Raw genomic sequence first — 72,089 nt, 5'->3', positions numbered from 1 at the left:
TGAGAATATTTAACAAATATAAATGCAATACAATGATAATACAAACTTAACATGTTAACAAAATTGAACCCATGAAATATTGAACCCATGACCTTGGCGTTGCTAGCAAACATTATTGTGGTATCAGCCATCTCAACCTGCCCTTAAATGGCAGATAAAAACGAACTGTGGTTGGTCAGCTGACCTAAATAAGCCATTTTTGGTCAGACCAAGGTGTTTTATCTGGTCAAACAGTTGATGATCCAAATGGTCAATCATCTCGAATCATAAATCACCAACTCTGCTAGAAACTATGTAACTTCTATCAAAAGCTGATTTTAACTGGATTTGCCAGCATTGCCCCCCTCCCTCATCTCCCCACAAGGTGACTTTTTACACCGGGAAGGTTCACGTGTTATTGTAGTTGATTGTGTCCTTGTTCTTAAGACATAGGTATCTGTCGAAATGATGAAATGGCTCTCCGTAAGCTTTAAGCTTTTTGTTTAAACACGGATTTGTGTCACATTTCCATTCTGTCTATACAAATAGAGCCCCAAACAAGCTATGCCTCCCACCATGCATTTGTAATGCCGTCTTTCCCTCTCCGGATTGTTTGGATTCCTACACAGGGGATGTTTACTTATAGAACTGTTTCAGACATGATAGATGGTCCATGAAAGTGTGATTTCACAAAGTCCACACAATTTGCCTTTCTTATGTTGCATTTCTAAATGTAAACAGGTTCGTTTTCGCTTCATGATATGCGACGCGCTGTGATTAACATTCAAAAACACCTTTACCCGAAGCCTGGGGCTCGATCTCGCTCGCTCAGAATATCTCTAGTCCACACTTAAAAGTAGTCCAGTGTGGTGTCAGTTATGATATCTAATTAATGAGTTAATTAAAAGACTTCTCTCCTCTTTTCACGTGGTGTCAGAGAGAGAGCAGATGTCTATATATTTAGCTCAAAAGTTCAAATCCATTACTCTCCTTCTTTGAATAACTTTTACTACTTTTTTTCTTATCTTCTTGGGGTCAAGCAATCAGATAGAAATCTAGGTAAAAGCATTGTGTAATAGATGATGCTATAATCCGACAAGGACATAAGAAAAGGACCTCCATAGACGTTTCCGTGTCCTGAAGGGATGGTTTTTGAGAGAGACGGGGCTGTAAGTACACGTCTTACAAAAATTCTGCATGTGTAGCTGCTGAGTTCAGGTCAGTCAGATCTGTTTAATGTCACTGATGTTGTCGCCTCTGGATGAATGGGACCCCAGGGGTCCATCAGGAGCAGCTCAACTCCCATTCCAATGACCTTCAGCATGATGCATGTCTGCACAGGAAGAAAAAGAGAGTGATTTGCATTTGCATCCTTTCACTGTGGGTCAGTCCACACTGGTTCTCTCTCTCTAGGGTTCGCCTTAGCGTGGAAAAAAACATCAGCTATTTACTATGCTGTCACAAACATTTCCCCGAAGAGACCTCCGCCAGAGCCCGTGTGACAGAGCAGTAAGAGGCTTATTAGAAATATGTGATTATGTGATTAGTTTTTCATCAGCGGAGAGTAAAGCACTGGTTCTGTGGAAATGAAGCGTGTGGTTAAAAAATAAATGTCAAAAACTTGTTCTCTCAAGGGGCCGCTGAGATCTTCAAGCTACTAGGCTGCTTTTGCACTGCAAAGATTCAACATGTTTAAACATCCCTAAAAAATGATATGCTTAAGAATCCAAATTGAGTGTGATATCAACACTTGTTTTCTGATAATTAATTGTATTTTTCTTGAAAATTTGGCAAAGGGACTTAACTAAATTAATTTATTGGAATACACTACACAGTTTTTTCCCATTTCCCCCCAATTTACAGTCCGGAGAAGTTGACGCTAGCTGCTGAAAGTCAGTCTGCAGGTTTCATAGAAAATCCTGTAGTGTATGATGTTCATAGCTTCAGACTATGAATCAATCCAGTTGGAGGATATCAAACACATTTGATATTTTGAGCCAATTTTAGAACACATACTTGTCAAGCGTCCCCTACCAACAAGGCACATGTTTCTGATTGAGTTTGTTGTGATCTGAAGGACTTTAAAGTCTGGTAGTGTGTGATCCTCAGTTGTTTAGTGTTTGATGGTCAGTTTTTTCCTTTGTGAAAAGTCGGTAAGTGTTTTAAAATATGTTCAGATTTTAAAAAAAAATGTGTAGTGTATTCCATCCTTAAGTCCTATAGGGGTGTGAATCCTTAGATTGACAACATTCACAATTCAATGGTTTTTGATTTCCAATTTTGATTTTTATTTTTGCAATAACTTTTGCACAATTAAATTTTATTTTATACAAAATTAATTGCATTCTTCTGACAACAACTTGGTTCAGTATTTATTTATCTATTTGTGTTTATGGGTAAAATAAAATTAATTTAAATACTTCTAGTAATGCATATTGACCAACTAAACAATGAAACAAATATACATGTAATTGTTTATCTTAATAATTAATAATAATAATAATAATAATAATAAATTAATTCAATAATTAATTCAATATTTTCATTCAATGAAAGTATGCACATGTAACAACAGTTGTAATAAGTTTAAGTATTTAATTTTTATTTTTTTATTTCAAGCATTGATTATTGGCTAACACAAATTCAAATCAATATCAATGCACATGAATCGGCAGGGTTTTTACACAATGAATGAATTGTTACACACCTCTTCATCATGATTCACACATTAAATTTCCTGTGCATTAACTTTATGTGAGCCTGACCTGTTAATGAAAAATACCAAATTATGGGGACAATGAAAAAAGTTGGAAAACTAAATTTCTTAATCCAGAATGCAATTTTAGAATTGTTTAATTTCTTTTAATTTTAGCAGTTTTTTTATTATTTATTCAGTTGTTAGATTTGTTACATTGTTCTGTTGTCATTATTCAACTTGCATTGTGTTTTCCCAAGAACTCATTCAACCACAATTGTCCATTCCTTTTTTAATATATTTCTGCATTTTTCCAAAGTTACTTAAATTACTCTTGAGATAACATTTGATCAGTCCATACATTCCTTGGGAATCAAACCTGTGATCTTTTGATTCTAATTTTATAAGTGTTTTACGCTAATGCAGCAGTATGCATGCTAGATATGTGTGTAGAAAAATCTGAACGGGTTGACAATGCAAATTCAGCCATTGAAACAATCCTTTCCAGAAACCAGACCAAAACAGAATATTAAAAGATGTTCAATTTCGAGAATGCCTCATGAGAGACAAATGTGATGCCCATCTAATTATGAAAAATAATCTTAAAGTGAGCAGTGTAAACATGTTTATTGACCCAGTGCCCCACTCTCGTGTGTCTTTACGTGGTGTAATTGCGGTCCAGCGTCGAATGGAGACTGATTCTTCCGGAGGACACATCCATTTGTCTTACTCTGCTGTGACCTACATCCTAGACATCTTCTCCTCTAAAGCCGAATCTCGCGCTGGAATGCAGGAGCACTCTTCTTAGCCGTGCATAAGTGTAATTGATGATTTTGACCTTCTAATGGTCCAGCATATTCAGTCACTCACAGATACAGCATCCTGTGTCCCTTAAGGGCGCAAGTACACAAATAAATTACACGACGAGCTGATCGATTCCACCAAATGGAATAAGATAAAATGCGTGGGAGATGTCATCGCCCTCCTTCGTGTACGAAAAGGTTAATCCTCAATCTCAGATTTGTTTGAGTTTAAGCCTGAAAATAACATGAGACATGCATGTTTTCTTAAACTCTTTCTTCCTCTCTCTCTCTCTCTCTTTCTTTTTTTCTGCTTTCTGAATTGGTAAGAGAGGTCTCAGACACCCGCTGCTGTATTAAACTCAAATGCTGCTGAAGTGGATTGGATCACAACAGGAAACAACGCTTCTGCTAATCTAACACAGTCAATGTTCATCAACAAAAATGTGTCATCTGCTGACAAGGACAAATCGTTACTCTCAAATGGTTTGGCAACCGAACTCAGCGTGATATGATTACTTTGTTCCTCCCAAGACTTTGCACATGTACACATGTTAGAACCATTCCTTCTATTCACCACTTTATTAGTTGTTAGTTTTGTCGCGTTGTTCTATTATTAATCAACATGGGCCCAATTTTCTCAAGAAAATTGCCTTTCCTTTTTATTATGTATTTGTCTTTCTTTTTTTTTAAGGGACTTAAATTGCAGTTTAGATACACATCAGTTCATGTGTTCCTGGGAATCGAACCCATGACCTTTTGACAATGCTAGTGTCATGAGTCATGATCTACTATTTGAGCTACAGGAATTAATATAAATAACAAGTAAAATATAGCATACTTATAGCATAGAATACTTAATTTTACCGTTGAAGGCTGAAGTAGTCTTTTCTTGTAAAATATACTTTAGTAATCCTACTAGACTTCAACTCAAAAGTATGGCCTAGAGTTTGCACATGTAGTTGCTCTAGAAAGGAATAAAGAATGAATTATGGTGTGGGCAGGTAGCAGGCAGCATATGAGGGACGTGGACATGGTTTAGATGGATTTCCGACATGCAGTTCCATTGTAAGCTGTGACACAAAGACTCGAGACGTCTGCCAGGAGCTTTACATCCATGGCCAGAAAGCACAGCAGGCTGGAGGCTTCCTAAATCTCATCTCCTGGTCCAGACACGAGGGATGAGGAAAGCAGCTCGGAAGAAAGGGGCAAAAGGAAGAATTATCAGAGTGACAGAGAGGTGCACAGAGGAAGAGCGAGGAGGGCGATGAGAGGGAAAGCCGCCCATAGTTTTCGTTCCTCAGGGGCAGGAGTTGGCGGGTGACGGCGCAGATGGTACTTATCGCCGTGGGTATGAAGTGCCTTCGGCTGGGGGGTGAGCAGACGGAGTGATGAGAGGTAGAGAGGGGACGTCGTGGCAGGCAGGGATACGGTGGGAAGAGCGCCGGGGATCGGAGACGGCCAGCCAGCGAGGGCCTCCATCCGGCTCCAGTCATAGATGGATGAGACCAGGAGGAACGAATCATTTATGTACGAGTCTGTGCTGGGTAAATAGGGCAGGAAAGAGATGTAGGGTGGGGGTGGAAGGACTTGGAGTTCTTGAATGGATTTCCTGGCAATCTGAGTGCTGGATGGCACAGTGAAGACCACAGAATCCTCCAAAGACCGCCTGTGCCAGGCAGTGCCAGACTGTACGACACCATGCCATGTGCTAGCGCAGGACGGACCTTGTGGATTTTGATACACACGTTTGTTGCTCAGTTGCTGGAGATAGATAAGTCACTCGGTAGACATAAGTTGACTGGAGTGATAAATGAACTTACAAGAGACAACAGCCTCCCCTCACATCATTAACTCGAGTGAAGAATACTGCTGGAAATCCAGCTAGAGCCACCCGTGCTAGCAGGATTAACATGCTCTCTAGCTGGTCCAAACTGGCCTAGATGCTTGAACAGCTAGACTACTAGATGGAGGACATAATTTTCACTGTGTAGGCTATCTTGGTCAATTTGGTTAGAGCAAGTACAACAAAAATTTAATTATGTAATTATTTACTCACCTGCATGCCATTGCAAACCCATGTGACCCATTTTTCCCAATAAACTAGGGATGGCCAAAGCTGATCTCAAGGATCAGGATCTGGGCCAATCAAGCAACTTTTTTTTTTTCCCCGTTTACTTTATCTGCTGTCAGACTATCAGAGACATCATTTTTATAATAATGCATTGCTATAGGTTGCGTCTTTAATAACTTTTATGTACTTGAATTATGCTCCGAACACTAGGAGTATACAAGTATCGGACTGGGACTCGGTATCGACAGATACTCAATATTCAATGACTCGTATTGGATTGGGGGCGCAAAAAACCTAATCGGGACATCCCTACAATAAATACAGGAAGGTGAAAACTGCATTGCAACTTATTATATTCAACTACTACATTTCAGTCAGTTCCTCTCACACACATCATATGGTTTCAGATGATTTGAAATATTGCAAGTATTATTATTATTATCATTTTTTTTTTTTTTTTTATGAGTTTGGCAGATAGAACCCATAAAATCTTTATAATTTATCCTTTTGTGTTCACTAAAGATTAAGTATACAGGTTTGGAATGACATGAAGGTGAGAAAATGATGATAGATGTTTTATGTTTTGTATGACCTTTAGATTATATGTTACATATCACACACATATATACACAGTGATTTCTCTACAAACTACTGTACAAACTTTTTCGCATACATACAGTATGAAGAAGCTACAGCTAGATTATATAAAACTGACTGAAAGAATGGATTTTTTTTTTTTAATAATAGCACAATGTTAAGTGAGAAGAGCAAAACATCCAGTTAGAATGAGAGTGAGTGGACCTCTGCTGTGAAAACAAACTCTAAAGCAAACAGACAAGATCCTCTCATTTAGCAAAATATGTTAACGAGAGTCCTCTACAGTCAAAGAATGACACTAGTCTGTTTCCAATACACTACATAGTCTCTCATTCTGTCAGGATAACATTACTCTGTTTCTATATAAAAACTCCATTCTCGAAGCTCAAGGTTTTGATGGACTCACAAGCTAGGGCCATTTGTTTTGCAAATCAGTCAAATACAGTCAACCGGACTCAGAGAAAAAAAAAAAAAAAGCGGTGAAAAGTCACAGGGGTAGTGATGGAAAGCTTCATTTATTCGCTTCCAGAGTAAAGTTGGTTCTTTTGCAGAGCAAACAAAAGACTGCTTAGGAAATGCTCTGTATCCAGCAAGCCATTTTAAACAATAGGGGTATTTGGGAAGTCCCAAAGCTGGCACTAAGAAAACACCTCATGGCAGAAGTAGAGCAGAGAACTAATGATTCCAGCAGGTCTCCAAAGACCTCCAGCCCCAGCAGCTTGATCACTGTCAGCGCGGCTGTTGCTGGGTCGCCCCGCTGTTTGCTCACGATCGGCCCACTATGGCGCGCCAAGCCAAAAAGTCCTGCAGCAACCATTTGCATATGGCCCACGTCCACTAATATGTTTCATCTGTTGTCGCAAATATTTATTCTTGTCCTTGTGGAGCCCAATGGGTTCTTCAGAAACCTTTATCAATCATGACATATTGAATATGGTAATTTTTTCTTTTTTCTTTTCAGGCTCAACTCTATGATTATTCATGCTTCTGTAGGAGTGGCTTTTAGAATGCAGGTGCTGAAGAACAAGTTCACATGCAGATCTGTGATATCTCCTCTAGATCTCTAGTCACAGGCAGATGGAAATAATAATGTTCTAGCCACCGTAAACGCATCGTTTCTTTCATGTTGGCACGAGATGGTCTCTTCTGAAAAATCAAGGCAATCACTTCCAAGATGAAAGCTGCCTGAAAGTGTGTGAAATGTGTTCTCATTGAAACATACCATTTATATACAGTTCAACAAACAGGTACAATAATGTGCGAGAAGAAACTTCAAGGGTTTTAATGCAGCACTCAAAGCTATTAGGAAATCCTCTTGATCAATTTGAAAGACTCAATTATTTGTGAGAACATGAGCTGACACCTTTTTAATAAGATTTTATCATAAATGAAGCATGTGCCGTACATACTTACCAAAATACCCCCCCCCCCCCCCCCCCCGCCTCCAAAAAAACTGCATTTTTACTACTGCATAATGAATAAGTGTGACTATTGTTAGGCATTGTCTGAGGATCGTGTCTTATAGTTATTAAAAAAGCAAAATGTCATGTTTTCTGACAGTAAGTAGAACTGTGACCACACGTTTACACTGATAGTCAACTTCATTTAAAGGAGATGTGCAAATGCCGCTGTCATTTACATTCATCATTTCCAAATGTCAGTTTTTTTTACAGAGTTAAAGTGATAGTTATTCCACAAATGCAAATTCTGTCATCATTTACTCATATTTGTGTTGTTCCATACCTGTAACTTTCTTTACAGTGCTGTTTTGGACAGTTTATTTTCATTGTATATACAAAAACAGTTTAAACATTCTTCAAAATATATTCGTTTGTGTTCCACAGAATAAAAGAAAGTCATAAAGATTTGGAACTTGAGATAATATATAAATAGTAATGCAAGACGATGATTGACAGATACAAATACACATTTTTCAAATCAACTTTTTTTTATGATATATGAATAATCAAGTAAACCTGAGTTGTTTCAGTCCATAAGTATTCATCGTGACATATTTCTAACAATATAACATCTATGTTTATATTTACTTTATGAAAATCAGTATATTTAACAACAAAAAGACACGTGTACCATGTCTTGATGGTGGATGCTGTTAGAGTTATACCAACAGGCCTTGATAAAACAGTATAAATTAGTAATCAAATAACAAAAAGCATGTTGCAGATTGTGTACAACAGGTTTTTAGCCAAAGAAACAGCAGGCTTAATAAGGTTATGGCTCTAATTTGTGAGTATGGTATAACAGAAAACTGAAATCTTTGGAATTAGGTTTGTATGCATATCTGTATGCAAATATTGTAAACAAACACACAGAATGTAATATAGAATTTAAAAATATATTGAATAAAAAGAAGAGCTTAAACTTTTGGAGATGCTGTTTGCATGCATTCACAAGCACAGAAATCACTTCTCCTCTGGAGAGAGCTGGTCATTGTGCTGCGGCACAGCAGACGTTTTGTGCGTTTTCATTAATGTTTCATGCTTAGCAGCGTGCGAGTGGTTAGCGTAGTCTAGCAAGCCAAAGTTTAATATTGGCAATAGGTCTTACTGCCAAGACAATTCCCATGGATGCATTTGAGCATGCTGTTTTGTTTCTTTTTTTTTTGGACATTGCAGAATAGAAGCAAAACAAATATAACACTCCATATGGGTATTACAACTTTATTTATTACCAACGATAAAGAGAACACCGGAAAATAAAAGAGATCCATTACATATACAATGCAAGCAAACACTGCTTTGAACAGCTAGGGGTGTTCAACAGGATAATGGATTGTTTTACATCAAGTGTTATATCTGTCTTACCTACTGCAAAACACACACAGACGCCAGATTGTATATGTCCACAATTTTGAAATGATGGTGCAGTGGTAATAAAACATTTCCTTGTATCTGTAAAACACAGTGTTCTGTTATTAATCTGAATTTAGTGTTTTCAATGATCAGGTTTCCTCACGTGTTGCATTCCGTGTGTCAAGAGAAGCCCATTTCAGAACTTTGGCTAACGTTCTGGCAACATTCACAAAAAATGATGAACAAATGTTCTTCCAGTAATGTTAAAGGAATTGTTAACCCAGAAATGACAATGATCTGAATATGTACTCACACTTAGGTCATCCAAGATTTTGATGAGTTTGTTTCTTCATGGGAACAGATTTGGAGAAACATCATTTGATCATCAATGGTTCATCTGCAGTGAATGGGTGCCGTCAGAATTGCTAAAAACATCACAATAAAACCACAAGAACCCCAGACAACTCTAGTCCATCTATTAAAGTGTTAAGCAAAAAAAATAAAAAATAATGGTGTGTTTGTATTTTGTGTTGAAAAAAATAATCTCATCTGAATCAGGAGAGAAATATTTGCAGAACAAGTTCTAAATGTATAAAGTTGGTGGATTTTGATGTGACAGGTCAACACAGGATGAACTTTTTCATTGCAGGAAGTGTTATTATGGATTATGGACTCAGGAACAGTTTTTAAAAAAGCTAAAATAACTTGATGGATTTGTTTCTTACAAATACGCATCTTTTCATTTCACAAAACATGAATTGATGGACTGGAGTCGTGCGGATTATTTGTGGAAAATAGTGGGCAGTGTTATTTGTACATTGTTGGACTTTTTTTTTTTTTGTCTTTGAATAGCATATTTTAGATGTGACTAATTCACAAGTAACATTCCCATAATGTCTGAAAATTTGTAAAATGGAATGTTTCCTTAACATTCACATAACCAAGGAAAAATAAAAACATTTTGTAGACATTTTGAATGTTCACAGAAATAGCATTTTCAACTAACAATGAGAATGCTACCAAAAACACATTTTTGTTTGGGATGGGGCCTTTTCCAAAATGATCCACACAGATACACACACAACCCTTTGGTATTTCTCCAACATCTCAAGGACTGTCAGGGGCCAAATTGAGGATTTGATTTCATCTTAAATCTCAGAGATACCTCAAACCTGTCAGAAACTCTGAGCCTTGGTGAGCACGCTGCATTGAGGTTTGTCTCAGAGGGCGCATCTGCCCAGGAGAGAAGGGCTCTCACCGAACAGACAGACAGATTGAATCATTAGTGTGGCTCGGTGAACGGACAGGGGCCAGGCACGGCGGTGGGGTCTGTTTGTAAGTGAGCGGCCGCTTCGACTCATTCTGGTCTATTCATAGACATGGCAGGTGTCATGGGTAATGCAACTTTTGGGTGAGCTTTGGATGGAATCTGGATGATTTTTGTGGACCGTTGCAGCTGTTATTATCAATCTAATATCACACAGGCCTTCCCAGTGTTAATCAAATCCAATGAAATCACAAACTAAAAGTATTGCTGATTTCGTCAGCAATAATTATGACAAGATGCATCTTGACTATGATTAAATGAGTTTAATTAAAACACACTGTAGTTGAAAATATGTTGATATAAATAACTGAACCTCTTCGCTACAAGGTTAATTAACTTACTCAAATGAATCCATACATATACAGTATATATATATGAGATTAATTGGCTAACATACAGTAAAATATAAAATATAACAGCATATGCAGTCAATGAAGCAAATGATTGCTACATTATTGTGAACTAAAATGTTACTTTTTTACATTTTTGTATTCTATTTCAGAGTAAAAAAGAGTATTTCAGTATATCTATAAATACGACATATATATATATATATATATATACATACGTACATACAGTTGGCCTTAAACTAAGTTGAAAGATTGCATATAACATTGCATAGACAGGTTGATCTGTGGGTTGCCTGAAAACAACTTTCAGCAGAGGCAAAACACATTCTCGTGTCTGATAGCATACATTTTACAAGACTAATCTGTTTTTTTTGTTGTTGTTGTTGTTTTTTTTAAGATGTTACAGATAATAGCTATGACTGGAGAGTTAAGTCACAGGGCTAACCTTGAAATTGGAGATTTTGACAGGAGCACAGAAGTAGCGTACAGAATAAAACTGCATTCGCTACAACACAGCATCTGCTCTGAACGTATACATCCACTATCTATTTTTCCTGAGATTGACTTTGTGGGGTAATATCTCCCAAATTGATCCAATTCTGAGAGGCTAACAGGTATGAATTTGTATCATAGCCCAGCGGAGCAGTACACATAACTGCGTAGAGCCGTGGAGGGTATTACAAATAAATGGAATATCTCAACAGATCCTGGGACACGCTTCCCCTGCACAGAGCCAGAGAGGTTCAATTGTTATGTGTATTTTTTTATTAAACATTTATGGACAAAGCAACCTTGCCTGGTTGCCAGTACTGCGCCACTGGCTGCGAATGGCCTTGTTCCTATAGTGACGTGGCACTTTCAACTTCTCTTCCAGAGCACCGAGGATTTATACGGATTCGGGAAAAGAAAATAAAAGGAGCGGAAACATTCCCTGTGGACACAGAGCATAGGACCGAAGAAAGGCACAATTACATGATAATAGGTTTTCAAAAAATGAAAAATATGCTATTTTGTACACACCATAATGTTGTTCCAAACGTGAATGACTTGCTTTCCTCCACAGAACTCAAAATGTGAATTTTTGAAGAATATCCTGGCAAATAGAATATCCTCAATCTCACAAAGTTCCATTAGAATCAATGAATCTCTCTTTACAGCAAAACTAATCTATTATTTACATTAAGTCTACACTTTCTTTGATATAATGAAAGTATTCACTAGTTTGTGTAACTCAGCATGGCATTTTGAGGAGTCAGGAAACGATTGAACTTAAATGCCTCTGATTGGCCATTGCTTTCAAGAAATCATCGGACATGTCTATGATTGGCTACATTGCTCAACGCTGCTGAAAACATGTTGTAAATAGAAACCTTTGAAGCTGTATTGAGTGTAAATATCAATATTGGAATGTTTGCCAAATCTGTTACCAATAACTTATTTTTACAGCCTTAACTGACGGTGCTCTTGCTTTCGTTTGAAATCTCTAGCATCCCCATAGAACTGGGCCTGCTTTAAAATAATGTCTTGGAGTTCATTCATGAACAAGACATGGCATACGTCAGAGCACATGTGCACTTTGGTCATAGCTGTAATAACGTGATTAAGATGTTTAAGACGAGCGCATCCCAGGCAAAGATTAGTTCTGTGAAACAAAGCAAAACTCACTATAATCAGTGATGCTGTCTACACTGGATGTGGTGCGGCGACACGACAAATCATCAACAGTAAACTGCTGCTGCGTTCTATTTATGACATATTGACACAAATTTTAAATGATTTTCAACAGTCGCTTTATCGCGTCCAGTGTAGACAGACTTTAGCTGTTGCGGCACGGCGTCTGGTGAAGACACGGTGTAAGCCTCATTTTGTTCCACAGGCGTTTTCCTCTTTTGTTTTTATATCCACCATTTCTATCTTTCTGTCGTCGCTCGGCTCGGCTAATGTCCGTCATGTGCATAGAGTGCTCTCTCCTCCAGATCATGAGTAGACACGCCCCTTACTGCTGATTGGCTACAAGTTTGTTTTGGTACTGGGCCCCGACTCTGTTTTCTAAAGCATTTTTGAAAAAAATACATACCCCACCTTTAAGTTTTAATTTAGATCTATTTGGAAGCTAATTGACCTTTTACATGTTGTTCCTTCCATCATTCACGCTGCACACACTACACGTAGTACAGCCAGAAATGGTCTTGGCTGACATATTACCAAACTATGATTTGCAAAACCTAGTAGTCTGGAAATGTGTATTTGCAATGCATTTCATTCCAGCAGATAAAGAACGGTAGAAATTATCATGTCTTGTAACACATTTAAAAATCAACTTCCATTGATTATACTCAACTTGACAGTCTGACAACTAATTATAATACTGAGAACAGCACACACGAGCAGTATGCCAAATCAGTCACAAAATGGGGGGGGAATGACATAAATGCACATTGAATAGGCCTTGAGACAATTTCAAGGAAGTGCAAGCAGTCAAGCAATCCAAACACTTCAAAATAATAGTCAAAATTAGTACATGTCATGCTTCTCATTGGCAACCACTGAATGAAAACCTGTTTTGTTTTTTTTCTTCCAAGTAATTTTTCTGCATCTTTGTAGTCTGAAACTTTATTAGGCAAGGCCAGATGCATTATGCTGTGATAATTTTTTAGAAACTGATGATTTTAACCAAGTATTTTTGCATGCAAGTGACAGAAGGACTTTTATTCAGTCCTCATAATTAGGCATGAGAAAGTTTCAACAGTTGGAAGACAAACGAGTAGCTTGCTGCCAAATGAACGAGGACCTTGAAATCATATTCCTTGCTGATCTGGTGACCTTGGACATGGTTAACTTTTAACGAAATCAAGAATTTTGGTTGAGGTACTTTAAGAGCATCCAACCAGTCAATGTCCTCTCTTTTGTTGCCTGTAAACCTCAAATTTCAGTTGCGCTGTTAGTGGGTAGCTCATTTTAATTGGTCTACGGAGGGAACATTGGTTTGAGTTTGTTTACATAGTGGCTTTGCGGGGATTTTTCGTTAATGAGATGTTGTTTTGATAAGTCATTGCCGAGTGTTGAATAGAATAGGTCTACAAACAACTGATTCCTAATGCGAGCAGAAGATGATATTTTGGAGCCGTGTATTCCACATTAAGAAAGTATAGCATATTAAGTTTCTGTAATTGGGAATATAATAAATCAATGCATATGCATGTTGTTTTCCGAGGGGAGGATGACCTCTAAAATGGTGGTGGACAGAAAAAGGATTCATGTCACCTTGGAGGGCTTCTGTTAGACTTTCTGAGCGATGGATAATCCTCTAGTTTAAACTTGGCAAATATTGATCCAATGGCCCTCTGTGGCTGGTCTCAAGACCCAGAATTGAGAGAAATGGATTATTGTGCAGGGACGAGGGGGTGGGGGGAGATGAAAATACTATCTTGACCGTCAAATGAGATAAGATCATGTGAAATCCAATGTTGGCCCCATTCTCCGGCTTTGTGGAGATGAGGGGGGAGTCTTTTGTGGAAGCCTTTAACCTTGTGAAAGGTTGATGAAGCAGATTTCGTTTCACTGCATAGACCTTCAGCAACAATAGCGGAGGTCGTTCCTCAACTGCCTTTAATCGCATGTTAGTGGGCAAGACAAACCAACTTGGTGCTTTATTCTGAGCAAGTTTACTGAAACTTTAAAGGTCTCGGGACATGAGAAAGTAATTGGAGGTGTGAACTGTAGGGTAGTGCATGTCTACAGTATGCCATGCTGCATTGAGGATTGCCTTGTGTCCTTGATTGTTTCATGATTAAACTTTCAAAAATGTTTTGCTGTACATATTATATTCTGCAAAAATACCAATATGATAGTACCCCGTTCTGAATAGGCACTCTGCATAATACTGTTTCCCTTGACCTTTAATATTGTTTTTATATATATATATATATATATATATATATATATATATATATATATATATATATATATATACACGTGTGTGTGTGTGTGTGTGTGTGTGTGTGTGTGTGTGTGTGTGTGTGTATTTATATATATATACAGTGGGGATCGAAAGTTTGGGCACCCCTTGCAGAATCTGTGAAAATGTGGATAATTTTAACAAAATAAGAGAGATCATATACAATGCATGTTATTTTTTATTTAGTGCTTTCCTGGGTAAGATATTTTCCATAAAAGATGTTGAGGGACTCAAACACAACTATTAAAAAAGGTTCAAACATTCACTGATTCTCCAGAAGGAAACACGATGCATTAAGAGCCGGGGGTGAAAACTTTTTGAATTTGAAGCTCAAGGTAAATTGTACTTAATTTGTCTTCCAGGAAACATGCAAGTATCTTCTGTCGCGTCAGAAGGGCAGTACTAAATGGAAAAATATGATATTTCAACAAAATAAGATTATAAAATATACACAGTATTAAGAACCAAGGGTTCCCAAACTTTTGAATGGGGTTATTTTAATAATTTCAGCAATTTTTTTGTCTTGTGGACTATATGTAAACATCTTTTATGGAAAATATCTTACTCAGGACAGCACTAAATAAAAAATAACATGCATTGTATATGATCTCTCTTATTTTGTTAAAATTATCCACATTTTCACAGATTCTGCAAGGGGTTCCCAAACTTTCGCATGCCACTGTATATATATATATATATTAATTTCAGTGTTTTAAGTGGTTCGGGACCCACTAGGGGGCCTCAACACACTTCCAAGGAGGACACAAGATGGCTTAAAATGACAACAAAGCTGAAATAGTTAAAAAGGAGAATACAAAACAGATTATGTGACAAAAAAAACATCAGTATAATACCATTTACAGTAAAATCCCTCCAAAATTTAACATAAAAAACACTGACTTATAGTAATTGGTAAATTATTCCAGTTATTAACAGCCCTTACAGAGAAAGCTGAACGACCAAAAAAATATATACTTATCAATAATCAAACAATGATGATACCTGCAAGATTTCCTATCGAATATTTTTAGAGCACGTTTATACAAAATATATAAAGGTCTAAGAGCAGATTTTGTATGAAGTAATACAATAAGAAAAACGAGAAAAGATCAAAGAATTCAAAACAACTCTTGAGGTTTCTATTGAAAGTTGACTCCGTATAAATTAAAAATTTCTAAGTTGAGGTGACACTGCACAAACTATTTTTCGAACATGCTTTTCAAATGTCAAATGAGAATCTAAAATAACTCCAAGATACTTGAAATCTGGTACAATTTGTAATTTTTCACCATTAACTAATATAGCTGGTTGGACCTCCTCCTTTTTAATTTTAAAATACTTTTACGAACATTTAATGTTAAGCAGCACTGAGTAAACCAATCTAAAATTTTTGTCATTGCAATAGATCATTTTTGTGCCACCTTAACCATCTTTTGTATTGTCGTGTACATAAATCACAGTGTCATCTGCGTACATTTGAATATGCACATCAGGACAAACATCTGGAAGATCATTCAGATACAAACTAAAGAGTAATGGCCCTAGGGTTGACCCCTGAGGAACCCCTGTGGGACAATCTCGTAAAGAAGATATGTATGTATTAATCCGGGTACACTGTTTCCTTGATGTAAGATAAGACTCAATCCATTTTATTGTATCTTCTGAAAAATTAAAATGTGATAATTTAGATAATAAAATATTGTGATTTAGTGTATTGAATGCCTTTTATAAATCAAGGAACACAACACCAACAACCCCACCCTTATCTAATTTTGACCGAATTTGCTCAGTAAAATAACATACAGCAGTTTTCCAACAACTTGGGAATGTAGTTTGTGTAATTGATAAATTCACGAAATGAGTAATTGGTGCTAAAAAGATATCACTATTATTTAAAAAAAAAAAAAATACAGTCTAAACCATCTGTATCTATGGCATTATAATTTTTTAAATCTTTTATAATATTCTGAATTATACTCTCTGTAACTGTTGTCAAATTAAATGCAGATTTTTCTAAATTCACTGATTTGATTTCTTTGTCTTATTCCAAATTTATCACTCAAAGTTTGAACTGAGTCAACAAAGTAATTATTAAATGCATCAGCAATTTTGTCAGATTTATCAATTCTACTTCCTTTAAAATCCAATTCTAAACATTTATTACATGATTTAATGTATGTCTTTATCCATTTATTAATAGTTTGCCATAGCCTTTTACTATTGCCTTTAGCCTCATTTAGAATAATAACAAAAGGTTGTGCCTTAGCCTGCCGTAATGTCTTAACTACCTTATTTCTTAAACTATTAAAAAGAAGTCTATCTTGTTGCAAACCAGATTTTTTTGCTTTTTTTAAGGCAATATCACACTTTTTCATAAGCATCCATACCTGTTCATTAATCCATGGTAAATGATTCTTTCTAGACTTATTTCAGACTAGTTTTGTATATTTATTCCTTACACTTTTTAGCTCCTCAATAAATATTCTATGTGCAGGTTTTCAGAAGATAAAAGTGATTGCCAATCAATTTGTCCAAGCTCTTCTCCAAAAGCACTCATATCCTTTTTTTGGTATTCTATATGAATAATTCTGGTTACTCTGAGTAGTATTATGATAAACAAATCTATTCTTATTCAGCTTCCTGGAAACAAGTATTAACTTGTGATCTGATATTCCAGTTAAAAGATTAAACGTTTTTGTAATTCTATCTGGTTTATTAGTAAAGATGAGATCTAGTAAAGTTCGAGAAGTAGCTGTAATTTTAAGTTAAAAAAGGACCAAAATGAAGAAGTGTGTGTGTGTGTGTGTGTGTGTGTGTGTGTGTGTGTCTTTAGGATGATCATTTGATGTCACGCAATGTTTGAAATGTAATGTGGTTATGTGACAACAACAGACAACACTGTTGAAATGCTGAATAATGCATTCTGTTTCTCGTTCCTTTGTGAAGTAATAGTGTGCAGTATGTAGTGTATATACTGCACATTATTCAGTAAGTGGTAATCTAGTGTTCCATTCTGAACACATCCACTCATTCATGTAGGCAATTGCAATGCATTCAAGCAAAGGACAATTTCAAAATAACACAAAACCTTCTCTACAAGGCATATTTTCTGCAGACTGGTACTAGGTTAATGCTTCCTGTACCTTTGTGTTTTTTGTGCCAGAGCTGTATTTGGTCCCTGTGACACTGCTGGAGCGAAGGATAAAACCACACTCTTCCATTACCAATATCATGACTCCTGAGTTTCAAATCCACCATGCCGAGCAAAAAAAAAAAAGACTCAGGGTAGAAAACATGTATGATACTGAGAAGAGAATCTATGTTACGCTGCCTCAGCAGAGTTTATGTGGAAGCTAGAGATGAGGAAGTTTGCTGAGGTCAAGGAATAAATTGGAAACAAACTAGCCTGGAAATGATGGTTAAAGCATGAAGGCATTAGTTCCAACCTTAATTAAATACGTACACGGACTATGAAATGATTTTCACTTTAATACTTGCAGTTGAAAAAAAGGCCAAGTTGTGAGAATTTGTATTTATTTATTTATTTTCATTCAGTGGCAGATATGGGCTTCCATAATATAGTGATATATTGCTCCAATAATCATATAATATCTTTAACAATCAAGAATTGTTTCCCAACTGGTCACCAGGCAACTACATTTGACATCAAAAATTTTTAACAAATAACAGTTTCAGTCTATTCCTCACAAGAGCTATTATATAGCTTCCAATATCTACTTTTATGATGCTGTTTTGGAATAAGTGATGTGGTAATAAAAAACTCCATTCATCATCCATCATCTAAAACATTCTTCAAAACATCTCCTTTTGTGTTCAGCAGCAACATGAAGGTGATTTAATTTACAATAGAATTGCGTTTTCAAGTGAACAAAGTCTTTAAACTACTCTTTTTAAACAGCGTTGCTGAGTAACAGCACTCAAAATAAGAGAGTATGACAATGTGGGAAACTAGCTTATGCAACCCTGAGATTTACTTCTAAAGCTTAACATATAAACAATTTATATTTTGTTTCATTTGTTCGCCTCCGTCCAGTGTTGTTGCCAGGCAATATTGTGGAAAAGTTGCCCTGTTGACCATCTGGATAAGACTAAGCGCTCACTTCTAACAGGTTTAACTGGTTTAGTGTGCAGCTAAAAATCAATTGGAAATCCTTCCGAAATGTTCTTTCTCAGACTTCAGGCTAAAAAGACTGAAGTATTTAATGTAATCTGTACATCTGTTGATGCCATATTCTGGATCTGTCCAATTTCAGTGCCATAAATGTAGTTTTTGACTTCTACTCTATGTGAAAACTAGAAAATGTTTTCTTAGATATCCATCGCAACATACTTCCAAATCATTTAAATGAACAGAGAAGAGTCATCTTAAGTCTAAAGCAGGCAGAAATCAATAGAGGTCATTGGAAGAGTGCAGTTCGGCTGACCTGCGGTCTTAAAGGCATTTAGCAATCAACTAATTCACTGAACAGAATAGGTTTACCATGGCTAGTTTTCATCTGCTCCATTTCTCCAGTCGCATCTACAAAATCTACATCGTCTTGACCTTATTTTCATGGAAAAGGCCTTGAAAGATATGATATTCGATAGGCTGTATTACTAGACACACCATGGCTCTTAGGTAAACAGTGATCAAATAGCATATTAAAAAGAAAAAGAAAAAAGAAAATGTTACTGTTAAAAGAAACCAACCGTTAAGAACAGAAACAAAAGGAAAACACTGAAATCTGGCTCACTAACGAATGTAACAACACAATGAAACAGGAACCCAATTAAAAGGCTTCTCCCCCACAGTATTCTCACGTGGGCTAGAGTTAGTTATCTCTCCAATTTACGCAGCATACACTTTCTTCAGAAGAAGCGCAGTGCTTCTCTCACTGCTACATGAGCGTATGTTCACACAGAACATGGCATCAGAGGGTGGCATCGAAGGGCATGACTCATGGGTTGGGAGACCAGTATGATGGGTGAACCTGACCACTCTCTAGTCCAGGCTCCAATTTCATAGATATGGATTCTTTGATCCTCCAATCGTGGATGCTTTGATCCAGAGAGAGAGTAAGAGAGAGAGCGAGAGAGAGAGAGAATTCTGTACTGTAACCACAATGATATAAAGTATAGCAAAAACAGCAGCAGTTTAAATCTGTATGGCCAGTGCGTGTATGCCGAGGTGATGAGCTACAGATCAAGGTCATCATCTTTCAATTTATTTATTTTTTTAAATAAAATATAGAGGATGTTGTCTAAATGTGTCTATCTGTACCTATTTGATCTCACTCTGAATTGAAAATAATTTGTAAAGTGGGAAAATGTATGGTTTACTCTAAATCTGACCTGAATTTTAATTATTATTATTATTAGTAGTAGTAGCAGTAGTAGTTGTTGTTTTTATTTATTTATTGGATCTATTTAGTCCACCGTGGATTATTTGATGCATGCACGCAATTTTTTATTTATATTAATTTGTCAACGTACCACATTGGAACATGCAATATTTGAATGATATTGCTTCAGAACACTTATAACAGGCAAACTGCATGGAACTTTTTTGTTGTTGTTGCTGACTTGACAGCCTCAGTTCCAATTCACTGATATGAAAATAATGGCAAAACATGTATACGGTTTGGACTTTAGAGTGAGTAAAAGATCACAGAATTTAAATAAAGAAATAATAAATATTGCAATTAAGCTGATATGTTGTGGAGAGCTTAAAGAGAGCAGGTATAATACAGGTTATTGACATACACTTGCTAATTGTATTGTATAAATATATTTGGAACACAATTTAATTGAATTAGTGACATTGGCAAATGTCCTTTTCTTAAAAGTCAATGTTAATTCCTGTGTTCTATTGATTTTGAAATGGTGTTGGTTTGTGCAAAAGTCATTGTATGAACTGACTTGTAAAATTTATTTGGCTTGCATGTGATAATTGGTACTATATATTTGGCACAAAACAGCCTATGTGACCTCAGACATTCAATCTTTGTCTTTACGGCCTAGATCTTTAACCAACAAGCCGCTGCTATTTCCAAAGAGGATAAAACTCGTGTAAACATTCATATTTTTAGTACTTTCATTTGACTCTGCCAACTACCTCTCCAGCACAATGTCCAACTGTACCAACTACCAACTGTGAGATGTTTACAAGGCCATTTTAGGAAAAATGCATATGCATCAAATCAACGTCTTCCCTATGGGAGAACAAAGTAAACAAATAAAATTAGATATATATAAATAAATAAACTGAGAAATCTTCAGAGGCTTAAGTGCTCGTCTTGATTACTGTGCAGACATTTTTTGGATGAGCTTCCAGGCTCCAGCAATATGTGCTGTGGAGTGTGAAGCGACATGGTAGCACTCTGTTCCCGCTGAATAAAGGCAAGCCGCTCTCCCTAAGGCAACGGTACTTTGGCAGGAGTCTCATTTTCCCGTCTCTGATAATATTTGTTTTAAGTTTAGTCTCTCCCTCTCTTCATAATGACTCCACATTTGCGACAATACAAACTCAGCACTTGAGCCAAGCTGTTTGTGTCTGCAATTGGGAAGAGCCAGCGTTATCTCAGCAAAAGGATGGATATAATTTTAATGCACTGACTAAATTAAGAACCTTTTCTCCTCTGAACCAATAGAGTCTGGCCTAAAAATGAGAGTGTTCTCTTAGACAAATTAATGTGTGTCTATTCAAAACTGCCTGTAGGAAGAGACTGCAATAAAAGGTGATTTAAACTCCCCCATTCAGAGAAATAGATGGAGGCTTAATTATAAAATTCACACTTTCAAAACCTCCCTGCTTACAGTTTCTCTTTCAAATGCATTTTTTTTCTACTCAGAAACAATCAGAGTGATATGCCCCAAGCGCTCTTCGCTAGACCTGTAACGAGACTTGAGTAAATTAATAATCTGTTTTGATAGTGGAAGGGGAAAGAGAAATTAAAAAAGAGAAAGTCTTTAGAGAAGGTCTTTACAGGAGATCCACAATTTTCACATCTCTGTATTAATGGAATAGCTCACCCAAAAATGAAAATTTGCCGAAACTGTACTCACATCCTCAGGCCATTCAAGATGTAGATAAGTTTATTCGTTCATCAAAACAGGTCTGGAGAAATGCAGCATTACATTACTTGTTCACCAATGGATCTCTCCCAAGCCCCGTAATTGTAATAAATCCATCAGCAAGACGTTTTAACTACAAACCGTTGCTTCTGGATAAAATTATTTATAAAAATATTGCTTTCTCCGGTGAAAATTTTTTGTCTGAATCAGGAGAGAAATATGCACAGATCAGGCACTGTGAAAACAGTTTTAAAAAGTTATAAGTAGTGCAGGATGGACTTTTTTCACTGGAAGGACATGTCATAATCGATTCCAGAAGCAAATATTTGAGGTTAAAATGCCTTAGTGATGATGGATTTGCTTCTTACAAACATGCAGCTTTTCACTTCACAAGATGTTAACTGATGGACTGGAGTGGTGTGGATTTTTGTGATTTTTTTTATCAGCTGTTTGGACTCTCATTCTGACGGCACCCATTCACAGCAGAGGATCCATTGATGAGCAAGTGATGTAATGCTAAATTTCTCAATCTTTTCCCGAGAAGAAACAAACTCATCTACATATTGGATGGCCTGAGAATGAGTACATTTTTTGCCTTTTTTTTTTCATTTTTGGATGAACTAAATATTTTAACAATTTTGCATCACTGCAATGGTATATTTCAGAAGAGTTATTTTTGCAGAAAATTCAGCCCAAAATTGTTTTAGATGAAGACTGGGGCAGGTTGTCACACTTTTGAATATGTTTCTAAGAGGTACATTTTTGAATGTTAATTTCTGAATAGCCACATGCCTTGAAGACATTAAAGTTTTTGTCCAGAAAAATACAGTTCTGTACTAAAGTTTGAAAGCACATACAGTATAACGTCTCGGTTATGCATGTACCCTCGTTCCCTGAAGGAGGGAACGGAGACGTCACGTCGGTGACCGACGAATTGGGATCTCGCTTAGAGAGACCAATCCACTTCGAGTGTAACTAAACGAGCCAACGCACATTGGCATGCGATTATCGCATCCAGCTGCCGCTAATCACAGCGTGAGTATAAGCAGACAGCAGGTGCAGCGCATATTCAGGTTTTCGCTGAGGAGCCGAGCCGGTGACCCGGCAACTCAACGGTGGTACAGCAGCCGTGGCGACGGGACGTGACGTCTCCGTTCCCTCCTTCAGGGAACGAGGGTTACATACGTAACCGAGACGTTCCCTATCAGTCGGTCACTCCAAGTCACGTCGGTGACCGACGAATTGGGTTCCCTACCAAAGGGCCACGGATACTGCCCCTTCCAGTGTCCTGTGGAAGCCTCCTGCGCCCCTTTTTTTTGGCGCAGGTCAGGGCTTAGCACAGAAGACCAGTTACTGTTGCTACGGCACTACCCACTCAGTAAGACTGGATAACACTGGGAAAACGTACCCGTTCCACTTGGAACCGGATGCTGCGGAAGCCCAACCTTCCCGAAGGAGGTTCAGGAGCACTTACACATATGAATCAACCGTTTAGGTGCATATGGAAAATTTAGAGGAGATAGAAGCCTCTTGGACAATGGCAGAACATCTGCCGGGGAAACACGGGCTCTCAGGCTATACCGTGGACTTTACACATATGGGATCCAATTAGGCCTTACATATGGAACCCAGCTCTACCGGTTCTCACGGATTCATCAAGCAAGGGCCTAGCGTCAGATGCTCCGCCACGTCTGACTGCCGAGGGAATGGAGGAGCTCGACAGGGTCTACCGTACGGACTCTCTGGATCAGTTTTAGCAAGCCGACCCGAAACTGGAGCCCCTCAGTGCTTCTGCCCGTTTGAGGTGAGAACACAGGAGGAAACCGGCTCCACATGCAGGCTATAGAACCTGGCGTACGTGTTAGGGGTCGCCCAGCCCCCTAACGCTCTACAAATATCTGCCAGCGAGGTGCCTCGAGCCAACGCCCAGGAAGATGCAACACTTCTAGTAGAGTGGGCTCTCAACCTGAATGGGCAGGGCACACCCTGTGCCTGATAAGCCAGGGTGATGGCATCCACTATCCACTACGCAACGGTCGCAGTGTTGTCCGTGCGGACCAGTACATGCTTACCCCGTAAGCGCCTCCTGAGATGGATCAAGGCCAGGCGTACTGCTAGCAACTCTAGGCAATTGATGTGCCAGCGCAGTTGGGGGCCCGTCCAAACCCACGACACTGCAAGCCCGTCGAACGTGGCACCCCAGCCGGTGGTGGAAGTATCTGTGTAAACCACAGCATGCCTGGAGACCTGTTCCAGGGGCACTCCAGCCCGCAGAAACGAGAGGTCTGACCACGGGGCGAGGGTTCGGTGGCAGGCCGGTGTGACTTGGACCCGGTGAGTGCCGCGCTGCCATGCCCACTTCGGGACTCGTCCATGGAGCCAGTGCTGAAGCAGTCTCATATGAAGCAGCCCCGGCGGCGTGACTGCCGCTGCAGCTGCCATATGCCCCAGGAGCCTCTGAAATTGTTTCAGTGGGACCGCTGTCCTGCTCTTGAACGTATTCAAGCAGTTCAGAATCAGAATCAGAATCAGAAAGAGCTTTATTGCCAAGTGTGTTTGCACACACAAGGAATTTGTCTTGGTGTTATGAGCTTCCAGTACAGAAAGTACAAACATAGTGCAGACAACATATAATTAAGGTGATAACACCGACTGACCACGTTCCTGCGTGAGGCTTGCTGTCTGACTGACCGAATCCAACTCCATACCGAGAAAAGAGATCCTCTGCGTCGGGGAGAGTTTGCTCTTTTCCCAGTTGACCTGAAGGCCCAACTGGCTGAGGTGTGAGAGCACCAAGTCCTTGTGTTCGCACAACTGGTCCTGCGACTGAGCCAGTATCAGCCAGTCGTCGAGGTAGTTGAGAATGCGAACGCCCTGTTTTCTCATGGGAACAAGGTCTGCTTCCGCCACTTTCGTGAAGACACGGGGCGACAGAGACAACCCGAAGGGCAGGACCTGTACTAATATGCCCGTCCTTCGAACGCAAACCGCAGGAATGGCCTGTGGCGTGGAAGGATCGACACATGGAAGTACGCGTCCTTCAGGTCGATCGCTGCAAACCAATCTCGGGGATGGATGCACCCGTTTCTGCGAGAGCATCTTGAACGGAAGCCTGTGAAGGGCCCGGTTCAAGATGCGCAGATCCAAGATTGGTCGTAACCCACCACTTTCTTGGGCACAATGAAGCAAGGGTTGTAAACCCGTCTTTACAAAGACGTAACGTTGAGTTTGCCAGATGCAACGTCGTCTTTAAAAAGACGCCCCCGTGAATGCTCTTTTAGGGAAATCACTCTTTCAGTGTGCTGAAGCGCACAGGGGAGATGGCTGCTTGCAACACAATCAGGGGGTAGTGCAACCTGATGTGTGCAAGCCACTCGACACAGGAAGAACCACCACCGCTGAAGCGCCGTAACGGCAGCACGAGAGTCTCCCAAAGAGCGTGCCTAACTCGTTGAATTCACTCGTCAGCAGAAGTCAGGAGCAGAACAATGTAACCGCTCGGCTCCGAAGCGAAAAGCTGAATATGCGCTGCACCTGCTGCCTGCTTATACTCACGCTGTGATTAGCGGCAGCTGGATGCAATAATCGCATGTCAACGTGCATTGGCTCCTTTAGTTACACTCGAAGTGGATTGGTCTCTCTAAGCGAGATCCCAATTTGTCGGCCACCGACGTGACCGACTGATAGGGAACAGAATATACTATCAGTCTTATTAAATTTTCATTGATAACGAATGACAACATTTTTACATTTTCCTTGAGCATTTTAATGCAACCTGTCATCTGCCAACCAATTGGATTAGTTTGAGTAGTTGCACTGATAGATAATGTTGCACCAAAATACGGTGCATTTGATTAGATGCATAATATTTGACATCAACAACAAAAGACAACAAAAACATTTTCTCTTCTCCAAATTATTTAGTTGTTCCAAATGTGCCCTATATTAGCTAAAATATGCAAAATTGCAAAAATATGTAGTTTTTCCCACCTGCATAACAGGCAGTTCAATATTCGGGTTGCAAAACCACACCAGTTGAGAAGCACTACATTAGATGCATTTTATTGTCATATGTGATATTTAAATACCTATTTAAATGAGCGGCCAGCAACTAATTTAGAAAATAAGCAAACTCCCAGCTGACTTTGTGTGCTTTTTAAATGTAGTTCATTGAGTTTTCTCGAGCAGTGAGATAAGATGGACGCATGAATGTCTCTTTGATCTTTCTCTATTTTTGGTCTATAACTAATTAGCTGCTGTCTGCTCTCTCTGTTTATGTTCGTTAGAGCCTTAATTTGCTTTTTAGATGGTAATGGGGTGAAGTCTTTCCATCTGATTACAAGGGTGTTTTGCCCTCATCTTGATGTTAGATATCATTGCACGCGCTAGCGCTGAGCTAACCAGGCACAACATGTCTTACTTTATCTCGTGTCTCGATGATTAGCTTTTTTCCTCCAAGAAAGGGATTTAATGTCAAATACGAATGTATAATATTAACGCAGTATATTAGCCATCCTGTAATGTCATTAACGATTAAGAGCCGTTGATTAAGGCAGAGACTGATTGCTGTGTTTAGCACGTTCAATTATCCTTTCAGGAACCTATCTTTAACCCACCCACACTAATCAAAAGGTCCGAGCTGGCATCAGCAAACAAGAACCAAAAACGTTTGGCAACTGTTTTGCTTGACTTCCGCCTTGTCTTTGAAGTTTATGAATTATGAAACGCAATTCACGCTCTGTGGGTGTTGTGGCTGCGTGTGCGCTTATGTCTGCACAGTGGAAATGAGCGTGTGTCGGTGTGTGTTTTCCTCAAATTAATACTCTGGCCTCAGTTGACAAACTCAATCAGGTTTAAAGCACCTAAGTGGGCAAGGAGCTAATAGAGGTCAGCTGCTACATATGGAACAGGGAAGAACATGTTCACAACCAAAGTACACGACGCAAAGACCAAGCACCTCCAAGATACCGCTGCTTCCATACAAACACACACACATGCTCCCAAATACTATAATACTTCATGTTGAATGGGTGAAAACTCTCATTCATGTGACTACCTACTTTATACTCTCTCCACCTTCAATACCACGACTGAGGTGAGACCATTGAGCAAGGCACCGAACCCCCAACTGCTCCCCGGGCGCCGCAACAATGGCTGCCCACTGCTCCGGGTGTATGTTCACCACTGTGTGTACACTTGGATGGGTAAATGCAGAGCACAAATTCTGAGTATGGGTCACCATACTTGGCCACACACCCATTTCCTCTCCCTTACTTTTGTAAACACCTTACTGCAACATGAAAGCAACTGGCTGTCTGATTAACATTAGTTGGATTATTAATGACTAGAATCCACAATTTCATAATAATTGCACATCATTTTACATATTAACCAAAAAAGGTGTAGGTTGAAACCATAGCTTATTATATATTTTTATATATATATAGGGAAGGTGTTACATATAAATATATATGTAACACCTTCCCTACTAAATGTAATCAATACAAAAGCCAAAAGATAAAAAGAAAAAAAAAAAAAAAACTATTACTTAAGACAAATTTTCTTTAAACTTATATGCATTACTGAATTCATTTTTTTTTTTTTTTGATGGCTGTTGTGTAATGGCATGGATGTTTTATCTATTCCTTTAAATCATTATTTAGGCTATTCGTCTTAATCTGTTCTTTCTTTCTGACACTGGATTTCTGTATTGCTGGTCAGCAATCATTTAGCCACTTTTGTCAATTATAAAATATGAATGGCCTATATACATAACCACACTGTGTTTTGATCATATTGCAAGCTAAGGACAGTGACATAAAAGGTTTGTGGGCGTACAGAGTTACACTTCGGTGGCATGAAATCTCCAGTAATCTTATTTTCAGCTGAAACACTCACATTTAATGCAAACTGATGGATAGAGTAAGTAGTAATGTAAACCATACTTCATGTAGTTATTTACGTTCTGAGAAATATGAAAGAAAACAAATCTCTGCATGTTTTGTGTGCTGCCTATGCTTTTATTTATTTATTTTTTGTGGATGTATGTATGTATGTATGTTTTTATTTATTCTTTGATTTACTCATTTTCTTTGTTCATTTATTTATTTATGTTTTTTGTGTGGATTATTTATTTATTGAAGAAAAGTTGTAATCTTTGACATCTTAATGTTTTTACTCAGTTAAATTACATATCACAGGTATTACATTGTTTAATTCAACCGTTTCATTCATATTTTTTTTTAACTATGTTGTGTTTTGAGGTGCTATTTCTAATTTCTCTTAAAGTAATATCAATAACAACTCTTGCTGTCATTTGTGGAATAATACAATTATTTTCAAATTAAGATCTGTATTTATAATCATACGGTAAGAACAGAAGTTAAATTTTCCAGTGTCAGGGTTTATTTCGCAATACTGGACATGGTCATTTTATGATATGTCCAATGAAGGCCTTTTTAAATTAACACATCTCAGTATGTCTCCATTTTAGATGTATCATGTAAGCCAGGTTATTATTGTTAAACCAATACTGTATTTTGTTTAGCAAAGCAATGCATATATGCATCCCAGTTAAGCCTGAAAAGCAATGTCAATATACCATAAAACTCTGTATTTACTATTGAGTCATAGATGTCACCAGAACGCCAAGACAATTTGATGTCCGTGAATATATAATATAACCAACAGAACTCCATATCAGGCCAAATGCATGCATGCTCACTGTGAATTTAAACACATGCTGTTTTCAAGATGAATATTAAAATATAACACACACACACACACACACAACAACACTGGGCCGTAGAATGTGGGGGGTGAAACTTGTTCATGCATTATACATGACACTAATGTCATGTAATTATCTTGAGGCCCATAGAGAAAATTAATGATGCCAATTAGAACAATTGAAGATTGTTAGAAATTTCCCCCCTTCTGCTACTTTTATTAAGCATTGTAAGTTACATGTGCTGGTATGGAGACCTCTCCTCTCAAATGAGTGTTTTGGGAGCAGGGAAATAAATAGTTGAGTTAGAATCCTTGCTCCAAAAATTTAGAGCCACTTTCATTGCCAAAAGGGAGACAGACTCACACAAAAGCAAATATGAACAGGAATCTATTTATGCTAAAATGACAACTAACAGTATAATTTAACATTGTACGTAATCTATCATTTTGGATCTCTTGGGATTTATTGGTAGACACATTAATGCACGATCTAAAAATGGCAAGAATGCAAACAGCAGGTTTTCAGCTCTTTTAGCATTTAGTGGCATTTCCTTGTGATCTCATTAGTATTCATAGGTATTAATACGCAGGTGTGGTTCCAGCATAGAACAGGTTCTAAAGATGTGTTTTTCAAAGCTGAACTACTTTTAACTGACTTAACTCAAGCGTGAGATGCTGTAAAAAAAATCAAATAAAAATAAATAACGGTAACTTTGGAAAAGGATTTTTCCAGATCATGCCTGAACTTATTTCACTCATTTACATTAGATAGATTAGGTTTTTCATGCACATTAGCAAATAAATAAATAAATAAATCCATCCATACATACATACATACATAAATGCATAAAAGCCTCTGCAAATATTCCATTACAAATTATTGGTTAAAATCTAATAATTTATTTGTTTTGTTTTGTTTTTTCAGTATCTAGTAATACTATTATTGTCCCATATATAATGTACTTCAAATAATGTCTGCACCCCTTCAGTGAACTCTTAGAGGTTACTCTGTTTCTCTTCTAGCAAACTTTGAAGTGCAGCTTCTTTTGTCCGTCCCAGAGAGTCTCTCTATTCCTGTCTCTGTTCCTTTAGTTTCACCCAAATAGAGCAGACTGCGTCAAAGTTAAGGAGGACAAATCCATCTGATGTTTATGCTCTGACATAAATGAGCCCAACTTTAACAGGATTACCCTGCAAAGAGTGCCATGAGAGACGAAAATCATGTGCTTTAATGTTGAAATTATAACCTTATTAACCCGACTACAGTCCAAGTGCTCATCTGGGACTCGGACGAGAGTGGGATGTCAGGGACTACAATGTCTCTGGGTCTGAGCGAAGACAAACGCTGTATGCATGAACTTCCTCCTATTTACAAGCGAAACCGCAGGCCATTGTGTCGTTCTAAGGTGAGAAGACAGAATGAGTTTCTGCACGGGCACGGGCTGTGCTTCCACACTAATGAAAGACAAACAAGCGCTGTGGCTCTTTGAAGGTGTGCGAGACCAAAGTGTCTAAATAAATAAAAACACACCCGTGGGTTTAGTATTCATCGGCGGTTTGGAGGCACACGGGTGTTTGTAATACATTATTTATCTACACGTTATTAATCCCATTTGCAAATTTGCAGCATTTTTTAAGTGCTATTGTGGAGAAGATTAAAGGATATCACGTCAACAAAACCTCCAGCGCGAAACCAGACTTGTCGGACATTAATATTGCATGACAAGGCTTTTGTCTATGTGTGTCTGAAGAGCATGTAAAGGTAATTTTAGACCGGTAAATACACTAATCTTTTATCCCGAGCTGATGAAAACAGCTCCCGTTTTTCTCTAAAATGTCAGTTTGTAAAGTGCTTGTATTATTGACAGCCTAATTCAGCGCTTCTCAATTTTATTTTAGGCCTACTACCACCTTTGATCAAATCCAGTGTGATACCATTTGTATTCAAAGGTATTTGTGGAGAAGAGCGGTTTATATAGAAACTGATATGCACAATGAGTCTCATTCACACCAAACGCTTTCATGCAGAAATCAAAATACATCAGCAAATTGAAAACTTTTATTTCTGAATTAAAAACATAAAACTCTACTGATGGTCCATCATTTTCTTAACAACACTGTTAAGGTTACACAGAGGCACTTTACAATGAAAGTGAATTGGATCAATTCTTATAAGATTTGGAAAATGCAATCGTATAATTTTTATAAAAGCACTTAATTATGTTAATTTGTTAAAACTTTATATATATATTGTGTGAGCCCTAAAGTTCTTAAGTCATTCTTACAAACATTTTAGCTTTAATTAACATTTAATTAACATTTTAGCAAATTAGATCCAAGATGGCGGCGCGATCAGATGCAGCGGCTGCTCCGGGTCCCAAAGACGGCGCTTTTATGTCTTTTAATGTCGTCTGTTCGTCTCCAAATAGTGTCAGTTTACCGCTAACTCATAAGGAAATCACCGCAGAACTCATCTATGATCGCCAAAGTCTTTTGGATATCAGCAACGCATACAAACATCAACACTCACCGGCGGCTACTGAGAAGCTACGAGGCCTTTGTTTAATGCTGGAGCCGGACCTCGAGACCGCAGCCTCGCCTACTGACGCTACCCGCACAAGGCAGCGTCGCAAGCGGTGTGAGAGAGGATGGAAGCGCGGTAAGCGCGGAGGTATACGAGCTAGGCTAAGAGCTAACCCCACAAGTCTGGCTATTCCAACACTCATACTCTCAAACGTTCACGCTCTGGAAAACAAACTGGACTTAATTCAACTCAGTCAGTCTACACAGCATGAGGCAAGGGATTGTTGTGTGTTTGTTTTCACAGAAACATGGCTAAACGACAACATCCCGGACTCCGCCATTCAGCTGCACGGGCTAACCAACTTCTGAGCGGATAGAGATTCATCACTGTCTGGTAAGACCCGTGGAGGTGACTTGTGTGTGTATATCAACAAAAACTGGTGTAACAATGCTGTGGTATTATCAAAACACTGTTCATCGCTGGTGGAGTTTATGTTTGTGAAGTGTCGACCGTTCTATCTGCCGCGGGAGTTCACGGTCATTGTTATTGTTGCGGTTTACATCCCCCCGTGTGCAAACGCTTAGGACGCACTTTGTGAACTGTGTAGCACCATCAGTGACCAACAAACAAAAAACCCCGACCGGCTTTTTCATCATAGCCGGTGACTTCAACCACATAAACTTAAAGACAGTTTTGCCGAAGTTCTACCAACATGTGAACTTTGCAACAAGGGGAAACAACACACTGGACTTTGTTTACACAACAGTAAAGAACTCTTACAAGGCTGTACCCCACCCCCACCTCGGGTATTCGGACCACATCACTGTTATGCTAATCCCAGCATATAGACCTCTTCTCAAACTCGCCAAACCGGTTCAAAAGCAGATCACAGTATGGCCAGACAATGCCACCTCAGCACTGCAGGACTGCTTGCAGGACACAGACTGGAACATGTTTAAAGAAGCAGTCACCTACAACAACCACACAGACCTGCATGAGTACACTGAAACTGTGACTGCTTACATCAAAAAGTGCACTGATGATGTGACAGTCACCAAGACCATCACCACACGTGCAAACCAGAAACCATGGATGACAGCAGAGGTTTGTGGGCTGCTAAAGACCAGAGATGAAGCATTCAGATCAGGAGATAAAGCAGCCCTCAAAACAGCAAGAGCCAGTCTGTCCTGTGACATCAAAAATGCAAAACGGTCATATGCTCAAAAAATCAACAACCACTTCACAGACAGCAGAGACACACAGAGCCTGTGGCAAGATATTCAGACCATCACTGACTAAAAGCCCCCGCCACAGGCCTGTGATGAGGACACATCCATCCCCGATGCACTCAACCACTTTTATTCACGGTTTGAAATGCAGAATGACACACAAGCACAAAAACTGCCCACACCTCCCAACGACCGGGCGCTCTGTCTGTCTCCTGCCGACGTAAGGAAGACCCTATCTATGATTAACCCACGCAAGGCTGCGGGTCCTGACAACATACCTGGCTGTGTTCTGAGAGACTGTGCTGCACAGCTGACAGATGTGCTTACAGATATCTTCAACACCTCGCTGAGCCAGGCAGTCGTCCCCACATGTCTCAAATCCACAACAATCATACCGGTACCAAAGAAATCACCTGTGTCCTGTCTCAATGACTACCGTCCCATAGCACTGACTCCAATCATGATGAAGTGCTTTGAGAGGCTAGTCATGCACAACATCAAAACCAGCTTCCCCAACACACTCGACCAGCTCCAGTTTGCATACCGTCCAAACCGCTCTACGGACGATGCAATTTCCTCCACCCTCCACCTGGCTCTTACCCACCTAGAAAATAAAGACTCCTATGTTAGAATGCTGTTCATTGACTTCAGCTCGGCATTCAACACAATGATCCCACAACAGCTCATAAATAAACTAAACCTGCTGGGCCTTAACAATTCCCTGTGTAATTGGATCCTGGACTTTCTAACTGGAAGACCTCAGTCATTCCGTGTTGGCCACAACACCTCAAGCTCTACCACACTGAGCACAGGGGCCCCACAAGACTGTGTGCTCAGCCCACTGCTCTTCACACTGCTGACCCACGACTGCACTGCCAAGTTCAGCTCCAACCACATCATCAAGTTTGCTGATGACACAAAAGTGGTAGGTCTCATCAGCAACAATGATGCAACGCACTACAGAGAGGAAGTGGCACAGCTGGCTGAATGGTGTGGCACTAACAATCTGTCCCTCAATGTGGAGAAGACAAAGGAAGTTGTGATGTAGGTAGCGCCGGCCCTGGGACTTAGCAACCAGAGGATGGAAAGGGGAAGAGAGACGAGTGAAGAGACTAAAAAGCAAGGCAGGTCACTGAAGTGACGCCTTTTAAATCATATGGAGGTAGGGATGCGCGGTATACCGATACTGGAAAAATACCGGTATATATTATATTTCAAACGGTACGATATCATAATTTTGCTCAATTCGGTATTTCATACGCTGCTGTTGCAAAATGCACCTGTAGGTGGCAGTGCTTCCCAAATTGCTGCGCAACTGGTAAATGTGACAACAGAACAATGCGATGGATCAAACAGATGAAACTCAGCGCACCCAAAATTAATAAATAAATAAAGAGAACAGTATAAGTGAAATATGGCATTACTTTGGATAAAAAACAGATGACAAAGGTGAAGGAACTGACCTTACTGCACCTGTATGCAAGCGTTACTATAGGCCTAAATCATGTTGCCACAGGAACACATCAAATCTTTTTAAGCATTTGTCGCTTGCTCATCCTGATCTTTTCAAAGAATTAAGAGATCGTCAGGTGAGTATATCATTCATAAATTCAGATTTGATTTGACCTTTTATTTACATCTGATCAATGCACATTCAGATGTAATACAGTAAGCGCAAATGTGCATGTGAGACACGCTAGAATCAATTAAGTTTTGGTCACGAAATACATTGCACTTGCATTTCATACAATCAAATTTTAATTGGATATGAATTGAGCAAGAGTTTTGCTATATTAATTTTAGTATCAATGATATGAAGGGAATGTTTCTGACGCGCTGCTGATCGCTAATATGAAGCAAGTGAGAGAGTGAGATTTATATTTAATGCTTTTTCTTTGGTTGAGCCTGAAATCTGAAAACAATCTGAGAGAGATAAATAATAATGTGATTTTGAATATTACTTTGACTGTTAGAATAACACTTTACAATAAAGCAACATTTGTTGCATATTGCGCAACTTCAGTGCTATTTTTTTTTCTTCAAACTTCTTCAAAATGAAACCTATGTTTCCGGTAGTTTTTTTTTTTTTTAGGAGACATTTAGTTTGCACTATGTGTTTGCACTGAAAAGATACGATTTGAATATATTTTCATCTTATTACTTCAGTTAGCCTATTTTTTTTTTCTCCAACATCAAAATGTAAGCAATGTTCCCTTTAGGTTTTTTGTTACAGTTTGATACAAAGGTATTAACATATTAATCTGTTTTTATTATTATTAATAATAATATATATTTTTTAATTCACTTATCTTTTGAGGCTGGTTATTTGTCACCTATGGTATCGATTTAGTATCGATACCGAGGTACTACATTGTGGTATCGTACCGAAGCCAAAATTATGGTATCGAGCCATCCCTATATGGAGGTCACACCCCTCGGGGGTCAAAGAGCCAATGGTGACTTGCACTTTTGGAGAGAAAGTTTACGAATCTTTGTCTCTGAACATGGTAATTTGCATATGTAATTCCACTGGGTGTTAATGCAAAAACTACTAAAGCTTCTTTGGACACTAATATGTTGCATTGTGTAGAACTTTATTGAACTATACACAAAATAATTTCACAGCACATTCCTTAGCAGGAGTTAAGACTTTTCCTCCCAGAATCTACATTTGACTGGCTGGCCGATTTCCTGCCCTAAATCTCCTTATCTCAGGAGACCTCTATAAACCAGGAGAAATTTGAGGGAAACATCTGGATGTATTCCAGAACAGGACTTCACTGTGGCAACCAGAAACAGGACAAAGACCCCCACAAGAAGAATCCGACTGGGTCAGTCGCCCGTGGGTGAATCCCAAATCGGGTCGTTTAAATGGACACAAAAGCTTTGTTTAGGAGCTTGCTCGCACACTGCTCGCACACTGACCTGCTTGAAACATCGGCTCCTCATCTGATCGCGCTGTTAAGCGCTCTCAGCCATATACCATCTGGCAAGGATCTTTAACATCTGAAGCCGTAAGAACTGAAACAAACTTGCTAAGAGCATCATTACCTCACCGAGAAGGCAACCGCCAATTACAAGAGGGCATCCCCAGTGACATCACGCAACGACGACTTCAGCAACCGGGGTTCCCTCAACCAGGAACGGAACAAAACAACTCAGAGCAAGTCCAACTATCTTCATATCTTACTGAAGCTGGCTGCATTCATCTTGAACAGTAAAGATAAAGTTCTCTGTTCATGGTTTGCACCTCTGGTAGACCTTTTGAAATAACAAATAGTGCTATACTTTAACTGTCTTCAAGTCGCAACAATTTGTTGCCTGCAATGTGTATGTGTGTATGTATTTTGTTTTGCGTCGTTTAGTTAGTTCACGTATCCTAGGTTAGTAGAATAGCCAATAAACTCTCTCATTTATAAAGAAATATTCTGTCTTCTGTTGTGTAATATTGTCAAAATGTCAAAACCTTTGACCAGAGCCTGCTACCTGTGCTCAGAAATTTACCCAAACAATTCTGTATTCTTATCGTGGCCACGAAATAAACAGATTTATTAAGATATACTGATTTCAATGCTTCCTGGACAAGTCGTTAACGAGGTATCGTTGATAAAGTATAAATTAGATGTTTTTGATTAATATCAATTAATCAAGTCAATATTGAATCCTTATGATTTGATTTCCCTAAAATTAAGATAATAAAATAAGAGCTAATTTTTACAAAGGTATCAACATGAAATATAGACTCTCAATTAGATCATCCGAAGACGCATTCATAGATACTAAACATGGCATAGGTAAGGTTACATGAACGAGTTGTTCTCTCGTAAGCATGCATAAGAACAGAAGACAATATACAAAAACAGTAATAATATACACAATGACCTGAGGATATGTGATAGGTAGGTCAAATAAAAATCTGTCTATGAATGAATAAAATAAGTCGTTTTCTATAGCAGTATGTGTCTGTTTTAGAGATAATTGAGTAGGGGGAAGATTCTCTCTGCATACTTTTTGGTCATAATATGTATCTGATCTGGGTGAGGTGTCCTGGTTGCTATGGTAACCAGGGGCCTGGTGTCGTTCACAGACATCCTGGCACCCAGCATGTTTATTGGGTGAGGGGTCTGTGACTATTTGTTAATCTAATGAATAATTGATTTGTTAAATCTAATGAAAAATTGTGTGTCTGATTGGTCCAAATGCTACACTTCTCAGAATTGCTAGAAAAAAGCCGGCAGGTTGTGGAATGTGGCATTTTATGACATAATAGTGTGGCTAAACACTGTCTCCGCAGAAGAAGATTGACTTCTCTACATCACTGGCTGTTTAGCCCCGCCCACTGATTATACATCACTGGCTGATTAGCCCTGCCCACTGATTTGTCCATGTAGTAGGTAAATGATGAGAACGGCAAACGCAGGTCTACGTAGAAACCAAGCAACACTGATGGCTCTGAAGACAAAGACATGAAGGAAAAACAGCCTTTGCATCACCTTTCTTCTGATCACAACATTAGGAAAGGGTGGACAAACTTTATTTTTAATTAAGTTCCAGACAGTGTCAGTAAGAACTTGGTCCTTTGTTCACTTCATTTTACCGTGGATTCATTCACAAACAATTTGACGCAGGATTTTTAGAAAGATTGAAACTAAAGGACGATGCTGTGCAAGCTATATTGGATCCAACTGTAATGTCGCAACACAAGTGTGGGTAACTGTTTTTATTACCTGGGAATCTCAGGAACTGCACTCCTGTGGTTCAAGCCTTACCTCTAAGGTAGGTCCTTTCAGGATGTCTTGGAGGGGTGAGGTTTCTAAGTCACAACTGTAAAGAAAAAATATATTACTACTACTACTTCTTGCTACTGGGGTTCCTCAAGGCTCAGTGCTTGAACCTCTTCTCTTCTCCATCTACATGTCATCATTAGGATCTGTCATTCAGAAGCATGGCTTTTCTTATCACTGCTATGCTGATGACACTCAACTCTACTTCTCATTCCAACCAGATGATCCGACGGTAGCTGTTCACATTGCAGCCTGTATGAGAGACATTTCTAGCTGAATGAAGGACCATCACCTTCAACTCAACCTTGCTAAGACAGAACTTCACGTGGTCTTAGCCAACCCAGCACTTTATCACAACTTCTCTGTACAGCTGGGTTTGTCAACCATAACTCCTTCTAGGACAGCCAGGAACCTTGGAGTTGTGATAGATGATCAGTTAAGCTTCACAGACCATATTGCTGCAACAGCCCAGTCCTACAGATTTGCCTTAGACAACATATAGGAAGATTAGACCCTTCCTATCAGAGCAAGCTGCACAACTCCTTGTCCAAGCTCTTGTTCTCTTCAAACTGGACTATGGTAATGCTCTCATGGCGGGCCTTCCCACATGTACTATCAAGCCTCTGCAACTGATCCAGAATGCAGCAGCGAGAGTGGTATTTAACGAGCCAAAAAAAGCTCACTTTACACCTCTCTTCATCAGTTTACACTAGCTACCAGTAGCTGCTCACATCAGATTCAAGGTACTGCTGTTTTCCTACAAACAACAACTGGCGCTGCACCAATATACCTAAACTTGCTAGTTCAAACGTATGTGCCCTCCAGAAGCTTGTGTTCTGCAAGTGAGCAACGCCTTGTGGTTCCATCACAAAGATGCACAAAATCACTCTTATGGACCTTTTCCTGGACTGTACCCAGCTAGAGGATGGCCTCCCAATCTTAATTCAATTTTCCATAAACATCTTTTTTGCCAGCACCTGACGAACAAATACTAGCACTTACCTATTCTATTCTATTCTATTAAAAAAATACATAAAAATAAAAAAATAAAACACCTAGCTATGTGTACTATGCTAGACTAACTGAGACTTGTCACAGCACTCGTATACTGTTGCTCTCTCATTGGTCTGATTGCTTCTATTGTTCTCCTCATTTGTAAGAGGCTCTGGATAAAAGCGTCTGCTAAATGATTAAATGTAAATGTATTACGTGATCACTATTGCTTTGTCTGTTATTACAGATCATTTGATATGTACTGAGTATTTATATGTTTTTAACCTAAAACACAGCAGCGTCCATTTGTGAAGGACGTAGGCTGTTAAACATACACAAGCCAATCATAGCAGTGGGCGTTTACTTCTGAGTTTACAACCCGCCACAGCTATTCTAAAATAGTGTTCTGATGAGGGGGGTCAAAAACAGGACAGGAAATAGCCTAGTACTTCTAAATTATGTTTAGAAGTACTAAGTTTTTTTATGTAAACATCATTACAAGCGGACCTCAGAGAACAGTACAAAATAACAAAAAAGCAGTTCTTAACCCCCTTAATCTAAACTATGTTAAAAATGTAAATAGATCAGAAATAAAACATGAAAATAAGTTCTAATGCAAGGTTCTTCTTTGTTTTCTTTAACTGTTGAAAAAACAATTGCTTGAGTGAACACTAAATTCTTCAAATGTTAACTTCAGAACCTAGTTTTGAAGACCAAGAAGTATTATGTCTTTTTAACAGGAATGCACATTTGTTGTGTCTTATGCAAGAGTTAAATCATGCTGACTAAACTTTACACCCACAATCCTCTCTGTGGTTTAACGGCAACCGTGAATATCGCATTGCAGAGAGGCTGACTGATCCAGACCTTTCCAGCCCCTCGCCGTGGCCTCCCAGTGCTTGACCAAGCAGAAAGAAGGAGTGGAGTCTCAGAGAGATTATAGGACTGTTACTACTGTAATATATAGAGCTTTAATGTGGACTTAGGAGAGGGAGCAGTTTGATCCGGGCCTTGAACGACTCTTTTGGAAAATGCCAGCGGAGCATGATGTCAGTGTTAGTGGTATGAGCTTCTCTTATACAAACAGGATAAATTCAACTTCACAGCCTCTACTTACATCTGTCAATAACTGCAACATTTACAAGTATTTCATTGCATGAAAAAACCCCCCACAAAAAAAAACCCACATTCAATCAATATGTGAACTGAATGATCTGAAAAATAATATTGAATATATAAAGTGTAAAAATATAATATAATATAATTACAATAGCATTATATATTGTTGTATTATTATATTGTATTATATTATACAAACAGAAAATATAAATATAACATATCTGCTGATGTTATCAAGCCTGCTTAGCCTGGGTAGATGCCATATTTAATTGGTTAAAGAAAATTAGGTTTGTTTGTTATATATATATATATATACGGGCGAACGGGACGCGAGATGTGTGGATCCATGTGCAAGTTTTATTAATAAACATAGTCAATAACAGGCAGGATTATCAAACAACAGTGAACAGGTATGGCATGGGCAAGACACAAGAGTATTCCTAGAACAAGCATGGGTCTTTGATCGGCGAACAATATCCAACAGGGTGAGGCAGAGAGATAATCCAGGTAAATGAGCAGTTGTCCAAGAAAGGTACAAACAGAGTCCGAACGGCAAGGCAAAGGGTTAATCCAGGAAACACGGGCAAGAATCGAAACACTAGAAAACACACAAGGCAAGGCAAGACTAAGACAACAAAGAGGGTTCTGTATCACAGCTAGAACTAGGAGAGTTATAAATGCAGAACAATACTGGAACTAAACAGATGAACACAGAATGGCTCGGTAAGGCAGCTAACACTAGGGGAGTGATAAATGCAATACAATACTCGGAAGAGAGGAAGAGGAACTCCATGGTTTATGTAGGGTGTGTGATCAGTGCAATCAGCTGTGTGTCGTCAGTGCAGTGGATGATGGGAATTGTAGTCTGAGGTGGCGTGCAACAGTTAGTGTGGTGCAAGAGTCCATGTGGTGAGCGAGTGACCTCTGGTGGTGAGTGAATGGAAGTTCATAGACCAGATTCTTGACAATTAACCCTCTGGGGCCTGCTGTATCGCCGGCGATAACAGCTCGGATTTTTTAAGATCAGTGCAAAAGACACGAAACATACTCTGTTGATTTTGGTCCCACAAATAAGTGTTATACATCAATCGAAACTGTTAAGTGTCTATTTTTTTTTTTTGTGTACACTCACGATTACAACAAAACTTTGTGGTTTTGGGGAAAAAAGAAAACAAACAGGGTACACTCTCTGTTTATAGTAACGCGTCACTAAAATGCGCAACATAAACAAACCGTCAGTGAAGAGATCATCGCTGCTATACTGTTTGTTTCTGGAAGAAGACCACTGAGTAAAGACTGGATTTCCCTAAAAATAAGAGCAAGAGTTGAAGATCCAGAAGAGAAGATCTGATGAGTAAGTAATGCTTCTTTTTTGCATTAGTTAGCGTGTTATTGTGACAAACTTGAACGCGTTTAGTTGGGTTTTTCCCAAATGACAACATGATGAATGCTACCTATCTAAGAATGTTTAATGTTCACAAATAGATTTAATAGCATGCTAAACAATAACAATTAGTTTCTCAGATATAAAATATACTTTTTTAATGGTACAAAATACATCCTTTTGTAGTTCACAGCATACGTGAGTCTATTGCTGCAGAATCATAAGGGCTACTATACAATCATACATACTAGACTATTAGACTGCAAAATCATAGTTGTTTTTTCCCAAACTGTAATTCCAGACTACAGTGTTTGAATATGATGGACAATTGTATTTAAATTTCAATTATGTTTTCATGCTCTATATAAAACAATAAAAGTAATATGAGAGTACATTGTAACATGATGAATGCTACGAGTCTAAGTATGTTTAGAACATGTTTATTATTAATAGCCTACTCTGTTCAAAAATAGATTTTAATAGCATGCTAAACAATAATAATTAGTTTCTCAGATATAAAAGGTCTTTTTTTGTTTACGATAGTACAAAGTATGCGTGAGTCTATAAAACCCATATATACAGTGGGTACGGTAAGTATTCAGACCCCCTTAAATTTTTCACTCTTTGTTATATTGCAGCCATTTGCTAAAATCATTTAAGTTATTTTTTTTTTCCTCATTAATGTACACACAGCACACCATATTGACAGAAAAACCCAGAATTGTTGACATTTTTGCAGATTTATTAAAAAAGAAAAACTGAAATATCACATGGTCCTAAGTATTCAGACCCTTTGCTGTGACACTCATATATTTAACTCGGGTGCTGTCCATTTCTTCGGATCATCCTTGAGATGGTTCTACACCTTCATTTGAGTCCAGTTGTGTTTGATTATACTGACTGGACTTGATTAGGAAAGCTACACACCTGTCTATATAAGACCTTACAGCTCACAGTGCATGTCAGAGCAAATGAGAATCATGAGGTCAAAGGAACTGCCTGAAGAGCTCAGAGACAGAATTGTGGCAAGGCACAGATCTGGCCAAGGTTACAAAAACATTTCTGCTGCACTTAAGGTTCCTAAGAGCACAGTGGTTTCCATAATCCTTAAATGGATGACGTTTGGGACGACCAGAACCCTTCTTAGAGCTGGCCGTCCGGCCAAACTGAGCTATCGGGGGAGAAGAGCCTTGGTGAGAGAGGTAAAGAAGAACCCAAAGATCACTGTGGCTGAGCTCCAGAGATGCAGTCGGGAGATGGGAGAAAGTTGTAGAAAGTCAAACATCACTGCAGCCCTCCACCAGTTGGGGCTTTCTGGCAGAGTGGCCCGACGGAAGCCTCTCCTCAGTGCAAGACACAAAAAAACAGCTGAAGGACCACAAGATGGTGAGAAATAAGATTCTCTGGTCTGATGAGACCAAGATAGAACTTTTTGGCCTTAATTCTAAGCGGTATGTGTGGAGAAAACCAGGCACTGCTCATCACCTGTCCAATACAGTCCCAACAGTGAAGCATGGTGGTGGCAGCATCATGCTGTGGGGGTGTTTTTCAGCTGCAGGGACAGGACAACAGGTTGCAATCGAGGGAAAGATGAATGCGGCCAAGTACAGGGATATCCTGGACGAAAACCTTCTCCAAAGTGCTCAGGACCTCAGACTGGGCCGAAGGTTTACCTTCCAACAAGACAATGACCCTAAGCACACAGCTAAAATAACGAAGGAGTGGCTTCACAACAACTCCCTGACTGTTCTTGAATGGCCCAGCCAGAGCCCTGACTTAAACCCAATTGAGCATCTCTGGAGAGACCTAAAAATGGCTGTCCACCAACGTTTACCATCCAACCTGACAGAACTGGAGAGGATCTGCAAGGAGGAATGGCTGAGGATCCCCAAATCCAGGTGTGAAAAACTTGTTGCATCTTTCCCAAAAAGACTAATGGCTGTATTAGATCAAAAGGGTGCTTCTACTAAATACTGAGCAAAGGGTCTGAATACTTAGGACCATGTGATATTTCAGTTTTTCTTTTTTAATAAATCTGCAAAAATGTCAACAATTCTGTGTTTTTCTGTCAATATGGGGTGCTGTGTATACATTAATGAGGAAAAAAATGGCTGCAATATAACAAAGAGTGAAAAATGTAAGGGGGTCTGAATACTTTCCGTACCCACTGTATATAGATGCTCCTGATGTTAACATGCTCACAAATGTTTTTGGTTGTTTATATTTTATTGAATCAGGTACCTGAACCACAGATGAATCCTGATGACTTTGTTCTGATGTTGGTACAGTGCTCTCAGAAGAACACAGTTTGATGTTCAACTACACTGATATTCTATGGTAAAACAGGATCCTTGACTACTGATTGTTTTTTTTATTTTTTTTCTTCTTGAATCCATGGACATAAGTAAATGTCAGGTACTTGTTTCACTTGTTGAACAGAACCTGTTGCAGGAATGAGTTAAAGTCTGTTCACATCTCTGTGGTTAGATCAGTGTGCACAATAATGTGTCTTTGATCTTCATTATGTATGTTTTGATTATACTGTGTTGTAAGTAAAATACAAATAATAATAAAAAAACATGTTTTCAATCTCCTCACACTCTGTTTTACCTGCCTCAGTCACAGTCACACTGATGGCCCATTTAAAAATTTAAATCAATATATTGTTTTCTGTGAATGAGTAAGCAGAATGATTTTCACATAATTGTGAAGTAAATATTCTAGCCTATAAGACTGATTACTCAAAAGTCTTATTCAGGACTATGTAGTGTGGGTTTTATTTTTTTTCCCAAAACTTACTAATAACGCATAATATTTTTTTTCAAAAAAATGCAAACATGTACATCCATCTTGGTCACATATTATTGTACCACAGTTTGTGCTGAATACAAAAAAAAAAAAAATACATGTTGGTCAATAGTATGTTATAAGTAGCTGAAATAAGCACAAATATCAGGGCATGTCAAAACATCTCAAGGGCCCCAAAATCACCTTAGGCCCCAGAGGGTTTAATTACACCTGTTCAATTGCTTGTTAACACAAATTGCTAATCAGCCAATCACATGGCAGCAACTCAGTGCATTTAGGCATCTAGATGTGGTGAAGATGACTTGCTGAAATTCAATCCGAGCATCAGAATGGGGAAGAAAGGGGATTTAAGTGACTTTGCACGTGGAATGGTGGTTGGTGGCAGACGGGCTGATCTGAGTATTTCAAAAAATGCTGATCTATAACCAGTTCAGCATAGGCAGACTGGTTAGAGATGATAAAAAGGCAACAGTAACACAAATAACCACTCGTTACAACCAAGGAATGCAGAATACCATCTCTGAACGCACAACACGTCGAACCCTGAAGTAGATGGGCTACAGCAGCAGAAGACCACACCGGGTGCCACTCCTGTCAGCTAAGAACAGGTAACGGAGGCTACAATTCACACGGGCTCATCAAAATTGGACAATAGAAGATTGGAAAAATGTTGCCTGGTCTGATGAGTCTCGATTTCTGCTGCGACATTCAGATGGTAGGGTCAGAAATTGGCATAAAGAACATGAAAGCATGGATCCATCCCGTCTTGTCTCAATGGTTCATGCTGGTGGTGATGGTGTAATGGTGTGGGGGATATTTTCTTGGAACACTTTGGGCCCCTTAGTACCAATTGAGCATAGTTTAAATGCCACAGCATACCTGAGTATTGTTGCTGACCATGTCCATCCCTTTATGACTACAGTGTACCCATTCTTCTGATGGATACTTCCAGCAGGATAATGCATCATGTCACAAAGCTCAAATCATCTCTTTCCATTCTATGCCTCGAAGAATTAAGGCAGTTCTGAAGGCAAAAGGGGGTCCAACCCGGTACTAGCAAGGTGTACCTAATAAAGTGACCAGTGAGTGTTTAAAGTGAATATATGTATACAGTATGTATATATACGTAAACATACATACATACTTACATGTATGTATATGTATGTTTAGTAAATGATTGCAGCATAAGTTTTTACTGTATATAAACTCAAAATATATTGAGCAATCGTATAGGTCATCTGCAGTTCAGCTTGATTTTTTATTCAGTTTAATGTAATTTAAGTTAAAATAACTTAAAGTTGAAGTAAAAGTTGATTATTCTTAATTTAAGGCAGCAACTGAACTTATTTTTTTTTATTTAAATAGGTGTACATTTTTTGCAGTGTGTGTGTGTATTTGTGATTAACCTGTTGGGTTATTTGTTGAATAAATGGGTAATAGTTTTGGTATAGTTCAGAAGTCTTCAGGAGATGTAAGTCTGCAGCCCTGCAGCTGAGTTGTCTGTCATTCTGTTCAGCTCTAAGAGCAAGAGCACTGATCCAGTAGAGGAAGTCTCTTCTGACTCTGCTCTGTGGAGCTGCAGTTGTGTCACAGTTCTGGGTTCAGCATTGCAAACACACTGTTCCGGGTGCTGAACTCTTTATGTAGTGTGTTATGGGTTGCTGTCCAAGGTGCTGAACTACTCAGCAGTGAAGCACTACCTCAGTGTTGCTTCCAAGAGAGCAGTGGTGATCGACAGCCAGCAACTAAAGCATCTATAAAGCACCCCAAATGTTTTCAAATTTGAAATGGCTCTTGAGCAACAGTTCAGCATATTAGAATGATTTCTGAGGGATGAGGCATTGAAGACTGGAGTAATGATTCTGAAAATTCATCTCTACATCACACAGATAAATTAAATTTTAACATAGTTTATTCAAATTGAAAACTTCGGAATTAATTGTAATAATATTTAACAGTATTATTGTTTCACTGTGGTTTTGATCCAATAAATGCAGCTTTGGTGAGCAAAAATAAACTTTCAAAAACATAAAAAATATTAATTATATATATATATATATATATATATATATATATATATAATATATAAAATAAGAATTTTACTAAGAAATCGTCATATTTATAGAGGACTTTTTTTCTCCAGCTGTCACTTTTGCTTTAAAATGCAGTATCATTAAATAAATTAAATGTAATGTCACCCAAAAGCAAGTTATATATTACATTCTGACATAGGAATATGAAGTGTTAAATCAACTGCATTTTGCTTCCTGCTCAGTAGCAGAAATGCTTTTGTTGCCAAGACTTTAAGGTTTGTGTCCATACAGAAATTGACTTCCTAGAATAATCCCACCCTGAGAAATATTCTCTTTAGAAAAAATAAAAAAATAAAAATGTGACGGCACTAATGATTCTTTAAACTAAACGCATCAAACAATAAAAAAATGTTTTAACACACTGAACGCAAATGTCATTAAAAAACTAAATTGCAAAACTGATTGCAAACAATGACAGCAGCCTAACAGATATGTATTGCATTCCTTGCTAAGCAAATTGCAATTAGAAAAAAAAGACTTGTAATATAGCTGATTATTTAAGAATGTCTGTATTTAAAAGAATGGGCTTGATATCCGAGAAGACAGTTAATTTCATTTGCTCATTAGGGGTGTTGAAATCAAGAAAACAATCAATCTCTGATTGCTCAGTCCCATGAAATAAACCACAATAGCAGAGAATCAACAGAGCAGCATGTTGCAGGGAGAAATCAAGCACGGCGTCACTTTAAAGCACGAGTCCTTTTACAGTAGTTCAAACCATGTACACGGCACCTGTTGGCTCATTGAGTATTCATCACTCCAGGCAGAAAAAGACTCGCTTTGTTCCTTTAGAGAGGCATCAAAGCAGCCCATCCTAAGAGGAAATAGCAGTTCATCATTGTTGTTTTGGTTTTCGGTCGACAGTATGTAAATCTATTCTCATATTGCGGTGTTTTGCATTAATGAAGTGAAGTTGAGCTCCAGACCTTTGACTGCAAACGCTGTCTCGCTCTCTCTCACACACACACAAATGCATGGACTCGTTCAAAATAACGCACAACAAATTGCGCGACTTATTCACCACCAAATATTTGGCAGCTAAATATTCATAGAGCAAAATGTCAGTAGTACCATCAATGGCCTGTGCTTATTCGCTTAAATGAATGAAACAAAGCATTTCACCCTATTTACTGAAGTTAAGATGGCCTAAGTGTGAAGCCTGACTGACTCGAGAAGGAAATGATGCAAAAACACATTGATTTTAAGATTAAAGTATCATGCACTTTAAAAAACAAAAAAGAAAATTGATCAAAGGGATCAAACGGGTCAGTTATGCAGAGGCGGATGAATGACAGAGGTCGTTACCTCCAGTGGTAAAGCAGAAACATGAAAGGTGATTGTGCTGGAAGATCTCTGTGTGCATACATGTTGTTGTGTCTCTAATGTGTTTTAGCTCAAAGAAGCATGCTTGAAAATAATAGGCAGTGCAGAGGATAAATCGACATGAGGCTGAGAGGTCAGAGGTTAGGAGCGCTACTGTTCACATAACACCAATCAGCTGACCAAACAGATCAATAAGGACAAGAATCTCAGGTCTAATGGAAAGAAAAAGTATTTGAGAAAAAGCAGTTCTGTTTGTTCTTCGTCTTCTTTAAAAGGTGCTATTTTTGACTGCTGTTCATAATATGCCTTCACGGGCTGATGTATTTATCTTATTTTATACTCGCGTATCCCCTAAGACATTTTAATGATATCTTGCGATGCTCTATTTGACAAGATAATGCTTTCTTTTTAAGCAACTCATCACAAATGCCGTAAAAATTCCAGCTTTTGTCTTTTTATGCAAGGCGTCTTTGTGATTTTGATCCCTTGCTCATTTTAGATGACACAGGACAGATGCTCTCTTTTTGCAGCGTGGCTTTACTGCTTCTCTCAACGGAAGGTTGAAGACAAAGGAAAGATGGGGATGGAGAGAGAACGAGCAAGTGAGCGAGCGAGAGAGAGAATATCAGGGCTTACGAAACTGCTCCGAGACCTTGAAAAAGAGAAAAGCCTGTGTAGTGTACTTGCAGTACAACTAAGAGGAGATATGAAACAGATTACAAGGTGACGGTGCCCCAGCACCTCTTTTACCCTGGAGAGGCCAACCTTGGTCCCCAGAAATCACTCAGCTTCATTCATAAAAGGCCCATCCTTGAGCCCCCTCTGTTCAGCCGTGGTCTGCCTCAAATCCTCCTCTCTCACCCTCATCTCGCGTATCTTTCTATCTCTCTCTGCTCGAGCCATTTGCTGCAGACTCTCATCGTGTCTTTGTTTCTTTCTCTCTCTACATATCTCTTGCTGTTTCACACACACAGAAAATACATTTGCGTGTAGTGTTTTTAGGACAAAAGCATGCATCTTATTTATTAACTGCTATCTCTGCTAATATAGATGGTGTCTTATTAGTGGAAGTCAGCGCTATTTGCCTGCCGCAATTAATGTGGTAATATTCAGCGAAGGCAGGTGATAAAAAGAGGCATTTGTGATTTTTTTTATTTATTTATTTTTATTTGTGAATTGATCATGGTAGCAGTTATTCATAAATAACGATTAAATAATGGAGAAAACAAATCAGGAAAATATCCAGACGTCAAGCACATTTTTGGCATGTTTAAAGAGTTGATTGATTTTCTCTGGGTCCCTGTGGTGGAGTGACACTAAAGAGTTACTGGGCCATGCATTTTTATTTATGTTTTGGTATGTTTGTGTAATTGTTTAACTTGCATTATTCCTTTAGTAATTCAGGTGTTAAAACAATACAGAAAAAAAAAAAGATTGTTCTGACTGGTGAAGTTTTGAAGGCAATCACTGTCAATTATTGTATATGATTAAATAAGAAAATAAGTAAAAAAAACTGCAATATTGTGAAATAAAATATCTTTTTTTTCTATTTGATTATTTTACATTTAAATTATATTATAAATACAATTTTAATTGTGTATATATATATATATATATATATATATATATATATATATATGTATATACATATATTTATATGTGTGTGTGGAGTTTATCCCTGTGATGTCAAATCTGAATTTTCAGCATCATTACTCCAGTCTTCAGTTTCACATGATCCTTCAGAAATCATTCTAACATGCAAAAAAAAAAAAAAAATGAATGAATTATATTACTATATTAGATTTGATTAAGTGTAGTAGGCTTTGTAATGTTTATATATATATATATATATATATATACTCACCGGCCACTTTATTAGGTACACCTGTTCAATTGCTTGGTAACACAAATTGCTAATCAGCCAATCACATGGCAGCAACTCAATGTATTTAGGCATCCAGATGTGGAGAAGACGACTTGCTGAAGTTCAAACCGAGCATCAGAATGGGGAAAAAAGGGGATTTAAGTGACTTTGAATGGTTGGAATGTGGAATGGTTGTTGGTGCCAGATGGGCTGGTCTGAGTATTTCAAAAACTGCTGATCTACTGGGATTTTCACGCACAACCATCTACAGGGTTTACAGAGAATGGCCCATAAAAGAGAAACTATCCAGTGAGTGGCAGTTGTGTGGATGAAAATGCCTTGTTGATGTCAGAGGTCAGAGGAGAATCCAACAGAGCACCTTTGGGATGTGGTGGAACGGGAGATTCGCATCATGGATGTGGAACCGACAAATCTGCAGCAACTGCGTGATGCTATCATGTCCAATAATATGGACCAAAATCTCTGAGGAATGTTTCCAACACCTTGTTGAATCTATGCCACGAAGAATTAAGGCAGTTCTGAAGACAAAAGTGGGTCCAACCCGGTACTAGCAAGGTGTACCTAATAAAAGTGGCCTGTGTGTGTGTGTCTGTGTGTGTGTGTGTGTGTGTGTGTGTGTATACAGGATGTGTGTGTATATAAAATCATGTTTGTTGTTATTATACTAGTTGAAAGTCTCTTCACAGCCTAATCTTAACATAATTAACAAAATGCACATACATGGATGTATAGTTAGACAGTCATTATCGAACATTATACAACTGTTCAAATACTAACTTCTGATTGGATGAGGCATTCTACAGTATATTTATGCACCTCTACATAAACATGCTGGCGTTGCTTGGCAACTATAAACTTCCTACAGTTAGGTAAACATAATGTATATTACTTGGTGGCAGAATTGTTTATTTGGATAATAAATATTGATAACTGAATATTGAAGATCGGTGTCTTTTATCATATTTCAGATGCTGCAGCTTTGTGTAAGCAATAAGACATTATAAAGAAACTAACTTCAGTGACTTCACCGTGTTTTAGGGTTTTTAGGCTTCAGAATTCACTTTTCAGTCTGGTAAATCCACTATAATAAACCCCTCGGTGGTGAGACACAAGCTTTTTACTTGGTGACGTGTCCTGATCATCCCCCTGCTGGGGTTTCTTTTGTGATAATGACTGTCTGACTGCATATTGTTCCTTAATGCATGTTTACACACAAAAACATCTTCAGGAATCAATGGTCAGAGGAATGAGACTTTAAATAAATTATGCAACACAAGCAGTATTGAATTCCTAAACCATTAACATATATTTCACTATTATACGAAGGAAGCAAAATGACATTTGCCAAGAGTAATTGCAATTATAGTAAGAACTCTGGTTCTGTCAGCCATTTAAAGTGACATAAGCAAGCTTGTTCCTCTCTAATGAGAATTAAAGTTACTCTTCCAATGTCACATGTCAAGACCGGCCACTCTTGCAAGCACTACATTACTGAATGGTTTTGTGAAGTGTATATTAGAGCAAAAAGTGTGTGGTGGATAAAGAACTATTCCATGACCATAAGTGTGTGTGTTTCTATGTGTGTCTCTGATATGAGGCTTGGTATAACAAGCAGCGCTCTGAGGACTTCAACAACGCTTTTACCTGGTTTGAAAAAATAAAAAATCAATGTAGCAATCCTGTGATGATCAACAGAGTGGCGAATAACACCTTAATGGAATAAAAGCACTGTCATTGTTGTGAATCCTTTTCCTCCATCCAATATTTATTTGAGGATATAATTATCAATTTGACACACAAGTTAATATGTTGAGTTAACTGAAGAATTCAACTAATAGCTCAGAACTTCACATACAGAATGTCAACTCAAAAAAGGGCATTAGACATGACAATAGTAGAGTCTGAAACAATATACTGTGAAATCTCTGTCGTAGGTTTGGTTTCAACACTGGTTTCAACATTTGTGTTTGATGTGTCAGACGGGTCAAGAATCACATACACACACGCACGCGCACACGCACACGCACACGCACACGCACACACACACACACACACACACACACACAAAATGGTCCAGAGTTTAAATGAGTATTTTTGTCTTGTCTGATTATTGATTCAGTGATAATTCACAGCCCTTCTCTCCTCATGGTGGGTGATCTTATAAGTATTTATGTGTATCTGTAAAGTGTGCACATTGGATATTTGGAAGTTAGTATCTACGTGCTGACCCAACTCTTTTTCAGTAATTAATGGTGAAGCTTGGTCCAAGAAAGAAATTTGTAATTAATTTAGTCTTTAGAAAAAAGCATTAAACAGAATAAAACTTGTACAATGTGAAATCACATGAGAAAATATGTTAAAGGAATAGTTAATACAACAATGAAAAATTAAAACATCACCCGTAATGTGTATTACTTGTGGATTATTGTGTTATTATCAGCTGTGGACTCTCATTCTGACAGCACCAATTCACTGCGAGGATCCGGATCACGAATCCGGCCTATGACCTTCCTTCCGTTCACTCACCACCAGAGGTCACTCGCTAACCACATTGACTCTTGCACTACACTAACTGTTGCATGTCACCGCCGGACTACAATTCCCATCATCTATTGCATTGACGACACACACAGCTGATTGCACTGATCACACAGCTGATTCCCATCACACGCCTTACTTAAGATCTGGGCTGTATCCGAAATCGCCCCGTATACCCTCATTCACTATTCCCTACTTTAGTCCACTTGAAGGAGTGAATCAAAATGAGTGAGTGAATTCGGACACTGAGTGCACCGGAAGGACCGCTTTTACATAGTTTGCTTACTGCTAAATAATCATTTGATACGGGCAGCTCCAGTAGTAAGATTGAAGGATTTATCTTGAACTCTGTCACGGAAATTATGTATAAACCCTAATAGTCAATTTACAATTAATTTTGTACCTGTGTTGTTTTACGCTGTATTACGCCGTGGACGAGTGCTTCTGTGATGAATAAATGGATGATTCACCTGCAGGCGCCATCTTCTGGTGAGACGTAGGAATTGACTCGGCGCGGGACACAGTGCATTCTGGGTCATCTCTAGCCGTTGAGTGTATGTCGGTTGTACACTCGCTTTTGCAGTGCATTGTGGGATTGAATGAGTGCACTCGAGAACGTCCACTATGGTTTCGAACACCACTTAAAATGTGTTCAATGTCCTTGGCTGTATCCGAAATCCCCCCTATACCCTCAAATAGTGCACTATTTGAGGGTATGGGGAGATTTCGGATACAGCCAAGGACATTCTCAGTCAAATTGCCGAGTATTGTATAGCGTATATCACTCTCCAAGCGATAGCTACTCTACGGAGCCCACTTAGTTGTCATAGCTTTGCCTGTTTTTTCGTGTTTTGATTCTTGCCCGTGTGTCCTGGATTAACCCTTTGCCTTGCCGTTCGGACTCTGTTTGTATCTCGTTTGGATTATTGCTCATGGTATTGGACTACCCCTCTTCTCAAGCCCTCTGGATATTGTTCTCCATTCAAAGACCCACGCTTGCCCTAGGATTACTCTTTTTCATGCCTGTGTTATACCTGTTTGCTGATATTTTGACCCTGCTTGTGTTTTGACCACGTCTTGGAATAAAGCTTGCAAATGGATCCGCATGCTTTGTTCGCCCTGTAACACTATTGGTGAGCAAGGGATGCAATGCTGCATTTCTCCAATTCTGTTCCCATGCAGAAACAAACTAAGGGTGAGTACATTTTCATTATTAGGTGAACTATTCCTTTAACTGTGTTGAAATGTGCTGATGTCAAACATTTAATTGCTCTCAGTTATTAGAAATACAATAAAATCAAATTCTATTAATTCAGTATTCAGATAATAAATGTTCTTTGTTTCTCTTCCCCTCAATTTATTTTCTCTCTTTCTGGAAGCAGTTTTAAGAGCTAGATCATTCATTTTCCCTATTTAAAATGTTTTCCAGAGGATCCACTGGTGAGCAAGTGATGTAATGCAAAAATTCTTCATCCTGTTCCCATGAAGAAACAAAGTGATCTACATCTTGGATGACCTGAAGGTGAGTACATTTTCATTATTAGGTGAACTATTGCTTTAAAACGGTGTTAAAATGTGGTGACATCAAACATATTTAATTGATATAAGTTAATAGAAATGCAATACAATCAACCACTGAATTCAATTAATTCATTATGCGCCTTTTAAAATTCTCTAAATTTGTATACGTAAAAGGGCTCAACAGTTCTGGAAATTGTCTGCAAATAAGATGACATTGAATTGGTCTAGCCACTGAAAGTTAAACCTGTTAATAAATGCAAAGCTGTAGAGTTGGTACTGAAACTTACCTTAATGATGCTAGATGAACACGGATATAAAAACCTACTGGGATTAAAATAATAGCGGAGTGAAGCCAGACAGATATGGATATGATATAGAGAAGCTGGTGAAATGAGCTCCATGTCTCACATTATTTTTAATTTGTGGAGTCTATCAAAGGATTATTACTCCCTGCTGAAGCTTAAAAATACAAGTTTCATTTACATGGTTTTCAACAAAGTAGTCACATACTAGAACTTATGTATTTTTTTTTTAAATGGCAAAATATGTATTTTAAATTATTGTAAATGGAATGTGTATGTATTTATGTGTGTGTGTGTATATGTATGTATGTGTATATATATATATTGTGGAGGGAGGAGCAAACGACAGACACAGTGGGTGTGGCGTCAAGCCTCGGAGAGGTTTTTATTAAACAATAAAAAGGGAAAATAAAGTGTCCAAGGGGAAAAGTGTCCAAATAAACAGGGAACCTGGTGTCCTCGCTGTGCCGCGGGGCTAGTGAAGGAGGGTAGTTTTCGTCAGGGAAGGGTCCAGGGAAGGGGCGGAGTCCGGTGGCCGCACGCGCTCCCCTCTCGGGGCCGGGAGCGAGTGGCGGCGGCGTCTCTTTGCGCGGCTCCTTCCAACTCCTAGGTTCCCGGCGCTTCTGGGGGACTCGACGGCCCGGCATCCTGGCCCGTCAGCCGCCTAACGGGTGCGGCAGTCCTCCTCAACGAACCCTTCCTGGACCCACGAGGACACCAGCGTGCATGCACGGGGAAGAGACCGGTCTCCCGAGGAGAGGCGCGCTCGGCGTTTAAACAGCGGCGGTGATGAGGCTCTATTCACATCAGGTGCGCCTCATCACACGCCGCCAGCCCTGGGTGTTCAGCGCCCCTCCTCTCTCACACACCCACTCCCGTCGGGAGCCTGGTGAAGGGCGGCGAATACGGGACGGGGTGGTGATGACAATAAGGGGGGAGGCAGCCGACTCGTCACAATATATATATATATATATAATATACATTCCATTTACAATAATTTATAAGACCTATTTTGCCATTTAAAAAAAAATACATATGTTCTAGTATGTGACTACTTTGTTGAAAACCATGTAAATGAAACTTGTCAAAATTCTTCCACAGCAATGTGAAAGACTCATTGCCAGTTATCGCACACGCTTGATTGCATTTGTTGCTGCAAAGGGTGGCACAACCAATTATTAGATTTAGGAGGCAATTACTTTTTCATGTAGTGCCAGGCAGGTTTGGACAGCTTTTTTTTTTTTTTTCTTAATAAATGATTAATCATTATTTCAAAACTACATTTTGTATTTACTCGGGTTATCTTTTGTGAAATATTAAAATTTGTAAGATGAATATGCAAAAAAACAAAAAAAACAAGTAAGGGGCAAAAACTTCCCCTGTTCCCCTTTCAAATGCTGAAGCAAATTTCCTTTGAAGAAATTAAACCAAGAAACAGTGCTTGATAAAACTGGGTCTGTTTTCAGACCACTCAGATCTGCTGTGTACAGAGTTCTCAAAAGGACGACATTAGTTGAAAAACAATTGTACAAAAACGCTATTATTAGTCTTTTCAAGACTGAGTGTTGATTGAAGTTAAGATGCGTTACATGTAACGTCAGCACAAGTGGCTCTGATGTCATTTACACCAAGCAGGTTAAAGATTTGAAAGCTTTGCACTGATTGAATAATTTCATGCTTTTCCAGATAGATGCAGTCATGCTCTGCCTATCCTGAGCACACACACTCAAACATCCCCTCTGACAATACTGATTGTTAAATGATTGGTGTGTCCAACCAAATATGTCCTGTGTTGAATTTGAAATGAAATTGAATTTCAGGCTCCAGTGAGATGGCAGCGGTTAAAAACCCTTTTTCAGAGAAAGTGTTGCAGTAAAAAGTACAGCACATTTTGGCATTGCTCTCAGTTCTTTGTTTCTCTTCCTCTCATGTAATTTATTTTCTCTCTTTTTGGAAGCAGTTTTATGAGCCAAATCATTCATTTTCCCCATTTAAAATGTTTTACTGGGCAGTTTCATAAATGAAAAAGCAACTTTTATCCAAAATGTGCATGATGACTTTCTTGGTGCCTTTTGGTTAAATCCTCCCCAAACTTTTAATATTATATAAATGTATTTATTTTAGTTTGAAGCCACTTCCATGTTTTCCAAACACCGTAAACTAATAATTTTTACTCCCATTGAAACACTTCTAAAGCCATACGAGAAGTAATCAACTTTAGGTTTAAGTTATACATTTATTTTTAGTATATGGCTTAATGGAATACTTGTTTCTGATTGGCCAAGCACATCGTAACTGACAGCTTATGGCTGAGTATTTAAAGCAGGCATTTTCAGTCTCTTGTTTTGCATCATTCAGAAACACTTAAAGATTGCTGAGAACGTCATAAGAGCAACATTTTGGTGGAGCAGGATGAAAGTCCCACACGAGACTACCCTAATTTATAGATGAGTGTTTTATGAATTTCATAAAATCATGTTTCAATGAAAAAAAAAAAAAACTCTGATAGTATTTGCATAAATATTCCATATGTAAGGTCACTCTTGCTTATTTAAAAACTCATAAAAAATTCTGACATGAGATATTAATTGACAGTAAAGCCCCATTTTCCATGTTCAAATGTGCCAGCATTATAGTCTCTTTCCAGCTACAGCCGTGAGTACAGAGAGGGAAAACACTTTGTCACAGATGAGATAAGCTCCTTTTAGGTTTAATGTTATGCCCCCGAAAAAAAAAAAAAGGACCACTAATTGATAAATGGGAGCAGAGCCGCAGGAAGTAGGCTACTCGTGGCCACTGGCTGAAATAGACCAGGATGAAGCTCTTTCATCGTGAAATATTAATAGGCCTATTTCTCCCCTGACCCCCATTTTGCTGCATGGCAGACACTGAAAACCACAAAGAGCCATCACCGTGGCATAAGCCATCGCAGAGATGAGACGCTTTCGCATTTGGCCGTTAACAAAAAACCCTGCGTTGTCTGAGCTCATCAGTTGTCCAAAGTGTCTCTTACTTCAAAGTTAGAGTGGCTGTATTAAATAAATGTCTATCAATATTGCATGAACGTTCTAATTTAGAGCTTTCAGAGGACCGATTCTTCATTCGAAACGTTGATATAAAAATCATAGTGCCTCCGGGGCAGGGGCCTTGATTCGGGAGCGCTGGGGTCAGTTTGCTAGTGAAGTGGGTTTGAATGTTTTATCTCCTCTCATATCTCCGCAAGATACCCCAGGGTCATCATCATCTGTTCCACAGTTTTGTAATCTCTATTTAATCTGACGAAACCACGCTCCGGAGTAAGCCAGTCAATGCCACATGAAGCTAAACTGCGTCTAAAACCATAAACAACTCCGTCTAATAAACAAAGTGCCATCCCAGAGTAATTTAATTATATATTCTTAGAGAGACCCGGCTGGTAAACAAGAAACTAAATCATAAAGACAAGAAGCGGCTGTTGAGAAGCGTCCAAGAGTCCAGGGATTGGATACGGTCAAAATGACTGCTTTGTATTTGAGAGCTAGGGACGGCGAGGGAATGATGTGGAAATTTTTATTCAGCTGAGACTATAATTAATTGAACACATGCTTGTTTTGAAATAGCAATTCCCGACGAGAGTGACTTTATTTTCAGTTTAGCAGTTGTGACGTTCTCCATGACAAGAATACATTAACGCAAACAATCAGAATAAAACACTCTGAAGGAAATGACAAAAAATAAATAGCACCAGCTGTACGGAGTGAAAAGAGCAATGCATTCAACAAGCCTGTATTCATTACTACGGCCACGCTAAACAAACAATGACAGTGCCACAATGAGACGCATTGTGTATATATGCTCAATTTTTAGATTCCTTTATTAATCTATGTATGATCCTTGAGAAATCATTGTATTATGCAGATATGGTGTTCAATTATTAATGACTCCTAGTGTTAGCAGTGTTTAAATAAATGGCCATGTTTGTTTATTTATTTAAATAAAACAGAAATTGTTATTTATGTAATATTACAAATATCTACTTTTTAAAAAAAATGTATGCACCCTTTTTTTATTCCCCCCTTTATATGTTATCTTTATATTTATTACATTTCAATTGTACTGTTTCATAGTTTCCACAAAAACATTAAGCAGCTTTTTTTTTTTTTTTTTTTAAATGGACAATAATTATAAATGTTTCTTGAGCATCAAATTAGCACATTAGAATGATTTCTGACACTGAAGTCGAGTGTAATGATGCGGAAAATTCAGCTTTGCATCACAGGAATAAATTATTTTAAAATGTATTACAATAGAACAGTTGTTTTTAAATTGCAATAATATTTCACATTATTGCTGTTTTTACTGTATTTTTCACTAATTAAATAGTCTTGGTGAGCATGAGACAAATTTAAAAAATCTTTATTTCAAAAATAAATGATTACTAAATTATTGTATTACTAAAGCAATTTGAAAGCTCAGCAGTCTAATTAAATCTAAAGAAGGAAAATACTGCAAAACTTTGAAAAAACATTTTTTTTTTTTTTGTGTGTGTGTGAGAACTAGTTTTCTTTTCATTCATTCTCTCCCCTAAAGCAGTTTGTTTGTCAGAGACAGTAAATCAAAGAGACCCCAAACAAAGTAAAATGACTCCAAAGCCCACCATCCACATAGGTGTATGTGCACATCCAGTTGACAATATGCGGCGCTATAATCGTGTCTTTCCTTTATATGTTATACATGAGTGCAGTAAATGAACAGCATGGTCTTCATTATTCAGTCATCATCATTTAACCACAGTCAAGGTCTTTGACATAATAAACATCTGATATCAATCACTTTCTTAACCCGTATCTCTTCCCTCATCTGCTAGCAGGCCAGTCAGTGTGTCAGCTGAAGACGTATCTCAAGTGTCCCATGGCTCCTCCACTTGCCCTGTCTCACCCACAGGCCTGAGAACAGCTGTTCATGATGATACTTGAGCTATGGCAGAAGCCTCACTGTTAGAACATGGCTCCCTTTCTCTGGTTCAGCCAGGACTGAGATTATTGCAGTCGGCTGCGACGGCTAACCACACTATCATCCCCCTGCATCTGCTGCCTATCTGTCCAAACCAACCCAACCAACGGCAGCGCCACTGGGAGGAACAGTCACTCCATTTTTAACTCCCGTTTCTTTTTTCTCCAACTTCTGGAATTCAATTTATACAGCAGGGAGAAATAAATAAAAGATGATCAAGCAAAATGGTTTACCATATTAAATACTTACTCTGAAAGGTGCTAACACTAACCAATCAGCTCTAAGCTTGAAAAATGAACACATATTAATTTAATTAGATATATACAATAATAACACTGTTTCTTGAGCACCAAACTATTTCTGAAGGATTTATTTATGTTTTTATCAAATAAATACAGTATTTGCATGTAAAAAAAAAAAAAAGCTGAAAAACATTCAAAACGGCTAAAGGATACACTAGAAATATACTGTTAAGGGCATATTAGCACCTCTTATAATTCGCCTTGTCATTTATGAGTTATTGATTGTATACGTATTGTAAATATCATATATTCACCAGCAGACACACATATTTACCCTCCAGCTATTTATTCAGCTCTCTCTCTTTCTCGCTTTTTCTATTGTCTTGCTACAAAAGTCGATTGTGTTGGACCCGAATTCAGTCCTCCCTCCCAAACCACATTAGCTCTCATTGAAGACACAAACACATGGCTGTGTGACAAATCACCTGGAGAAAACCCACGAGCACGGGGAGAAATCGATACGTGTCCATGCAGAACAATTACATAATTTATCTATCAATCCATATGCTGTTATTAAACACCAATAGGGATATTTCAGCTCTGAAGATTCCTTAAAGGCTGCAGACAGAGAGTTTGCGCATTTGTGTAATATATATTAATGCTTTTCCAATGTAAAATATTTGTTTATCATGCCGGTAAAGCTTTTTTTCTATCTAGAGAGAGAGAGCGGGAGGGACAGAACTCAGTTTTACTACGTCATTAGCAGCTCCATGCATTGATTTCCACATGATGAAGAAGACTTGGGCTCTCTGAGGTAATCAAGACACAGATCTAATGAATGGCATTAATCAAGTAAAGCTGATTGGCTTTTACCATCACATTCGAAATTCCTTTGTCTGTCAATGGATCATGACAGTTCATTATTCTCATGTATCCAAAATTGTGTTTTGTAGCAACCAGATCTCAATATTACAACACATCTCTGGGCTGTTTTACAATATCATTCATTTAAACTGATTTGTTTATGCCCAGTTCCGTAAGGGATCATATTTTTGCACATTAAAATATTGTAGTGTAGTTTTGAGGATAATGTACACTATTACACGTTGCATGTATACATATTAATGTATGTTGGTAAAATATTTTGGATATTTTCTTTTGAAATATACGTGTGTCACACTTTATTTTAAGGTCCAATTATCTCTATTAACAAACCATTAACTGACTTTTGTCTCAACAATCTACTAATTTGCTACTTATTAATAGTTAGTAAGATAGTTGTTAAGCTTAGGTATTGGCTTAGGGCTGTAGAATATGGTCATGCAGAATATGTGCTTTATAAGTACTAATAAACAGACAATATTTTAATAATCATGCTAATAAGCAACTACAGAGGGAATTGATCCTGTGGCGGGAGGAGCCAACGACAGACACAGTGGGCGTGGCGTCAAGCCTCGGAGAGGTTTTTATTAAACAATATTTAAAATAAAGTGTCCAAAGGGGGAAAAGTGTCCAAAATAAACAGGGATCTGGTGTCCTCGTTGTGCTGCGGGGCTCGTGAAGGAGGGCAGTGTTCAGGAGGGAAGGGTCCAGGTAAGGGGCGGAGTCCGGCGGCCGCACGCGCTCCCGTCTGGAGGTCCCGGGGCGCGGGTGACGGCGGCTTCTGTGGCGGCTTCGTCCAACTCCTTCATCCCCGGGTGCTCGACGGGATTCCACGGCCCGGCGTCCTTGCCCGACGGCCGTATCGCGGGTGCAGTGTCGGCCGGACTGCGGGTCCGGCCGCTCGCGTCTCTGGCGGCGGCAGGTAGTTCCCTCTACGCTCCCTTTCCTGGACCCACGAGGACACCAGCGTGCATGCACGGGGAAGAGACCGGAAGAGACGGGAGCGCGTGCGGCCGCCGGACTCCGCCCCTTACCTGGACCCTTCCCTCCTGAACACTGCCCTCCTACACAGCCCCGCAGCACGACGAGGACACCAGATCCCCGTTTATTTTGGACACTTTTCCCCCTTTGGACACTTTATTTTGATTATATTGTTTAATAAAAACCTCTCCGAGGCTTGACGCCACGCCCACTGTGTCTGTCGTTGGCTCCTCCCGCCACAGTGGTGGAGAATGCGGGCAGGCGGAGCCTAGACAGCACAGTTGGGCAACATCTGATGACGTCATCCCCTCTCGCTCGCAAGAAGCCGTAGAGCCCGTACGGGGACGGAGGAAGGACGGGGACAGCCTCCCAGCCACCAATGGGGTAAGTGACATTCTGTCTATTTGTCATCATTACCCCGTGGTTGGTTGAGGCTGTCAACTAAAACCCGCTTTCTCTGTCCCGGCTCCGGCGCGGTGCGAGAGGGAGCGTTGCCCGGAGAGGAATCCCTGCCCCGCCCACTCCGACCGCTGGAGCCTGGTTGAGGAAGGTAGCACTCCTGCGTGGGCGGCGACCCTCGGACGGGGATGTCGCTTGGGGGGGGGGGGATGTGACGAGTCGGCTGCCTCCCCCCTGTCCATCATCACCACCCCGTCCCGTATTCGCCGCCCTTCACCAGGCTCCCGACGGGAGTGGGTGTGTGAGAGGAGGGGCGCTGAACACGCAGGGCTGGCGGCGTGTGATGAGGCGCACCTGACGTGAATGGAGCCTCATCACCGCCGCCGTTTAAACGCCGAGCGCGCCTCTCCTCGAGAGACCGGTCTCTTCCCGTGCATGCACGCTGGTGTCCTCGTGGGTCCAGGAAAGGGAGCGTAGAGGGAATAACCTGCCGCCGCCAGAGACGCGAGCGGCCGGACCCGCAGTCCGGCCGACACTGCACCCGCGATACGGCCGTCGGGCAAGGACGCCGGGCCGTGGAATCCCGTCGAGCACCCGGGGATGAAGGAGATGGACGAAGCCGCCACAGAAGCCGCCGCCACCCGCGCCCCGGGACCTCCAGACGGGAGCGCGTGCGGCCGCCGGACTCCGCCCCTTACCTGGACCCTTCCCTCCTGAACACTGCCCTCCTACACAGCCCCGCAGCACGACGAGGACACCAGATCCCCGTTTATTTTGGACACTTTTCCCCCTTTGGACACTTTATTTTGATTATATTGTTTAATAAAAACCTCTCCGAGGCTTGACGCCACGCCCACTGTGTCTGTCGTTGGCTCCTCCCGCCACAATCCCTATACTAAAGTGTCACCAAAATGTGTCTGAATATGAAAATGTCAATATAGGACAGTTCAACAAACAACAAGCATGTGGTTAAACTACTTTTTGATTACACTTAGATTACATTTGACCTAAATTATATTCCATTCTTTGTTGTCAACATCAAGAAGTGTATTAAATATTACATTATCCCAGGGATTCATGAATGAACTACAGGGGGTGTGTGAGTTGATGAAAAGCCAATTGTATAAAAGCAGTAACATTTTAGAGAGTGAGAAAAATAAATGTAATCTATAACAAAGTAACTGTAATCTGGTTATGAGCATGGTAATACAATGTAATCGAATTTCAAGTTCGTTTTTTTTTTATATATCCGATTACGTAATCCAGATTACGTGTAATTGGTTACTACCCAGCAAAGAACACATGGTTATGCTAATTTGCTATATACTCATACACCTGTTTTATTTTAGCTAAACTTTGTTTAGTTCCTATGAAGTTAAATATCGATGTACACTTGTTACTTGAGCAGTGCCCTTCGAAATGAATAAACCATATTCATCTCCTACACTTTGGAGTCTCACTGAATACCCAGATGCTGCATTTCATTTACATAGAACTAAAGCCAAACCGCTTGCCTAAAACTTTTACAATATTCTTGTAAGCACTGGTATTTCCTTTGGGTAATGCAAATCTAGTTTACCATCTACTTGGAGCTTCTACGAGCAATTATTTAAACCCAGTCTCTGCTTGGACAGACTGCCTTCATGGGGGCTTTATCGCCGTCTGGATGGCCTTTTTTATTGATATCTGCCTTTCCCTACAGAGAAGTTAGCCATCATCAAATATTCATGGTGTATCAACACAAAATGGCTGTTTTTGTAAAGCTGACCCATTTCCAACATTTGCCCTCGGAGAAACTCACTTTGGAATCGAGAGGAGAGAATGGCGGCCTGCAGCAATGTCTGATGGCACACGTGTTGTTACAGCCATTATAAAATTAAACACTTCATATGAAATTTAAACTAAGGTTGGACGCTATTTGATGGTATATACATTGTTAGGTGTCTTCGTCATGAGATGCCAAGCGTAGTGATTCTGAATGGCAAAATGAATGAAAAATATTGCAGCAAAGAGCTTGTTGCTTATTATTAACAGCATAAAGTATGATTTCCCCTTTCCATATTTCATGAACGCCCTGCCGAATTTATTAAACCATACATTTGTCATGAGTAAAGCCCAGAAAAGAGCTTTTCCATTTATAATACAGAGATTTATAGTCTTGTTGACAAAGTTGGTGCTAAAAAGAGCTACCGATCTGAGAAGTGAATTTTACTCCTGAATTATCATTATTCCCTGTGTTTGTTACTCAGCAATAGCCGGCTGGGCTGAGATGAATTATTACAGTATGAAAGTCACGCAGATATGATGTATCACTCATAGCAGCTGAAGCACCGGAGACCCGACTGTACGGGCGCCGTGAGGCCTCAGATGTGTGGAAGTGTGGCGGATCTTTAGCACTTGGACTTAATGAGATAGAAAAGAGAGGAGACGGAGAAGTTTTGGGAGAAAGACAGTGAAAAAAGGGTGACAGATTCTGCATCATTCTGGTGCCCAATGGTCCGTGCAGCAGTAATATTTGAGTGGTTATCTGTTCCAACGGATCAAAGACTAATGAGGCACAAACATGCATGCACAATCCCACCAATGGGATCACGAGACAGGAGTTCTTTATCATTTTAGGCCAAAGGTTTTCGTAGTTTTTAGCTTAATGAAGGACAAATAATGTGGCTAGCGTCTCAAATACCGCACACTTATATTATTAAAGACTTTGGAAAGTGAGGATGTGGCAGCTTTGCTACTGGATTCACTATTGATTGGTTTAAATGCATCACTCTCTTAAAATGGAATTAACTCATTCTGATTTACCAGACTGCAAAAGAATTGCAATATATCAATGCAACTCGAAAAGATTAGAATTTGGAATTAACTCTAAGGATGATATATTAAGTAAATATAAATATTAATAGCATTAATTAATAGAGCATGTTTTTATGGAAGCTTGTTTCTGCTACACGATATAAAAAAACCCAAGAGTGAATTTGAGTTTATATCTCACAATTCTGAATTTATATATTTTATTTTCTCAGAATTTAGAGTTTACATCTCATAACTGTGACTTTATATCTTGCAATTATAAGAAATAAATAGTTTGTTAATATATATATATATATATTGTGCAGTTATGTTAAATGTATCTAAAAAAAAAAAAAAAAAAAAAAAAAAGTTTTTCACAGAATTGCAAGGGCGGAAAAAATCTGAATTGTGAGGTAAAAAAAAAAAAAAAACATATTGTGTGTATGTGTCATGCAATTCTAAGAAAAAAAAACTTGCAATTGCGAGAAAATCAAAATTGTGAGATTAAAAATTAATATTTTTATTTTATTCTGTGGCGGAAGTGGGTTTTCATACTTTTTCATGTGACGTAAAAAATAATAATAATTTTAATAAAAACAACAAATAAATATAATCAAAAAGATAATTACATTTTCTGATAAATTACAATTTTCATACATGAAATCAACACTGGAACCATAAGGTGAAAAGATTCAGATTTTTTTTTTTTCTCACTAACATAAATTAAACATTGTTGTGACATGAAAAAAGTCCATCCCTGTGAAGTTAAGACACATTTGACAATCCGTCTGTGGACGACTCGAGACCAGATCTGTGTCTGATCTATCCCAGGTCACCATTCTTCAGTCTGTGGAAATGAATATCTACAGTCTCTTGCTTCTAAAGGTCATCAAAAGAAACGTGTAGCAGGAGGGAAGTGGGTGACTTTGACCTGATTATTTCAAGTGCCAATGAAATTCACAAAAGTTCTAAGTCTAGTAAAGCTCTTCTGCGCTCACACTTGTGAGAAACTCTGCTACATTATTCAAATATGACCTTACGTTTTCATCTCACTCTTTCTCTCTCACTGTCTTTCTGATGAACAGTCTACTTCATGTTTTTTTCTTTTTAACTGAAGGTACTAGAGTAGGCTGATTTTCCTTTGCTTTAATCAAAGTGAAACACTGCCAAATTAAATACAAAAAAGTGTTTTGTATATTGACTTTTAAATATTTTTTAATCGTTTAATATGCAAATCAGGCATCTTCTTACAAAACATGCACAAATTTGCATGTTATATCAAAAGTGATACAGACCCAACATAAAATGTCACCTTGTTTATTGATGTTTTAATTTGATCAACAACTGTGGTTGGTAATTTTCATAAAACTTTGTTTTTAAAGATTATAATAAAAGAATGCCAGCAATATAATTCAAAAAGAAATATCTAAAATTAGGAGCCTGTACCAGGCAGTCAGTGCCTCCTCAAAAATATTTAGAAGAGAAAATAATTAACCAATATAATACAATACAAAGATAATGGAATATGAGCTCAAATACTTGTGTAAATTACTAATGTTTAGAGAATAATGCTTTCAGAGGAATGCAACAAACCAATGTACTTCATGTTTACAATGCATGAGCAAAATGTCTCTAAGAAGTCTTTCCCAAAGCTCATGTAACGATGGTATATTCTTTTTGAATTGTGTCTGTGGCTAGATTATTTGACTCTGATTTACCTACAATTTTCAAGAATTTAATATTTGTTAGAATTTTTCACAGTGTGCTTACTCTCAGAGGGAGAAAAATGTGACGTCTAAACACATTGTTGATGACGAGTTGCATGAAAATGGAAAAATAAGTTTTGGGGCAAAAGAGATAAATGACATTGCCACACACCGGCGGCTGACGTGCATCTCTGGAGGTGCTCTCCAACCCCAGAACCCATAAATCTAGGCCATAAAAGAGATAATCAGACGGGACAGAGGTGCTCATATCGGTGCAGGGGGAAAGATTTGATTGAGGTGCATTTGAAGGACGCTTTGCATGTAGTTTGAGAGAAAAGGAGGACGCCGGACTAAGGAGCAGTATATTGCCTGACCTTTGCCTGCCGTGTGCAATGTCCCCATGATAAAAATTTACAGTTTTTCTAGCAATAAGGTGTGTAACTCAGCAGTAATAAAGGTCAGGGATTGCTTCCTCCGAGAGAAGTGCCACAGGTCAGCTCTGCAATACTGATGAAATGACCTGTGTGTAGCGGCGCCTGTGAGCTGACTGTATCTGTTAAGCTTGCTGAGGTGTGTCTTTATCCAATAGGCTTAGAAAATACAAACATAGACATGAGCAGATAACACAATCGGGCAGAATTTGGTTTGGAGAAAAGGTTTGTGTTGCTGTCTTATTCATAAAGGCTGAATGTTTTTGGAATGGTTGGTAATGGTTTCAGAAAACTTGGAATATACAGCAGTGCTGAGGTCATATAGACTTTGTGAGCTTTTTAGACTTTATTAATCAGAAATCAAAATTGAATGGTATAAACTAGAATGGAGTCAGATTTTGAAAAGAGTGAACAGTTTGTGACATCATCTGAAAAGTAATGATAATAAAGATTAACATAATGAAGATTATGAAGACAACCCTTATGACTGGTTTTGTGGTCCAGGATCACTTTTAATAAAATAAAAAAATAAATGTATATATACAATTTTTATTTGTATTTTATTAAGTGACCCTGGACCACAAAACCAGTCATAAAGGTAAATTTTTTGAAATTGAGATTTATACATCTGAAAGCTGAATAAATAAGCTTGCTATTGATGTATGGGTTCTTAGGATAGGTATTTGGCCGAGATACAACTATCTGAAAATCTGGAATCTGAGGGTGCAAAAAAATCCAACTATTGAGAAAATCACCTTTAAAGTTGTCCAAATGAAGTTCTTAACAACACATAAGTTTTAATAGGAAATTTACAAAATATCTTCATGGAACATGATCTTTACTTAACATCCTAATGATTTTTGGCATAAAAGAAAAATCAATAATTTTGACCCATACAGTGTATATTTGGCTATTGCTACAAATATACATGTGCTACTTAAGACTGCTTTTGTGGTCCAGGGTCACAAATATATATTGAATATACATATATATGCTTTTGTAGTACTGTTGTGCATAGAGTATTGTAAACAGAACAAACAGCCTGCGTTACAGCTGCTTGAATGCAGGGTAAACATGCTTCTATCTGCCAGTGTCTGTATCAGCCTCCTCTGCATTAGAAGTATGTTTACCCCCCTCCCCCTCCTCCCACTCTCTCTTCCGTCTTTCAGTCTCTCGTTTTGCTCGTAGCATCTCAGTTTTCCAATCTTGGCCGGTTGTTTTGGAAGAGAGCCGTGATGAATGTGGCTCGGATCGGGTTGACCTCGGAGATAACCCCTGCTTTCTCGTGGCGAAAATTCATCAGCGCCTCATGCGGAGGCCCACGGGACCGGTGATTCAGCACTCAAGGTGAGTGTTTGTCACGAGGCTTTGGGTAGACAGGACAGGAAGAGAGGAGAAAACGAGAGCAGCTCATGCAGGTTTTCCAGGGAGAAATCTCCCATCTGGACTTTTTCTTCTCCACTTTTCCACTCTCCTACTTTGCTTCCTTTTCTTTCCTTTTTTTTATTCAGTCTTTTATTTCTTTCTGCCTATTTTTCCACTTTCTCTTCAAGGCCATTGTGGTCTTAATGATGTCTTAAACCCCAGATTGTTGTGTAAAAGCTCTGCTGCTCACAGGGTCATCCAACATTTAACACACCTTCAGCTTCATTGCACCATCTGTAATTAAATTCACTTCTAGCATGCTTGGCCAAAGGTGTGTGGACACCCCTTTCTAATTAACAGGTTTTCTATTAATGTTACACCATAAAATGACATTCTAGAGGATTATGTGCCTCCAACTTTGTTGAAAGCCCTTTTCTCTTGCAGCTTGACGGTACCTGTACACAACATTATTTCCAAGCAGATATAGTTTATTAACTCTTGTAGGGAAGAACTTCACTGGGATCTTTGAACTGTAAAGTCCCCCTGAAATCCTAGGTTTGTTAGTGTTGTAACATATATTACACTAACATAACATAACATAAAATATATAAATTAGTGCTGTCAAAATTAGCGCGTTATCGCAGGCGATTAATTTTTGCAGTTGAACACATACTAAATTTAACGCCATTAACGCAGGAGTGGAGCCTAGGGTTGGCCACCCCACTCATAACTGCTGTTTCTGTCTGTTTTTTCTTGACAAGAAGTGCATTTATTCAGAACGTCTTTACGATCACATCAATCCAGAGAGGTTTCAGACATGCGCTCCAGCTTCACTTCAGTGGCAGGCACGAGTCAAACAAGCGCGGAAACCGATGCGCGCTATAGCCTGCATCAGTCCATATCAAAGCATGAAATAAACTACATGCATGCAATGTCGTGGTCAGTTAAGGCATGAAGTTACCAAAAAGGCGATTAAAGCTGCTTAAAACTGTGCGTGCATGTAATATGTTTTATATGAGTTACCTTAAGAACATGTCTCTGAAATGGTTTAAGAAACTGCCCTGGAGTCTCCCTCAACTAACCAGAGATGGGCACAAACACATCAAAATGCATTTAAAATAAAAAAATACTGTGTGTAAAAATTTATTTAAATACAAATACAAAATACTGTGTGGGAAAATGTATTTAAATTCAAAAACAGTATTTTGTATTTTGAAAATACACAAAATACATTTGAAATTGGCCATCCAGTGACGTAACACTATTAAGGCCTGTTTGTTTAAACCAAGAACGATAATTATAAAGATAATATTAGTGTATTCTAAGTACATATTGCAGTTGTGTCATTTGTCACTAAATGCTTAACCTAAAGTAGAAATGATTCCAATTGGCTGTCAGTGTTTTTATCGTTCATCATTTTTTGTGCCGTTATGGTTATAGTTGTGGTGTGCTATCTTCTATTCACTTAGATTTAGGATGTACTCACACTAGGGGATCTGATCCATGCTTGAGCGCAATTGACCCCCAAAGTCCAGTTCATGTCACAAGTGTGACTGCTCTGTACCGTATCCAGTATGGTTTGTTTAACCATGCCCTGGCCCGCTTGAAGAGGTGGCTCGTGTGCGGTACACATGTAGTGTGATCACTAACCACGCCGGAGCATGGAACAGTTAATTTACTATTTTTGTATGCGCTACTGTTATCATTATGACAGCAAAAATCTGTATTACTACTTGGATATCACACTTTTCAATTAATTTAAATTTGAGTACATTTAGATTTATAATGGTTCTCATCTTATTGATGAACAGGTATTGTAGATTGTGAATAAAGCTGCAGATTCCACCATTAACCTCAGTTGCCTCTGTAATAATCCTGTGACATATCTGTCTGTATTTAACTGAAAATCCAGAATCATCAACAAGCTAACTGTAAAGATAGCACTGTGAATGATGATGTAATTGTCAACAAATGGGATGCTGCATTTTATTCAAAATTAAATATCTTAAATATCTACGATTTTGGCTTTAATAAGATTTTTCCAGGAAACCTGGCATCCTCCACGATTCCTATTCTTTCTAACAACAAAACACTTGAATGCGACATGCTTGTAATCAGGACTTCTGAAATTGGAAATAGGACATTTTGATATCACACGAAGGCAGTATTATTCCTTATTTCCTTGCAGGAATAAGCTGCAGCTCACATGCATGAAAGTGGCATGTCTGAACTAGTTGATACAGGAAATCAACAGTCTAATAAAGAGGTTGATTGGCAAAAAGTATTTTGAAAATGTATCAATAAAAGATATTTAAATAGTATTTTGTATTTCAAATAAATATTTTAAATACATGTAATTGAAATACTGCCCATCCCTGCATCTAACACACCCGATTCAACTAATCAGTTCTTTAGTAGAGACTGAAATGGGTCAGAGAAGTTAAAGAGAACTGAGAGAAAATACGGTGCGTGTCAGATCCGCATCAAGTTCAGCAGTGACATCTCTTAAAGGAATAGCAGCCAAAAACAAACTAATAACCAGCTACTGTGATGTCTGTTCATCAAGAATAAAAGAAAAAAGAAGGGAAAGTAATACCTTTTATATAGCTGTCAGTATTTATCTGTGTTTAGTGTTTAGGTAGCTAAATATAAAATTTATCATAATGGGTTTATGTGAAGATTGTTTTAAGTTCACTTAAATTAGAAGTTATTGTTAAAGTCTGATAAATGTTAAAATTGATAGCTCTTAATTATAATGTTTAATGGCTATAGACAGTGGTTAAATATTAGGGGATATTATTTTATATGGAAATCGGTATTACTTGGTATCAGTGATACTGTCCTTCAGACATAAAAAAAGATGCCATTAAACAAATATAAAAATTGTTGTTTGTACATTAATTTGAAGATTGAATGTGAAATTGTTGCAATATAAAAGTATATTTAAAAAACTAATGTTAAGTAGGATTAATCGCAATTAATCACGATTATTATTATTATTATTTTTTTTATCGATTGACAGCACTAATATAAATGTGAAAAAGATAAAGGTCCATTCCTGGTGCAGTTGTTTTTAATCTATTCTTTATTTTTATTGTTTTTTTTTTTGTTGTTGTTGTTTTCTAGTGGAAACGGTTAATTCTGGGCCCAAACAAAACCTGAAAGGTTTTTTTTTTTTTTGAGAGAGAGAGAGATTGACCTCAAATTTGAAGCACAACTTTTATAGATTTATGGCGTTGCCATAGATACTATTTTAGGGCAAAACAATTTTTAAAAATGTTTTGTAAAATATGAGCATTTTCCAATTTATTTGGACATTTAATTGTGATATCTATGCTCAAAATGTGGTTAACAGGTAAAAAAAAAAAAAAAATCTAATGAATACAGCCCTTTTAAAGCATAATCCATCACAACAACCTGATATAGGATAAATGTTAATATCAAAGTGGTCAGCAGAACTAGGCCAATAGGTGTAATCTTACCAGCATATGCTTACAATTTTATCCCCACTAATACATTTCACACTGAATACCCACAATTCCACACTATCCCATCAGCCTGAGATTGTACAGTCTATGAATTAGCAGAGGATAGAGAATGTAGCTTAATGTCTATCAGGCATCAAAAGACATAGCGAAACATATATGTATTCCCCAATATATTCCATTATTTCATTTCTTTCTTGCTGGCTGAAATGAAATTGTCCTCGTCTAAATCAGATTGGGAGATTTGGATAAAGGTTGCTCAATTGCAGCAACAACCACAGCCGGTGGAGAGGAGTAATATATCCTGATTGAAGTGCATTGTTGCATCAGCCGTTGCACTCTGTGACGGAAATGGCATTATTCAGCTGCTCATCATATTGGGGATCTATGAAGGCTTATCGGAGAGGCGAACAGCGTGTATGCAAACGGTCGTCTCCAGTGGAATGGCATTGGAGCTGATTAAAATAATTCAAACAAGTACATTTGGGAGCTGAGCCAGGCAGAAGTTATGAGTGACAGGGCCTGTTGCTCTCACAAAGGACAGAGTCCCTGAGTACTGTTTGTTACACCAAGGTCTCATATGAGACATCAAGTGCACTTAGTCGTCTCTCTGGGATGAGAAGACATTTATTCAACAGCATAAACAAGGTCTCAGGGACTGAAATGTATTCAAGAATAGCACCATTGTGTTAACTCGGAAAAGTGGCCAATTATATTCATCAAAATGTTCAACAAGATGTGTTCATCTGTATTTATGAATATAAACAGGTGCATTCTGTTGGGAACAAAAAGTAGTTTCTTGATGGAAGATGTAACAAGGCTATTAGCTGACGTATTCCTTTAATATGTCATAATTAATGCAGTCATTCATGTAAAGTCTTTATTTTTCACTTTTTCTTCTTGGAACATGTCCGCTTATCTCTGTTTGCCTTTCTCCTGTAGTTCTTTTTCATCTTTAAAATTGTTTCTTGTGGATTATGGGAGGTTCATGTGCAGGATGAAAGGTAAATGGGAGGGTCAATGTTGTTGTTGTTGTTTTTTGGCGTCAGAATCCCAGCATTTCTCCAAGAGCAAAGAAAAATAATGATTACTTTCTTTCTGGACAGACAGAAAGACGAACAGAAGGATGGACAGATAGATCGATGATAGACAGACAGACAGACGGATGGATGGATGGATGGATGGATGGATAGATAGCTGGTGCACGGATTGACAAATGGAAGGATCGATAGATAGATACGGGTTGTGGAGAGCACTTCCTCTATCTATCTATCTATTTAGTTCTAACTGTGCAGTGTCTGGTGTCTGCACACTGACTGTATGCAGTGTATTGTTGTATCTTCAGCGGTTCACACGCGGTACTGCGAGCATCATGGAGTGACAGCGGGGACACAGTGTGGTATGGATCAGCAGCTCTGAGCACTGCTGCGCACTCTACCTTTGATAGCAGCTGTGCCCGTGCTGTTTCCCCTCTCTTACCGAAGACATTGCGAAGAAAAAAAGCAGAAGGGAAGCTGTCCACTGTATATCTCTTTGTTATTGTGCCAGAAGTTATGTTTACTCAGAGAATGTCACAAACACACAGGACATGCGGGACCTCTGGTAACCCGGCACTTCAGAACAACAGCCTAGGAGTGAACAAATCAAAGACCTAGCGCTGTTTCCTAGCGCTGAAAGCACAAGAAACATTTTTTGGGAAAACATGTCGTTTAAAATCACAACAATTTTGTATTTGTATTTTTTTCTGCAGTGAATAAAATACAATGGCTTCCAAACACTTGTTTGACGATTGTCTTTGCTCAAATCAGTTGTCTGCTTGTATGGATATTCACCGCCTCAAATGATAAGAATTTAAATGGAGAATTTTTTCCTCATTAGCTTTGCTTCATTGCATCGGAATAGATGTCATTCCAC

The sequence above is a fragment of the Barbus barbus genome, assembly GCF_936440315.1.
Source record: "Barbus barbus genome assembly, chromosome: 13".
NCBI lineage: Eukaryota > Metazoa > Chordata > Actinopteri > Cypriniformes > Cyprinidae > Barbus > Barbus barbus.
The sequence above is the reverse complement of the archived record's forward strand: the minus strand, read 5'-3'. Positions refer to the sequence as shown.